The sequence below is a fragment of the Populus trichocarpa genome, chromosome 1 (assembly GCF_000002775.5).
Source record: "Populus trichocarpa isolate Nisqually-1 chromosome 1, P.trichocarpa_v4.1, whole genome shotgun sequence".
Taxonomy (NCBI): domain Eukaryota; kingdom Viridiplantae; phylum Streptophyta; class Magnoliopsida; order Malpighiales; family Salicaceae; genus Populus; species Populus trichocarpa.
Window position 1 is genome coordinate 41,251,597 of NC_037285.2, and position 71,184 is coordinate 41,322,780.

General features: G+C 32.2%; 7 protein-coding genes across 11 annotated transcripts in view; 5 read left to right on the forward strand and 2 right to left on the reverse strand.

Moving 5' to 3' along the window:
* The first annotated feature begins 12,086 nt into the window (after positions 1-12,086).
* Positions 12,087-13,303, forward strand: LOC18095479 (protein DOG1-like 4). Its single transcript, XM_006370078.3, has 2 exons — positions 12,087-12,627; positions 12,767-13,303. Exons 1-2 carry the CDS (start codon positions 12,236-12,238, stop codon positions 13,071-13,073), a joined length of 699 nt encoding a protein of 232 aa, XP_006370140.1. The 5' UTR covers positions 12,087-12,235; the 3' UTR covers positions 13,074-13,303.
* Positions 13,304-24,693: 11,390 nt separating this feature from the next.
* Positions 24,694-29,181, forward strand: LOC18095481 (tubby-like F-box protein 7). Its single transcript, XM_006370080.3, has 4 exons — positions 24,694-25,202; positions 26,209-26,296; positions 27,894-28,023; positions 28,454-29,181. The coding sequence occupies exons 1-4, from the start codon at positions 24,864-24,866 to the stop codon at positions 29,028-29,030; spliced, it is 1,134 nt and encodes a 377-aa protein (XP_006370142.1). The 5' UTR covers positions 24,694-24,863; the 3' UTR covers positions 29,031-29,181.
* Positions 29,182-32,149: 2,968 nt separating this feature from the next.
* LOC18095482 (multiprotein-bridging factor 1b) lies at positions 32,150-34,608 on the reverse strand. Of its 2 annotated transcripts, XM_006370081.3 has the most exons (4): positions 34,325-34,608; positions 33,751-33,834; positions 32,668-32,750; positions 32,150-32,585 (listed from the first exon to the last, which is right to left on the reverse strand). In XM_006370081.3, exons 1-4 carry the CDS (start codon positions 34,464-34,466, stop codon positions 32,466-32,468), a joined length of 429 nt encoding a protein of 142 aa, XP_006370143.1. In that variant the 5' UTR covers positions 34,467-34,608; the 3' UTR covers positions 32,150-32,465. The 2 variants fall into 2 exon arrangements, with proteins under 2 accessions (XP_006370143.1, XP_024455381.1); XM_024599613.2 differs by lacking the exon at positions 33,751-33,834 and having other exon boundaries at positions 34,325-34,584.
* A 7,994-nt stretch (positions 34,609-42,602) lies between these two features.
* Positions 42,603-47,097, forward strand: LOC18095483 (polynucleotide 3'-phosphatase ZDP). The gene is made up of 12 exons (XM_024602777.2): positions 42,603-43,011; positions 43,134-43,172; positions 43,633-43,680; positions 43,782-43,841; positions 44,060-44,131; positions 44,279-44,335; positions 44,665-44,741; positions 45,013-45,094; positions 45,229-45,345; positions 46,171-46,289; positions 46,501-46,570; positions 46,782-47,097. The coding sequence occupies exons 1-12, from the start codon at positions 42,676-42,678 to the stop codon at positions 46,827-46,829; spliced, it is 1,125 nt and encodes a 374-aa protein (XP_024458545.1). The 5' UTR covers positions 42,603-42,675; the 3' UTR covers positions 46,830-47,097.
* Positions 47,098-49,771: 2,674 nt separating this feature from the next.
* Positions 49,772-51,836, reverse strand: LOC18095484 (uncharacterized). The gene has a single exon (XM_006370083.3). The coding sequence runs from the start codon at positions 51,798-51,800 to the stop codon at positions 50,043-50,045; it is 1,758 nt and encodes a 585-aa protein (XP_006370145.2). The 5' UTR covers positions 51,801-51,836; the 3' UTR covers positions 49,772-50,042.
* Positions 51,837-63,009: 11,173 nt separating this feature from the next.
* On the forward strand, positions 63,010-66,920 carry LOC18095485 (uncharacterized). Of its 2 annotated transcripts, none has more exons than XM_052445426.1 (8): positions 63,010-63,484; positions 63,565-63,705; positions 63,818-64,046; positions 64,287-64,368; positions 64,480-64,637; positions 65,231-65,379; positions 65,464-65,607; positions 66,665-66,920. In XM_052445426.1, exons 1-8 carry the CDS (start codon positions 63,143-63,145, stop codon positions 66,842-66,844), a joined length of 1,425 nt encoding a protein of 474 aa, XP_052301386.1. In that variant the 5' UTR covers positions 63,010-63,142; the 3' UTR covers positions 66,845-66,920. The 2 variants fall into 2 exon arrangements, with proteins under 2 accessions (XP_052301386.1, XP_006370146.1); XM_006370084.3 differs by having other exon boundaries at positions 63,014-63,484; positions 63,818-64,009; positions 64,307-64,368.
* Positions 66,921-69,009: 2,089 nt separating this feature from the next.
* The window catches only part of LOC18095486 (uroporphyrinogen decarboxylase 1, chloroplastic), a 3,180-nt gene continuing 1,005 nt past the window's right edge, over positions 69,010-71,184 (forward strand). The window contains exons 1-5 of one of the 3 annotated variants that reach the window (XM_052445438.1): positions 69,010-69,159; positions 69,344-69,474; positions 69,831-70,213; positions 70,359-70,643; positions 70,946-71,181. In XM_052445438.1, the coding sequence (XP_052301398.1) occupies positions 69,137-69,159; positions 69,344-69,474; positions 69,831-70,213; positions 70,359-70,643; positions 70,946-71,181 (1,058 nt within the window). In that variant the 5' untranslated portion in view covers positions 69,010-69,136. Of the gene's footprint in view, positions 69,167-69,343; positions 69,475-69,829; positions 70,214-70,358; positions 70,644-70,945; positions 71,182-71,184 lie in introns of all 3 variants that reach the window. The other 2 variants (XM_052445444.1, XM_052445445.1) reach the window with 2 other exon arrangements.

Consider the following 71,184-nt stretch of genomic DNA (forward strand, 5'->3'; position numbering starts at 1 on the left):
AATTCTCTCCATGATTATAGTTGTTATCTATTTTTGAGTTCCAAAAACAAAAGAGAAAATACAAAAAAATATTCTGAAAAAATCTAAAAAAAATAATAGAAGCGAGAAAAAAATATTGGAATACTGAAAAAGACCAAAATTAATTGAGGAGGTTCAAAAATGCAAAAGGTTGAAATTTGACAATATGTTTTTAACTGATGAGAGCCCTCTTGACAAAAAAAATTCAAGTTGAGGAAGAAAAAGTCTAAAATCAGATATTTATGTACTCAATTAAATTTTATCTAAGGTTTAATTGAATTTATGGAGGATTGGATTGTAAGAAAAATTGATTTTTAAGTCAATTTAGGCTTTTATTGGAAAAAATCAAAGTTCTGGGGTCCAATTATAATTTTGAAGAGTTGATTTGGTCAAATCAGGGGTTTAATTGCATAATTATTGAAGTTTGATGGCCAATTAGGGACTTAATTGAAATAATCCGAAACAAAGGATCAAATCGAAAAAGTCACTAAAATCAAGGGATCCAATTACAACTTTTCCGGGGGGCTTGATTACAAAATTGTAAAAACATTCAAGGACCAAATCAGAAATATCATTTTGAAATTAAAAACGGCGCCGTTTCATTAAGAATTACGTGCACTGTTCATGGTCTTCTTCGAAAGTAAAAAAACGGCTGGAAATAAAGAGACAGGGGAGGCGTTTTTCTTCAGAGATAGTGGAGCTGCAATCAAGGGTGGGCGCGTCTCGCGGCTGATGTTCCTCGCCGCCGTGATGCACGCAACTGTTACCAAAAAACGCCTGCGTCCTATGGCTATAAAAGCCAGAGGAGGAACCGAACACCAGGGAGGAAAAGGGGGAGGAGGAAAAAACAGAGGAGGAACGAGGGTAGACAGAGGAGAAAAAAAGACGAAACAGAGAAAAAAAAAAAAGAACAAGGAAAGAAAACCACCTCGAAGCCGCCACTGTGAACCAACGAGAGCAGCACCACCACAACGAAGCCAGTACAGAGGGTGGAGAACGTTGTGGACAGAAGAGAACGAAACACAGAGGGAAGGAAGGACAGAGGAGATTGGAAAAAAGAAGAAGAAACAGAGACGATAGAGAGGTGAGAAACACAGCAGAAGAGAAAGAAAGAAAACAGAAGGGAAGAGAAGAACAGTCTCTCTCTCTGGTCTCCCTCTCCACCGTTTGAAACAGCACCATTGCCGCACAAACCCCCCCCCCCCGGTCCACGACAGTAACACCGTCGCCTGGAACCACCGCTCAACCAGTCACCAGCATCACCGTCAGCTCATCTATCCAAGCTCATCATCCCAGGTAATTCTTCCTCTTATCTCCGTTTACTGTTCATCTTCTTGCATGAAGAACGTGCACTGTGCACGTTCTGCAAGCAAGAAGATAATTAACCGGTTACTGTGCATGTGCACAGTAACTGGCTAATTACAAGGTTGCTGCGGGCTGGATCATCAGCCCAGCCCTGTAGAAAGTAGGCCCGATTTTATTTTGGGCTGATTTGGGTCCAGTTTTTTTTTGGGCTGGGTCCGGCCCAGTAAAAAAATCCCAAAAAAAAAACATGTTGGAAAATTTGTGATTTTTTCGCGTATTTTTCTACTGAGTTTTGCTTAATATTTGATTTGTGTTTTTATACCGTAAAGATACAAATCTAGTATTAAATACCTGGTTTTCATCAAAAAAAATAATAGTAAAAAAAATGAAAAATAAAATAAAATAAAATTTTTTGTTTTCATGCATATGCCAAGTCTCTCAAAAATAAAAAAATCATATTGTATTTTCATGCAACAAAGAAAATTTCAAAAAATGTGTATTAGCATGCATTTTGTTTTTAATAACCAGTTTATTAAAGCCACGAGAACTAGGTCAATATTTAAAAAATTCCAAAAACATTATTTTGTTTTCTTTTAGTATCTAGGGTTACGACCTTATACGTAAGATGTATTCTGGATATTAAATTCTTTTTTATATTAGAACGGTTATGTTTTACCCGATAAGATAAGGATCTTCTTACATAGGAGGATTTTTTTTAAACCATAAATGAACCAGTAACTAAAAAACATGATAAAACCTTAAATTTTATCAGATAATAAAACAATGCATTGTAAACCGTTAAAAGGAAAATAAATGTAGAGAAAGCCATCATGTAAGATTTTCCATTTTTATTTATATTTTTATTTTCCTTATAAGCCTTTAATCAGAGTTAATAGGAATCATAAACTAATATAATAATTAATTTAGAACAAGTGCCAATTATTATGAGACACGATATGACACATGACTTCCACGAGTCCATATGGTCATGACCTTCTAAGTAATAAGATTTTTAATTAAAAAACTTCAATCTTTTACTTTCGATGACATAAAGGTTTTTTTGCAAAAATGAATTAAGACCAAATGTAGAGCTTGATATCGATGACATATAGATTCTAGATTTTTTATCAAAATCCTTTGTCAAAAGTATGGCTTTGTAGCATTTAATACTACAATTAGTGTTTTATTTAATTTTGAATACCCATTTATAAATCATAAAATGTTTACCTCTTGGCATTCTCCATAAAAGCACCGAATTCACGTCTTTTAACTTGTCTCTACTCAGGTTTTGTTATTGTTAATATATAACGAGCAGGCACAGATTCTATAAGTACACTATGCAAATAATGGAAAGTGTCGCATGTATGCGACGTGAGGGTGATCATCCTTCTAGATTGAAATAGTCAAGAATAATGTAGGAAAAAAGAACAAGGAATATTTTTCCTTTCTTAGTAAAAAAATAGAATGAGAATTGTTATCTAATATTTTGATCACTAGAAACTCTAAATGGTCTCAGAGTCTAGGAAAGGGGACTAATTATGTAAAAGAAAGGTATAGACACCCCTAATACGCCTTACCTGAGGTAACCTGTATTGTTTATCTATGTGATATAAACTAAGAAAATATTGTGTTTTCTAACTGTTAGTCTATTTATGGTCGAAGAAAAGTTCTTCTTAGTTAGGAGATCCTTATCTTATTAGGTTAAAAACCTAATCATTCTAATGCCAATATAAAAATAAAAGGAACTATCTTTTTATTTAATATTGGGAATACATCTTACATATAAGTTCGTAATCCTACATATTAAAAAGAACAAAATAAATTTTTTGGTATTTTTAAAATATACATCAAATTCTCATGGCTTTAATAAAGTGGTTATTAAATTCAAAATGCATGCAAATATATAAGACTATTGTTTTGTGAATTTTTTAATATGATAAAATATACAAGTGCAATTTATTTTGAGAGATTTGGATATATGCAAATTAAAATAGAAATTGTATTTTTTAAGGAAAGACTTTTTTTTGTTGTTATTTTTGTGGGAGGGAACCAATTCATTTAATATCACAAAAGTGTCTCGCGTGTAGATCATAATTCTAAATATTAAATATGAAATGGTGAAAATATGAAGAAATCAAAATTAATTGCAAAAATGATTTAGTGACTAGATTAAAACTTTGTTTGGCAAAACATAAATAACATGTTTTTATCAAGTTATTTTAACCACAATGATAATTCAAAACAAATTATCATTTATCAACTCAAAACCAAACAACACCAAACATCTACACAGATTTTATTAATGTCACCTATTTTGTTCAAATTTTATGCTAAACAAATAAATCAGACCAAACCAAACATAACTCATGAACCGATATTTAACATCCACAAAACAATCACAATTCCAAAAATAAAACTCATATTTCAACACAAATAATCAAATCATTTTAAAATCAATAACACACATCAAATCAAATTAAAAGTGTTCAGTAGTCCAAAAAAAAAACACAATAATAAGCATTTGTCCTAAAATTCATAATATTTTATGAAGATGAAAGAGTGAGATGTGTCTAATATAGAGTAGAACGTTGTGGAGATGAACTTGTGTTTAGGTTAGAGTCTAAAAAAGTTGTAAGGGATATAATATTTTAATCATAATGGAAATATAAAGGATGAGCATTGTTGCTATCCATATATATATATATATATATATATATATATATATATATATATATATATATATATATATATATAAGTGCAAGAAAATACTCCTGAAACAAGCCTAGAAATAAATGTTCAAGCCCAATGATGGAAGACCAGAATACCAACTGAAGTTGATAGGCCAAAATAGCAATCCAAGGTTTTAAGTGACAAAGCTCATTAGTAAAAATGTTTGTTTTTGGTGTTTAAAGGCTCAATTAGAATTTTCAAATGTTAATTATTTAATTAAGGATTTAATCACAAGGAAAATCAACTTTTGAAAGTCAATTTTGAGGCCAATTCAAACAATTAAAGTTTAAGGACTCAATTAGAAGCTTGGGAAGTTTAAATTAGCCAAATCAGGGGCTTAATTGCATAAAATTCCAAGTCTGATGAGCAAATAAGGGCTTAATTAAACTTTCTATGAACCAAGGATCAATTTGCAAAAAACACACGACTTTAGGGACTGGAATCAAGAGAAATTAGGGGTTAAATCAAAAAATTAAAAGTTTAGTGGTCATTTAGAGGCGTAATTGAAAAGATTAGAAATCAAGGACCAACTTGTAAAAGGAGCTTGAAATTGAGGGTGAGAAATGAAGTTAACAGGGGCGCAATTGCATGAAATTAAAAAGAAAGAGGGAAATTAAGGATAAAATAGAACGAAATCAGAAGATAAAGGATTGGATTGAACTTTGGCAGATCCCAAATCAAAAGCAAACCCTGATCTATAGGAATTACTTAAAACGACATCGTTCAAGGTACTGTACTTCTTCTTCGGTTTTTTGGCTGATCGATGAGGCATTTTCAGATGAATGAATGTGACGTTTCCGACAACCCAAAGGCTGAAACCACCACAATTCGATCAAGAAACACCCCTCTAAAATCCTATTTATTTAACATCAAATGTTTACGTTCCATTTTCTCTATAGATTTCTACAACATCTTGTCTCTAGTCAGCCAGGACCACAGTTTTAGACATTACGTTGTTTGAGTGGGCACTATCAAACATTCAAATTTAGAGCTACAGGCCTCCAAATCAAGTAAGAGTAGGTCTGATTGAAAGACATGCACCCCCTCTACCAAGTACAGGTGGTTTTAGGCGATGTTGACATCGGTGATGCTCTGGCAAGATCTTAAAAGTGGTCAACCCAGTCAGCCTTGACAGGAACACTCATTTGCATAATAACGTTCAACTTTTTCATTTGCTCACACTTAGAAGCCTCCAGAAGGATTACATCAAGGGTTTAAAACCTTTTTTCATAGATCCAAGGGGAGAAAACACCTCACCTTGGATCCCAAGCACACTACAAAACCAGCAGCTCCATAGCAAAACTAGCTAAGTTTTAGTCTGTTAGAACCTTAGCCAACCTATCTAGAAGACCTAAATGTGCTTATAAAATAGGGGCTGAAGAATAGAAAAGGAGGTGGATAAAACAGAGAAAAATAAAGGAAAAGAGAGGAAAGAAAAAAAGAAGAGAGAAGAAGAAATAAACTTAGGTTAGGGGAAAAATGTCCTATCCAAAAAGCTTTTAAAGCTTCAGCTCTGGTCTAGGGAGGTTTGAAAACAAGAAAATAGGCTGGCAACACCAAGAATTAATTCATATTCGGATTTTCAAAGCTAAAAAGGTATACACATTCAAACCTTGAAAGTAGAGTCCATGAGGCCTGTTGGATCCTTCTTTTGTGTTCAATACAAAGTCTTGAATGCCTTAATATGCTCTTGATTGTTTTTCTGTCATTTTATTACATGAAACCTTGGTTTAGTGGATGCCAAAGGTGGCAGCAAAAGGGTAGGGACACTTTTTGTTAATGAAAGGAAAACCCTTACTTCTAAGTAGCTGGTCTCACCTTTTGAAGTGAAAATAGTCAGATTTTAAAGCTTATTTTGTTAAAGATTGGTTGTTGTTTTAAGTTGATAGCTTTTAGGATTGAAAATCAATGCACTTTTTGAGTTTTTGTGTTGTTTTGTTGTTTCTTTGGCCATAATAATGTTCATCACCAATAGTATGGTATGTGGGGATAAGTATGACACACTTTAGAGGCCAAAATAGGCCTTTCTAGATGCATTTTGCCTCTGAGGTTTCTGGGCAGCCTGTTTTTGGGTTTAAGGCAGATTCATCTGTTGAATCTTGCTTTAGGTACTAGTTTTAGGGTTTGTATGGTTTAGTTTCTGGTTCAGATAGGTTCATCCATCATCTTTGATAAGTACTCTAGGAGTTTTTTTTTTTGCATCAAACCAAAACATATTTTAGCAAAATCGCATGATTTTGTTGATCATTAAAAGAAATAAACTTTTGATTCTTGATCTATAAAGGATTACGAACAAAAACATCATTTTCTTTGTTCAAAATCTGCTTTGGATTAAGAATCACGTTTTGTGAGGAGACAAAGAACACTCATCTATTTTATTTTGTATTTTCTATTTTGATCCATTTTGATTGAAAAAATTTCAAGTTTTCGTGTTTTTTCCACTTTTGATCTATTTTGGTTTTGTTTTTTTTTTTCCGGTTTGTTTCTGAATTGACCTAGTTGGATCAACCAGACCGTTTCAACTCAGCCGAGTTTTCCCGACCGCGTCAACCCGTTCGTGTTGACCCGGTCGAAATAATAAAATAATATAAAAAAAATAATAAAAAATATATTTAAAAAAAAAACACATAAAATCAACTTTTGCTTTTGCGTTTGCTTTTGTTTATTTATTTCTTTATTTTAAGGGTATGTTTAGGAAAACTCCTTTTAAACCTCTCAAGAGTTTTTATTTATTTATTTTCAAGAAAATAACAAACAAAATGTTTTGTGTGTGTTGTATACGACCAAATCTCTCAAAAATATAAAAAATCATAACGTTTAGTATTTTCATACGAAAAAAAAGTATGTGTTTTGGCATGCATTTTAGGATTTAATAATTAATTTATTAAATCCATGAGAATTTGACCAATATTTTAATAAATCATCCTTTTTTTTATTTCATGAGAATTAATGGTTAAAAATTCTGGTATAGAACGTTAGATCTACAAGTGAGGCTAGTATTTGAAATGTCAAGAGTTGACCAGAAAATTCTCAGAGTTATCCTAAATATTCATCAATTTTAATTGGGAGTATTTTTCACTGTAACACCCAAATTCCAAGGAACTTTGTTTTTTAGAATTTATTTGGGTACACGAGTACATAATAAATTCTTAACACTGGATTTATTCATACGAGTAAATCTCAATCCTAAACCACGTCAAACCATACAAAATAGCTTATCTCAGGTAGGATGCGGTAGGGTGCGGTAGGGCTATTAATACCTTTCCTAACCACAATCAGTCTCTTATCCTCAAATCTTTTATAAGACCAGTATACCCGAGTTTCCTAGCGACCTTGAACCAAAACAACTAGGTGGAGACTCCTCCAACCCCTACTCGTATTTCACACACGTGCGACAAACATTATCATGAAGGCTAGAGTCATGAGAAGAATCAAGATGGTATATTGTTAGAAATATGAGCAATTTAACTGTATGTATCATTGTTATTTAAAGGTATTGTAATTGCATGAGAGATAGAAAACAAACCTGTCAATATCTTGTTGTCATTATATGGTGAAATGCGACATTGATCCTTTACTGGAAATGAGTCATTGTCAAAATAGTAATCTTTTTCAACCAGTCTTTGAAGTAGGAAGTGACCCATCATGTTTTTCTTTACGTAAAAATCAATACCAGTCAATACAAAATAGTAATCATTGTCAAGTGAGAGTTGGTTAATAAATAAAAAACTTGCAAAAACATAGGGACAATAAAGGATATTAGTGAGTTTAAAAGAGGTATGATTAAAACTTAGAGTTGAATTTCCAGCTTGTTTGACTACTAAACTTGAGCCTTTGCTAACTTGGAAAATATGATCACCCTTATTGGAATGTTGGTTGGTTAAATTTATGGCATTGATAGTGATATGAGCGTTTCTTCACTATCTCCATACCAGACATGATCAGTAAATGGTAACCATCCTTGAAAAGAGGAGTTAAAGTGATGATAACAGTTGAGAGTAATACGTCTTTTCTTACCACATTTAATAGATTAGTTTGTCATTAGCAGGTTGATTGGGATGAGTGGTAAGATTTTTTTATATTATTATTGTATAAGGATTGATATAGTTGATATTTTAAAGGTGTTTGAGGTTTTTGCTTCTTTATAAATGTTAGGACTTTCCCTTTTTGATGTGTTGCAAACACATAATGTTGATCAGTGGAAAGATCGACTTATACGTTAATAAGAGTATTAAAACTCAAGAGTTCAGCTTGGAAATCATCGAAAAAGAGATCTTTGTCAAGACTTCTAAAATTAAATAAGGTGGTAAAAGGGTTGAAGGTTGGTTAAAGTCCTCTTAACAAAAAGCTAATAAGATTCTGATCATTATTAGTTTTCCTTGTAGCTACTAATTGATCAACCAAGCTCCTAGCTTCTTTTATAAAATCAGTACAAGACCAATAGACTTGAGCAATGGTTTGAAGTTGTCTTTTTAACAAAGCAATCCTAGACCATGAAGTTTATGAAAAATGAGTGTGAAAAACATCTCACACTTGTCTAGATGTTTTCATACTATAGATAATAGAGACTAACTTTTATATGATGGAAGCAAGCAGTTAGCTCAAGAGATATGTGTCTTTCCTTAATCATGTTGTGCAGGCTAGATTAGGTGATCCATCAAAAATAGTTTGTCGTAGATGACAGACAATTTCATCCATAAGATCATGACTCCTAATGAAAACCATGAATTGGATACTCCAAGACAGGTAGTTGGGATCGACCAATTTTTTAAGAAACAGGTTGGGAATTAACTTGAACAATGGGTTGTGGAAGAGAGATATTGACATTAGAGGTAGTAGAATTTGAGGCCATTGCTTAAGAGAATGGTGTCGAAAGCAAAAGAGTATTGGCAAGGATCACGCATTTGCCTTTTAATGTTATGATACCATATAAATAAACTAAATATAAGAATAAAGAGAAAGTTTAAACTTATTGGCTTAATTACTTTTCAATTTGTATTCAATCATAATATATAAAGAGTTATATATAACAAAATAGAGAAACTCAGGGAATACAATGAGATTATAAAACTATCTGCTTAACTGAAGTGATTGTACAACTTATTCACTTGATTCTTGCAACTAATCATGGACTAAGTCAATCCATACTCTAATATGATTCAATTGGTAGTTTAATTGATTCTAACTAAATTCTTAAAATAGAAAAATAGAAAGACACAAGTAACAAGGGTGAAAATGATGCAAAAATTACCAATACCAAGATATGGATTAATGGTGACAATCTTTGATTCTCTTCATTTCTTTGCTCCTCTTCGTTTAGGAGTTGTAAAGAGAGGAAGAGAAGACATTATTTTAAATGAAAGAAAATAGAGCCTTCTATATTTCTTTTTTTTCTTTTTATATTAAAGCAAACTTGTTTTTTTTATTATTATTATTATTTTCTTACTTCAAATTAAGCGATCAATCATTTTATGACCAACTGGCTTAGGGAAAGACTTTGCATCTAATACTAGTAATAAAGATCACAAGACAAATGAATTCTTTTATGTAGCATTTGATTATTATCTTATAATAGAATAAGCAAAATATTAAGAATAAAGGGATATATTTTATCATACTGATGATATCACTTTCTCATATCGGCTAGGAGATAAGGGTTTTAGTCACTTATAAGCATAAAATGCATCTTTCTCTCGAGATAGGCATTTTCAAAAGACAAAACTGTTGACCTTTAAGTGTTTTATATATATATAACAATAATATGAAAATTGAATTAAGAATATGCTTGGTTGAGAATAAGTTTTAAACATGTTTTATACGAATAACACATCAACAAGCATGACTGGATTCCAAGAAAGAAGCAAAATGAAGACTTAGTTTAAGTATTCATTTTTAGTGCTAAATGTAAATCTCTATATCCTATTTAATAGCACAAATTAAAATGAATGCACACACTTTACTTTGTATGAATTTAAAAGGATTGATAAAACTGTTCTAATAATTCACCCAAGATTAAAACTGATAAATCTGGAATTTTGCATGAACCGATCGATCGCTTAATGATACCAAATGAACTAGTCGATCGCTTGTTCATCCATGATGAACACCTGGAAATTTTGCATAAATTAGTTGATCGATTAACTTGATCAATATGAACCAGACAACTTTTTCATCAATCAGTGGGATAGTAACAACTATAAATGGCTAGTTTTTACGAGAAACACACACACACACACACACACAACTTGCCTAATTGTAAAATTTGTAAGAGAGTCTGAACATAAATGTTATACAAGCTATTCTAAGTGCAAAAAACATCAAAATCATTAAAACATTTATATTGTAGCACAAGAGTATTTAATTCCATATTCACTGCACTTAAACACCTTCAAATCTTTTAAGTGTTGTCCTGTGAGATATAAAGATATTTAGATTTTCAATTGTAAAATCCATTTTATTGAGAGAGTAATTATGTGATAACAAAATCATATTTGTAAACCCATGAGAGCTTGAAAAAAACTCTTGGTATTGGTGAGATATTGTCACTAAGGGAAAATCTTGAAGAATGCATATCTTCAAATAGGAAAAAAATCTTGAAGAGAGAATATCTTGAAGTGATGTAAAAAACTTGATGTGAATTCATCAAGTGGTAATTGTAGTCTTGAACTTGGACTAATGAAATAATACAATACTCAAGACCGGTTTGGTGTTTGAGGTGTGGATGTAGGCTTACCGAACCACGTTAAAATCGAGTTTGCAATTCATCCCCCTATTTATTTTAAACACTTTAATTATATTGTTGGTTATTGTGTATATTGTGTTTAATTGAATAAATTGCATTATTTATTAGTATTACTAAAATACCTAATCCATCCCCCATTAGGTATTATTGTTACCTTATAACCTGTTTGTTTTTGCATTTCAAAAATGTTTTTGAAAAAAATTAAAAAAATTTTTTCTTTGCTTCAAATTAAATTTTTTTTTTGTGTCTTCATATTGTTTTAATGTGCTAATATCGAAAATAATATTTTTTAAAAAATATTATTTCGATGCATTTCCAAGCGAAATGCACTTTGAAAAACAACCGCTACCACAATATCAAGCAGGCTCTTAATCTTAGAACAACAAAAAACCATTATGTGGTTCCAATGAGATAATAACTCTTTAGGAGCCTACGTACCATGTACGAGTATGGATACACATTATCATTAGTGCTATATGTGGGAACGTCAACCATGTGCGATTATCCTAGCCTCATGTCTGAGGGGCTATAATGATGTTAGTATTCCATATTGGTTAAGAGATGAAGGTCTTAATCACTTATAAGCACACCAAAAAAAAAAAATCTATCTTCAAGAGATGTTTTTTAAAAGGATAAAATCTACTATGTGATTCTAGTAAAACAATACTTTTTAGAGTACTTATCATGACATTTATACATTTTAATATCAAATAATTTCACTCTAAAACTTCTATTTTATATCTTTTATATATATATATCTTCATTGCCGTTGATTTAACTTAATATAATTTTATTTTTTTATATATGTCCTTTCTAGCGGTAATATTATCTAAACAATATTACAGGGACGACTGAAAAAATGACAATTGAAGAGGCAGCAGCAGGGCTTGCAGGATGCTCGCCTAATTTTAGTGATAATAGCATGGCATATAGCTGGTTGGTTTTGCACAAAACCAAATCCATTGCTACAAGGCATCGTCATCAAATGACCATAAAATTTCCATAACTTGAAAAACTGTCCCCATTTCGAACTATCTTTGGAGTCTGAAAACACCAACAAGATGACGGACCACAAGTGAAAAAAAAAATAAAAAATTATCCAGTCTAAACAAAACATGATCAAAATACAATTGCGTAATAGCATGATTGAATTTGTGAATATATTACAGTGTCAACAATATGGCGGCGTCAGTGCTGTCTTAAGTGGTTAAGCACCTGTATCAATATTTATATCAATCCTGTTTGAAACATACAGCTTCTCCAAGTGTCATATAGCCCCCTCCACTCGTCTAGCAAGTAGTAACCCTTTCATTTATCATGCATTCATGATTCATAATTGAAGCCAAGCCACACCCAAAATCCCTCTTTCTCCCAAACAGAAGAAAACAGAACGAGAAACCCACTAAGAGAAAACGCCCCCTTTAAACTTAACCAACAAAAATGAGCAGCACCAGCAGCTTTACCAGGTTCTATGATACCTGGTTCGACCAACTCAATCAACTTCTGGAACAATTGAGGACAGCCCCCAAACCACCAAGCAGCCAAGATGATAGAAGCCATCTTAGTAGCCTAGCCCAAAAGATCGTAAGCCACTATGCCGAGTTCTATAGGGTGAAATCTATGGCCATAGAGAGTGACGTTTTGTCAGTCTTCACAGCCCCTTGGGCCTCCTGCTTCGAGAGGTCGCTTCACTGGATTGCTGGGTGGCGACCCACCACCTTGTTTCACCTTGTCTACACTGAGTCTAGTATTCTTTTTGAGTTTCATATTGCTGATATTTTAAAGGGCCGAAGTACTGGAGATCTTGGTGATCTATCACCTAATCAATTCAGGTTTTGAATTTTCACATTTTATGTATATTCTTGGTATCTACTTACTTTTTTTTCTTTAATAATTGTTTGTGACTTGGTAAATACATGTAAAGAAAAATTCAGTTATAATTCTAAATAAATAATTTCATGCTAAAAACAGGAGAGTCAGTGAGTTACAATGTGAGACAGTGAAAGAAGAGAATGCGATAACAGGTGAGCTATCAGAGTGGCAAGATAGTGCAAATGAGGTAATGTTGGGGTCATTCACAGATCTTGGTGACAAGGTCGGACGGCTGGTGAGTGTTGTGAAGAAGGCAGATGACCTAAGGCTGAGAACAATCAAGAGGGTTGTTGAATTATTGACCACACAGCAAGCAGTGGAATTCTTGGTTGCTGCTGGTGAATTGCAGTTTGGAGTCTACGGGTGGGGGAGGAAGCTTGATCACCGCCCATGTCAAAGTGTTTGATGCCGAAACAATCAAGATTTGGGTGTGTTTGTTTACGTTTTGTACTGTAGGAATCTCCAAAAACAGTGCTAGAAGATGTCCAATTTACTAGTAGTTTTTGGTACTTCACCCACAATTTTATGTGCTAGATGATGTCCAATGTGTTTGTTTACGTTTTGTAATGTAGGAATCTCCAAAAACAGGCGGTTGTCAACTTTAATTGAATGTGGGTTTTACCTAGATGTTTGAGAGATTGGCTTTTGTTGATTTTGTTTAGTCAAATGATAACCTCTTAAATCTTGCACTAACAATTGAAATTGAACCTTGAGTGTATGTTTTGTCATATGATGTAAAGTAATTAATTGGCTTTTGTTTTAATCACGATCTAACTGAAATTATCCAATTGATTCATATTTATTATTTGAAAAACAAACCATATCACGCATATGCTAATTTGACAAACATAATTATCTAATTAAACAAATAAGGAATTTTTCTTTTCTTCCGATGAAATCAAGAAAATATATAGAATAAAAAGAGAAAACCTGAACAGAGAAAGCAGAGCTTTAGCTACATAGATTGTAGCCTAGGCATCAGTCTAATTATAAGGAAAAAAAATAAGGAAACAAACAACCCTACTAATGGAGCAACAACACAAAAACCAAACAGAATCAGAACTTAAGCGGACCAAACTGAAATATATTTGTGATTCTTATACAAATCAGCATCTATTTACTACAATAAAAAATTCAGATTTTTTATCCAACCTGCAACTAAGTAGAACAAATGTCATAAAATATCTTCCTAAATTAGCTGCTTTTCCTCAAATATCAAAATGTTCATAGCATTCCATATAGTCCAGACAATGCTAAATATAAAGCCCTTCCAAATAAATCTTTTAAATTTACAATGATTTTCCTGCAGAAAACCTAGTCATTGACATTAAAGGTCCTCAAAGGCATATAACATTACTCAACTCAAACCTCTTTAAGCTATAATTTTATTTCATAATTTTTTATAATTTCTAGATTATTGGATAATGCATGAGAATACGAGAGACAGTTTTAGAATGATGCTCACATCAAGGATTTTTCTTTTCTTTTATTTTTTTCAAAAAGAAAGAATTAATTACTTTTTGGAAGTGCCATTAATCTATTTCTGTCCTGATCTCTCCTTTTTCTTTTTCCTTAAACTTTAATCAAATGTCGAATCAGCTTTATTAAGTTTTAGTAAGGAGCATATCTGCCACTCCACTAATTGTCGAATTGAAGCAGGAGAAAAAGAAGAAAAAAAGAGGATTTGAGGTAAATTGATTGGGTTAAGGTAGTGTAGGGATTTTATTTAGGATTAATTTAGTGATTTTTTTTAATGTGTGGTTATAATTTTATTGTTGAGATTTTTTAATATTGAGTGTATTAGTTTTTTTTTTTTGGTGATTTCTTTTCTTATAATGTCATTTTTATTATTGGCTATTAATTTTTTATAAAATTTTAAATTATGATGTTTTAACACATGTAAATTAATTTACGTGAATTTTATGAATAAATAATTTATGTATAAATCAAAAAACACGGTAGTATTTAAATTGTATTATTTTTTAATTTTTTTTAACTTGTAATATTTTTAAAAACTTTAATTAAATTATGTTAGAACAGTAAAATACCCGTAAAAGAGTTGGTTCCCCCCACAGATCGACAGCCTAACGAAAGCACGTGGCTGCTTGCAAGTGTATGCAACATGCATGGTGACACTATGCGTTTCTTGAAATGGCAGCGTGTCATATACCAAGAGAGAAAGATTATTTCTCGAGGTTTCCTTCCCTTAGCATGTTTGTTACTCTCATAATATCTTATCTGTTTACTGAGCTTGTAAGGTGTTAAGTGGATCCGGAGATTAGTTGTGGTGCGCATAAGCTGGCCCAAACACCCCGGGTTACCAACAAAAACAAAAAAAAAGATTATTTCTTCGTTCATGATTTATGCAGTCATATTATGTTTAAGTAATTATTAGAAAAATATATAAATTATATATTAGAGTATTTAATATAATATCAAAACTTTTATAATTAAATAGTTAAAAGTTTCAATTTTACCATCATCATTTTATTTGATAAAAATTAATTATAAAATAATATAAATTTATTTTTAAATTTAAAAAACTTTTATTTAAAAATATATATTAAAAAATTATATAAATCATACATTAAAATCTCGTCTAATAAATAGCTTAGAAATGATTTTTTAACCTTTCTTTAACTCAAGTCAAGCTTTCAAGATTCTAGACACTATGTAAACTTGTAATAAATAACTTAGAAATTATTTTATTCTATGAATGGATTTTTCATGGATCAAAATCAAGTTAAACAAATTGCTTACAAGGTTTGTATAATATACAAACACCAAAGTACAAACAAAAGCAAACTATTTATCTGGGATTTACAAAAACTTCTTGCAAAATTCTATCAACAAATTAAGACACTACCAATTGCCCCATCCAGCCACGCACTCTCCTGTTCCTTTCCTTCAAGATTTGATAGATATAAGAGCACCAAGAAATTCTTAACAAAATAGAAAGAAAACATTTCTTTTGTAAAAAAGAAATAGCCCAACCCAGCTCTCCATGTCAATCTTCAACCTGCTCAAAAATCCCACTTTTTCTTCAAAATACAGTACTGCCATCTGTTTTTGGTGAAGCTGTAAGAGAAGAATAGGCGATCGATCCCTGTCTTTTGGAGCTTGTTCACATAGAGAGCAGGTTATATCAATATTAATTTCTTCCCCGTTGCAGCTGTCTTTTTGTTTTTTTAATATAGATGATCGGCCAGCATTTACGTATCTTGATTAATTCTACAAGTTTTAAAGTTAACAATTATATAAATTTCTAGTGATATAAACTTTATAGATCTCGAACTAATAATCTTTAAAGAATAAATTTAGAATCTAATCGTCTAGATCTCCCAATTCCTGAAACAGTTGTCTCACTTTATGGATAATCTATTCAACACAGAGAGCCAAACAATAAAGCTACTGCATCTAGGAATATGCAATGATCCTCGAATAAACTTGCGATGTCAGGCAACATTATATCCTTTCTTTCTCACTAGATTCCAGGCACTTCGGCATGAACATTTTCCATCGGCAACTTGTCTCCATGTAATACAATCATTTATTAAATGACAATAAATCACTATTAAAAGTTGATTTACATCGAACGAAATCTTACTATGAAATTAACTTCACATAATTTTAATCAACAAAAAAACATATATACGTGCGTAGCTACCCCACAAATTCAACTATCGCACGATGTAATTGGTTTGGGACTTTTCAAAGAAAGCCTTTTTATTGTTCGAAGATCGGGCATCTACAGCCACCTTTCATGCCATAGGAGACTTATTTTTTTTTATAAATTAATTATTTTGAAGATTTATTTCCTCTTTCTCTCTAATATATTCAAGAATAATTAGATGCTAATTTAAGAGAATGAATATCATATATAAATATGTTAATGGACAAATTAACCTTACACTCCACCAATATCATAGCCACATCATTGTCCATATTTAAAAATCGATACCTTATACAGCCACGTACGAGGGCAAACCTAGGGGTGTAAGGAGGAGCCACGATCCTCTCAAAGTTGAAAACGATCTCTGAAGCTTGTTGGTTATTTCAAGTAGGTTTTAATAGTTTATATATAATGATTCCTTTTAAATAAAAAATACTACATTTTAGCCCATAATTCATAATTTTTATGTATATTTTTTTTGTGTGTGCGTAAACTATTTTGATACCTCAATATCTTTTTATCTCGTTAATTTTAAATTCCTAGCTAGCTTTGTCCATGTAAACATTAATTCATAAATCCTTAATTGTCTGTCATAATATCATAAAACAGTAATTCAAAGTTTACGTTAGCTAATATTAATAAAACACTAAATAATGTGGCTAAATCATTGAATCACACTATAAAACAATATTTATTGTAATATGTAGTATTTTGTGTTTTTTTTTTAATTTAACCCTTTAATAACCTTTTTTTTTAGGTTTTTTTTTTCAATTCATCCTTCAATATTAAGTTGTTTTGAAATACTTTAAATTTTTTTTGTTAGGTTTTATACCGATTGCATGGATTTAGTTTTTTTTTCTCAATTTCAACATTTGATACTAGATTTGTTGGAAGTGAATCTTCATATTTTTTTTATTTGTTTTCAATGAATTTATCTCGATCTTATAACCTAGGTTGCAGGTTTAACGAGTTAACTCGGGTTATTTGTTTGGGTTGCTTTTTCTAATTGATTTATTTTTTACTTCATTCTTCAACATTGGATTGGTTGGAAATTGCTCTAAGAAAAACAAGTAAATCCCCTTCATGGAGAGTAGTGTTATTGCACTAGAGAGACCAGGTCAATCCATTCCATGGAAATTATAGGGTTATTGCCCTAGGAAGAACAAGTCAATCATTTCCTAGGAAATATATCTCGGAGACATATTATTTTTATTTTAAAAATAAACTTACATTCCTATTAAGAATTATGTATCATGAGGTGATTTGAGTAATAGGCATGAGGGAAGTTCTTAAGAGGAACATGTCTTGAAGGTGGCGCCAAAGTGTTTGCTTTGACTGTCCTGATAGCTTTAAATAGGTGATCCTATTTTGATTCAATGGAGTTATAAATCCTTAGGATACACCAAATACCCATAGATTGATCCTTTATGGTTCTTCTTTGATCTTTCATTTATACAAGGAGAATGATTTTGTTTAGAAGGTTCTTCATGTTGGTTGTTCTTGTAAAAACAAGGAGGCCCATGTCGTACCAAATTGGCTTCTTCCATCCATTTATGATTTTTCATAACTTGGTTCACCTTGAGCAAGCTTTTGTTTGTAAAGGCATAAAGTTTTATCCATGTGACATGTTCCCTTGCCCCTCTTATCAAGGCTTCTAAGGCTATTGACTCAAGCAATTCTTCTACCTTGATCATCTTCTCATTGAACCTATTCAAATACATCCATGTAGACTCACCCTCTTGTTGGGCAACATCAAATAGCTTTGTAGAGCTTTTCTTGATGGGTATGTTAGTGTTAAAGCGTGCCACTAGCTTGGTACAAAAGTCATTAAACCCTTGAATGGAGATTGGCTCCAAATTATTGTACAATGCATGCGTGGACTTTTGGAAGGTTGAGGGGAGGATTTTGCACATTGAGTCATTGACCTGGAGGACCAACTTTAAGCTACCACGCATATTCTGTACATGCTCACTTAGGTCAACTAGGCTATCATAGTTTTTTAGACTCATTTTTATAAAAATGTAGTCCTTATAGAATTGAGTGTTCATTATTAATATGGACAAGGGAAAACCCCTTCACTAATGTGGGTTGTAGTCATTCTCCTATGTATGCTCATGTACAGACCATCTCTTAGTCCTTTTTTTGTTAAGCTCTTGGAAGCCCAGGAGTTTGGTATGGAACGACGATTAAAATAATTGGTGTCCATCTCACGACAGCTAGGAAGAGTGTGTTCGGAGTACCAACTTTATACATGAGTATCGTAATGGCACAAGTGACCCCTTGAGAGACTCCCATCAATGTCATTCTACCTAGTCTCCTTTAGGTAGTGTTATTATCTATGGGTGCCTAGTGCTGCTGGTGGTCATGGCGTTGGGTGTCAAGACTTGTTGGGGTGGCAAGGTATAATTTTGCCCTTGGATTGCTAACACGACTTGAGTAAGGAGTTACAACTGACTAGTAAGTTATTGAGAGCCCGATTGGTAGAAGAATCCACGGTAATGGGTAAATTAATCTCGCGTCCTAGACTAGGTTTGTCTTGGTTGTGTGTCATGGAATGACCTGAAAATATCAAAAACAAGTTTTATAAATTAATGGCTTTTTGATAAGCTTCCCATAGACGGAGTCAATGATAAGGTCCTAAAAATCCAAGTAGCTAAGAAGCAAGACTAATGTGTTTGATAATTCGTTAATCTTTTGATTCTAGCAATCTAATCCATTCTTCCTAGCTAATGTGGCTGGTGCATTGTGCCTAGTGCCTAGTGCCTAGTAAGCCAATGTGACTAGTAGGTGGTACCTGCAAAAAGGTCCCCTTTGGTATATTTAGAGACTCTCATATGCTTAAGTATCTTTTCAGAGAAAGAGTGCAATGATATTTTAAAGAGGTAGACTCTGAAAATATATGTGTTAAAACTATTAATGATGAAAAGATTATGAACCTGGATCCTGAAGGGTTCATGGGGTATTTATAACCCATGAGTCTTATCCTTTAGTGGAGATGAGGGGCTGGATTACATTAATGTGATGGAAAAATGATAGGTCCTTCAGAGATATATACCTAGAGGTGCAGGGAGAGTATTATATAAAATGTAGCTAAACCTAAAGGAGTTGGGTCCTTTCCTTGGCCGAGTTCAAGGGAGTTAGGCTCTTCCCTTAGCTATACTCATGGTGTTGGGTCCAAGCATGTTGCCTGAGACCGTGAGTTTTTAGATCTTCAGAGTTTTTTAGTCCCGTTAAATTTGGATTTGTCAGTTTATAAACCAATAAAATAAAACATTCTTGTTTTTAAATTAGTTATTATGTTACCCACTTATATACCTTTCAAATTTCTAATATTTGATGTCCTATAAAATAAACAAAGATATTTTTTTTCATTTTGTAGAGCAAGCAGGCTCTGACCCGCGTGAGTGTTCATGTATTGAATTTTCTACACATAAAAATAAAATAATATAGTTTCTTTTTTTATTAGAGCTATAAATTTATTTCAACTTTATAAGGATTAAAAACTTGTTTGGTGGAGTTATTGCTTCTAATTTTGATACCCAACCATAATTCTAGCCTATTTGGTTATAAAATGAACACAAGTTTGCATACACATTAGAGAACATAAAATCTATGATTAGATGGAATCCGGTGAAATTTGATTAATTATTGTGTATAGGGGCAATTTTTCCATGGTGTATGTATGGAAATGGAAAACATCCCCTCTTATAGTAGAGAATGCAAACTTATTTATGCATGTTTGTATTTGTATGTATGTTCCTCTCTTCTAATATGTTTTATTTTCATTCTTAGTTAATTATATTTTTATATGATCGATTTGTTTTTAAAATATAAATATGTTATTTAATTTATCAATCTATTATTTATATTTAAATAGTAAAATTTAAAAAAAATGATATTTTCATTATGTATTGTTGCCTTTGTCTTATTTTATGTGTCTTGTACACATAACATAAGTAAAGAGGTTCAATGAGGCAATTAATGTACTTTTTTAATATACATGAGCTAAGATGGACTTCAAGAGGATATCAAAAAATGAAGAACAATCCTTGATTAATTTTATTCATGTTCAAGAAGGGCTTGTAGTGTAGCTTTCAAACATTACAAAAAGATTGGAATAAAAATATTTAAATTTGCTAATTTTGACTTTTGACTACTGTTTTGGTCATAACTTGAGCTATATAATGAATTTTGATGTAATTCTAATTTCATTGTAAAGTACACATCCACTTCTTTCTAGTGATATTTGGTATACATTCTAATTCATCAAGAATGAGGAGAACCATTCATTTTAAGTTGAGCTTCAATTCTACCAGCAAATCATGAAATTCAACTCTGGGTTTGTTTTAATTAGTTGAGCTTTTAATGTGTTATTATTTATTTGTTAGTTTATCATAGAACCTGCAGTATTTAAGGGTTATTTGGGTTAAGTTTTATTTTATTATTTTAGTTGTTTTGGACTTTTAATGTGTTAATGTCTATTTATCAAGTTAACAATATAAGAGACAATTCAACATCATCATGGCCAATGTTAAATTAGAGGGGAATGTTCTTTTTTGTCTTCATATTTTTCTTTCCTTACCTTTGTATTCCTTATAATTTTTGTAATTTCAAATTGGATATAAATGTTTGTTTCTTTTACATTTTAGTTAATATAAATGACAGATGAGAGAGAAAGTCATTAGATTATGGTAGAAGAAAGAAAAAATAATTGGTTGCCACCAATATAAAGAATCATCGATCTTGGTGCCAATATGTTCCATTCAATGAAGAGAGGTTGATGGTGGTTCTTTCAAACATTAATATTGCCTAGAAAAACAAATCGGATCGAGAGAGAAAAACTTATTTTCAGGTTTGATTTTGTGTTTTTTAGCCATGTTAGAGAGTTTTGGGGTTGAGAAATGGTTTTCTAAAGGTATTAAAGGTGTTTATAAGTGAAAATAGGTTGGAAATAAATTTTTAGACAAAAATAAAAATCAAAACCAAATATTCAACCACCATGATCATGGTTGGATTCTAGGAAACCATACGACATATCATCTGCTTATTTAAAAAAAAAATTAGGGTCGGATAACAAGCAGTTCGCCTCCTTAGAAAAGAAGAAAAAATTAAAATGGCTCAGGCACACAGGCCTGGGCTAGAAGGCCTACGCACCTGGTCATTTTCTTTCCTCTTCATTATTTTTTTTTATACAATGTTTTTTAAATTTTTTATAGGAGAAGATGTAAATATATAAGGACAAAGAAGTTTAAAATATATTTTTTTTTATTTTATGTGATTAGATATTTGAATTGCTAAACAAGATTTATTTTTTATTTTGCTAAAAAAAACTATAACAAAATACACAACCTAATATATACCGTACAATGAAATTAATAATTAATTATATGTTAAAAATTTTAAAATATAATTGTTTTTTTCAAAAACAATATTAAAATATAGTAATTAATATATTTACCGCGTAAAATGTATGAGCAAAAGACTAATTAAGGCATCATTTAATTAATTTTTATACTACAATAACCAATTAATTCGAAAGACAAAACTTTTCCCAATTGCTATTTGTATAATATATTCTAGTATTTAATGAATAATTAATTTCATTTTGTTTCCACATGTGTAGACCTGGACTTTTCTTTCTTTCTTTTTTGTCTAATTTTAGCCTTTAACATTTAATTTTAAGAATTCAATATTTATTTTAAATTTGTCTTTATGTTTATTTATCATATAATTAAAATAAAATAAAAACATGAATTCAAGTCCATGAAGGATTTTATGGTGTTTTAATGTTGTTTTTAGTTGAAAATGGCTTGAATTTTATTTTTTAACCCAAAATATTCTTTCCCTAATTATTCGATCACCATACATGATGCATTGCCTGTATTTCAAAATAATTAAGTGTAAATGATAAATAAGTTAATATATCCGAGAGTTGGTAGTGAGACTACTTTTGGACACAAATTCAATTCTTACTGTCAACTTTTTCCTTTTTTTTTTAATGGTTCATTAATTTATTTATTTTTGTAAACTTTATGTTTCTTTTTATTTTTTTTTCAATACTAGATCAAGAGTTCAGAAAGTTTCCATATAATTTTAAATTCACTAAATGACATTTTGTCCCACTTTTTTTTTTGTTTTAATTTTTAAGAGTGTTTGAGAATATTATGTTAGCATACAATTGAACAATAAAAAAGAGTTTTTAATTATTTGCATGTGTGGGTTTAGTTTTTTTTGTGCTCTATTTTGTAGATATCTATTTTTATTATCATATAATTAGGTAAAAAATATTTTTTTAAAAAAAAGTTATTAAATCGAGTTGAGTCTGTGAACCAGATTGTGAGTTTAGCAGATTAACCTCGATTGATCCAGGTTAATTCAATTTATTATTGTCTCAATGTTTTAAAAAAGAAAGATGTCATTTTAATTTTTTTGTAAAAGTCAAACTAAGTTTTTACTATCGCACACCTGGGCTCGTTTCTTGGTAAATGCTTTTTTGAACCCACCAAAATGATTGGGTCACGACAGAGCAATTCCCATATGATTATTTTTAGTCCTTTGATTCTTTTTTTCATTAAAAAAAGTTTTGGTCTGATCTATAATGTGGAGTCGAAAATAACCTAGTTATCACTATGCCATTTATATGTAAGGGTATTTTCATTTATTAACACTATTTAAAAAAAAAAACAATTGGTCAAGTAACACAATTTTAAAAGTTTTAGTAAAATAACATAGTTTGTATAACGAAGCAACTCTCATATGATTGAGAAACGCGACATTCAAACTTGTCATTATTTATAAACGTGAAACATAAAGAAATTGTGAAATGAACTTGTACAAATTACAACAAGGAGAGAAAGAAAAAAAGAGATGTCAGGGGCACACTAGAACTTCGATAACGATACCACCGATATCATAAAAAAATCTCAACGAGATGAATTCAATGATACCAAGAAATGTCATCAACGGTGATCGAATCAGGTCACATTTGCCACCCAAAGTTAAGTGAGTAATTATAATGATGAGAAATGAGAGAGAGAGAGAGAGAGAGAGAGAGAGAGAAGATCTTAGAAGCACACTAAAGCTCAAATTATGAGAGCATCAATACTTTTATAAAGATCTCGACGAGACAAATCCAAAGACATCAAAGAAGGTCACTAATAATGATTGGAGTAGACCACGCTTGTCGCCAAAGACAAATGAGTCACTTGCCAACTTTGGACAGTAAATGATGCTCACTTTCCTTGATGTCGTTGAATTCATCTCGTCAAAATTTTTCAATGATATCGGTGATGTCATAATCAGAGCTTCGATGTGACTTCGATATCTTTTTTTATTCTCTCTCCTCATCGTAATTGTGCTAGCCTATTTTATATTTTTGTTTTTACAATTTTGTGTTTTTGAATAATTAACAAAAAGAATGAATATCGTATTTCTCAATCATGATATATATAAATTATGTTATTTCACAAAATATTCACAAATATTTTTATGTTTTCCGTTTCTGAACAACAAAAAGTTTTAATATCACGTTTCTCAATCCTGATATATACTATTTTACGAAAATGCTTTTAAAATGTGTTATTTTATCAATTGTATTTTTTGGAAAAAAGTGTTATTTGTTTAAGAAAAGAAAACCTATATGCAACGTATTTTGTTCGTATTAGAAGATTCTTTATACATAGGATAACTCATTTGACAATATTACCATTTTGCTCTCCTTCGATTTCATAGAAATTCTAAAAATAAACACAATGGTCTGAAGTGGAATTAAATTGTTTATTCAGACGATTTAAAATTTGAAAACTAATCCAAGTTTGTCTTGACACTAACCTTTTCTTAGGCAAAATTTGGAGGACAATTTTGAACAGCACAGGGCAGACTTGGCCAATTCATCACAATGCAAACTTATCGTAATAGATAGGCAAGGTTACGTGGATTATTGTCCACGTATATCACCAGTTTTCTTCCGGTTTAATCCGGATCTCCCCATTTAGACAAAAGAATTTGGCTAAAAACTAAAATAATTATAATCTCATTGCAGCTTCTATATATATAAAAAAATCAATAAAAATAAAAATAGATTTAAATAAAAGGAGGATGGCTAAGCGAACGCAAACACCATAAAACGCACAGTTTCGCGCTTTATTGTTTCTTAGCAGACCCAGTCAAAAAAATCTCCTACCTCCAGCAGCACCGTCTCTTGACTTTCACCTTCCAATCACACTACTCTCACGTCCTTGTCTCCCCTCAATTAATATCCTCACGCCACCTGTTCAAAGTCAGGTCTCCCATTCGTCTGTCTAAGTTAACATCATACAGCCACACCACACCAGTTTATAAACCGTTTCCATTTCCAGCCAAAATAAATTTAAGAAAAAAGAGAGAGAGAAACTGCCTCCCCTGTGCTTTTTTTTTTCTTGAGTTTTAGGAGAAAAACACTCAGAAAAAAAAGAGAGAGAAGAAAAGAAAAGAAAAAACAGTTTGCTTTCTTCTCTTTCTTTCTCTCCGTCTGCCTGCCTTCTAATGTCGCTGAGAAGATCGTTTTTATCGCGAAGGTTCTCAAGATCGTTCAATAACCAGAACAGAAACGAACGAAATGGAGTGGAATCGGGGCGACTCGTTGGTGAGTCGGGGGGTGAGTCGGATGGGTGGGGGAGTATGTTGCCTGAGTTATTAGGAGAAATAATAAAACGAGTTGAAGAGAGTGAGGATCGGTGGCCACAGAGACAAAACGTCGTCGCATGTGCTTGTGTTTGTAAGAAATGGAGAGAAGTTACCAAAGACATCGTCAAGTCTCTTCCTAACAACAACAACAATAATGGAAGTTCTGGAAAAATCACTTTCCCTTCTTGCCTTAAACAGGTCTGATTTTTTATTTTATTATGGTGAATCTAAGGGGGTTTTTATTGAATTTTTATAATTATTTTGTGAAGGAATATTCTGTCATTCTGATTGGGTTTTATTTAATTATATTGATTCAAGTTACTGGGGATCTAGGGATTAAGATTTTGTGCTTTTGCTTGAATTTTACTAGATAATTTACCTTAATTATTCTTTTAATTTGTTTTAAATTGCATTAATTTCTTTTAGTGGAAAAAGAAAAACCAAAGATTTAGGAATAATAAATGAAGGAGAATGGAAATGTTTAAAATTTAAACTTTAGAAGGCAAATAGCTTTAATATAAAGGTTTGTATTTTGGGTTTCAAGAATTGATTTTCCAATTTCTCTGCTCTCACAATTGCATCTTTAGACCTTTAGAATATTCATCCATGTTCAGAGAATTATGAGGTGTTAGGGAAATGGTGAAAGTTGCTTTTGGGTTTGAATCTCAGAAATTGGAAACAGTAACTTCTTTAGAAAATTATGGAGGACATTTTCATCAAACACTCCTTCTCAGATCCCACTTTGGCTGGGTATGTATCTGGGACATGGTGTTTTTATATGTTGATGGGATCGTTCTTTTGCCTAAGATTTTGGAGATATTCTTCTCGATGTTAGACCATGTTTTCCATTTTTTGTTAGAGTACATATGGTATTAGACAAGGCATGGGTTACCAAATTGTAAATTTAGAATTAAGATCAATTCGTATAACTTGCTGAGCTGAGACGTGACTTGGTTTTGAGGAGGTGATTCCTGGAGAATAATTGAAGACGTATCTTAAATTACGTTGCTGTTTTTTATTCTATTATTTTCTTTCCATTTGTCATTTCTGTGCAAAATGTTTGTATTTTAATTTAGTCACTTTTGGATTCTCTATTCAGCTTGCTGATCCGTGTTGTGTGACTTACTGCCTTGCTGCCATTGTTGGTCAAACATGTTTGAAGTTTTGGAATTGATGATTCTTTTTCTTTTCATTGTAAATGCAGCCGGGTCCACGCGACTTGCCCCATCAATGTCTTATAAAACGGAATAAGAAGACTTCAACATTTTACCTATATCTTGCTCTTACTCCATGTAAGTAAATAATTGTTAGATGTGTGTTTGCAAATTATGAAGATGCACAGAGGATTTTTCTATGTACTAGTTTTGGAGCTAATTAGTTTTTGTGTAAATTATTGACATATGACTTGCTAGTACCAAAGATGAAAGAGACATGGTTCATTTTGTCAGCCTATACTTTGACTTTTGTCTATGTAGATATTATTGAGTGGTGGCCCGATACTTGTTCAAATCAACTTGACTCGGTCCTTATTTGATATTGTGCATTCTTTTCAATATATGAAATTTGTTTGATTTAGGTGTCTCACCTATATATTGACTAGCACGTAATGTAAAATTAATTTTAAAAAAAAAAGTAAAAAAGAAAAGGTAAAAAGCTTTTGAATTTGGTGAACTATGAGTGGTGAAAATGTTTTTGGTTTCTTCAATTATTTATGGGTTATGACTGGTGCCTTGTGATGGTCAATGGTTCAGCGTAAATTTGTAATTGAGCCTGGAAACTTGGATCCAACTTTTCTTCTGCAAACATGGAGATTCTATGTATAGAATCATATAATTTTCTAAAAATCTATTAGCAAATGGCTCGGGGATGAGTTTTCATTGCATGTATAAATCTGGGTGTCAAATGTGCTGTCGAATAAACAAATTATACATGTTCTTCCTCCATTAATTCAAGTTTTATACTCAGGGAGTTTGACATTAAATATTCCTTCGTGTGTTGATCATCATGTGATGGGAAGTAGCAATCAGGGCAAGTTGTGTACTTTTTAAGGGTCAGTGCGTGATATAATCTATCATAGCAGAAACTGTTGAGCACAAGGACTTGCTTAGATATTGTATCAATCAACAACTATGAGTTTTATATTTGCAATTTCATTGTTTCTCTATAAGAAAAATTCTGGTACTTGCACCACAAAGAGTTGGTGATCAAGCAAGATATAAAATTAAAAAAGGATTATAAATGTACTGTCAGGTACTGGTTTCTGAAGTGCACATGGAAAGTAAATTATGAAAATCTTTGGTTAGAGAAATTAGAATTGTATTCAAATTTCTTTTATGGTAATGGTTTCAATTTTTTTCTTTTATAGCAGTGGCTCACATTATTGTCCTTGCTTTTGGTAATTATTGTTTGTTTTTGCGTTTCAAAAGTGCTTTTGAAAAAAATTGAAATTTTTTATTTTTTTCTTTGCTTCAAATTAATATTTTTTTGGTGTTTTCAGATCATTTTGATATGCTAATGTTAAAAATAATTTATTTTTTTAAATATATATATTATTTTGATGCATTTCCGAGCGACAAGCACTTTGAAAAATAGCCGTTACTGCATTGTCAAACACCCCCTAGAGGATGTTGTAAGCCATGTTTGGAAAGGGAGAAAATTTGAGATGTAAGTAGGCAATACTGAACAATCAAGTTTATAATGAATGGGTATGCAGTGTGCTCTGAAGTTTGTAAAAATTGAGTTGCAAATTATATTCTAGTCTTACTTTCTATTTTCCTTTCCTGGATTTCAGTTTTTCATCACTAGATTATTTGTCTTGTCATTTGACTAGCATAATGTAAACAATTGAGCATTGTCTCATCTGAGATTCTCTTTTGTTTTTCTATCTAGCATTTACGGATAAGGGGAAGTTTCTCCTGGCAGCACGGAGGTATAGGCAAGGTGTTCACACAGAGTATATCATCTCGCTTGATGCTGATGACTTATCCCAAGGAAGTAATGCTTATGTTGGAAAGTTAAGGTAGGGTATTTTTGTATCAACAGAAATCTTGATTGGTTGTTTCCAAAATAATGCTTTTAATGGATATACTTACTGCCTACCCATCAATTTGTGCCTTGGAGTTTAGGAACCATTTGCACAGTTGCTAAGAATCCAGATAGCATTGTTTGTTCTCATTTTCATGCTTTGCATTCACATAAATGCCAGTGTTTGGATGATCAAGTTTTCAGGTTTTGTTTGTACGTGTTAAGCTCTTCTTTTTTTTTTATTCATAATACATGGCATTTCATTATAGAAGTAATATGGATCTGAATTGGAAGGGTACCTTGTTTAGTGTCTTGTAAATAATAAAGTTTAGTATCTTGAATAATAGAAAAGGTTGTGGTTCTGGGACAGCTAGTGATATTACAAGTCATGAAAAATAATTCCATTGCTCCTTTGAATACTGCAGTTCAGACTTCCTCGGTACCAACTTTACAATATATGACAGCCAGCCACCACACAGTGGTGCTAAGCCCTCAAGTAGCAGAGCTAGCCGGCGATTTGCAAGCAAGCAAATAAGCCCTCAAGTCCCGGCGGGCAATTTTGAGGTTGGGCAGGTCTCGTATAAATTTAACCTCTTGAAGTCAAGAGGTCCAAGGAGGATGGTTTGCTCACTTAAGTGCCCGGTGTCACAAGAAACTACCAATGTCAAAAATGTTGACAACTCGAAGATGACGCAACTGGAGTCTGCTTCTTCTGGTTTTACAGTTTTGCGGAACAAAGCCCCAAGGTGGCATGAGCATTTGCAGTGTTGGTGCTTGAATTTCCATGGTCGGGTAACAGTAGCATCGGTGAAGAACTTTCAACTGGTTGCAATTATGGACCAAAGCCAGCCAGGAGGGAAAGGAGACGAGGAGACTGTCCTCCTCCAGTTTGGGAAGGTAGGCGATGATACTTTCACCATGGATTATAGGCAGCCACTTTCAGCTTTTCAAGCATTTGCCTTGTGCCTGACTAGTTTTGGCACGAAACTGGCATGTGAGTAATTTACATGGAATAATTATGATGTTAAAATTATGGATTCCGGTGTATGTTTTGTTATCATTCTACAAGTGTTGGTTTGGCTGGAAGAAGCCAGTGATGTAAATGATGTTATTGTATCAATGACAAGAGCTTAAAATTTTTCATCTCCAATAATTTGGTCTCTGCCTTCTTCACTAAAGTACTCCGATGGTGCACATTTTTCATCTTCTGGTTTGAATTTGGCGCTTTCAATTTAGATGGTGGGCAATTAAGCCTCGGCGCACAAAGCTCCTTGCAGTTTCCTCCAGAGACTGTTATGGCAAAAATATTAGACACTGCTGTGGTATATGCCCTTTGATTTCTCCAACGGCTTTAATAAAGCTCTCAATTTTTAGTTTCTTCCCCACGCAATATTTCATGGACGGAAAGGATTTCTGGGTGATGGCTTGTTCAATTGGTGTATAATAAATCAGTCTTAACACATGGTCAAGAAGGCAAACGCTAGCGATCTTAACAGCAAACTATGTCAAAATATAGGTTCTACCATTGCAGTATTTCCTGTACCGACCTGGTTTCCAAGTTATGACTTGAGAAAGTCAAATTGCACCGCCGAGGGCGTCGAGAAAGGCAGAAGGGAAGGGGTGGCCAAATCGCAAGGTTCTAGGTCAATGAATTCGGCCTCAGAAAATTTTGCAGTACTGTTCTCCGCAATATAATTTCCTTTCCAGATGGTCAGGGCAGCCATTATAAGGAGTTACAAGCTCTGTAGACCACCTCAAGTCGCTGGATGCAGGTCTTTCTATAGACACACACACGGTAAAATTAATTTTGAAACCTCTTGATTCAACATCTTACTTAATTTGAATTTCAGATTAAATCGAGTAAGAACTAACTCGACATAACTTGATTTATTTGACTGGTCCAAAGATACCAATAGCACATGATAATTTTTTTTTAGACAGTAATAACTTAGTAGAAAACAAAATGAAAGAAATTATAAAATTGTGATAATTCTAAACTCAATTTCCAATCAACACAGTATTAAAGGATAAAATCAGGAAAAAAATATTTAAAAAGAAAAAGAAAAAAAAGAAGTTAAACCTATCAACCTGCGAACCAGATCAACCTGTCATACCCGTGAACAAGTGCATGGATTTTCTGAAGTTAAATAACATGGCTTTTTTTTCAAAAATAACTTTGTTTAACCATGTGATTAAAAAAAAAATAGACAATCAAAATCGAGTTCGGTTAGGAAGAAAAAATACGATCAAACCCATAAGTTAAGACAACTCAAGTTACCATGCTAAACTTATAAACCTGGTCATTAACTCCACAAAGTTTAATAACTTGGTTTTTTAAAAAATAATTTTTTATTTAAGTAAATGTTAAAAAAAATAGACAATGCCGAGATGTAGGATATTTTTCCTAGTATTTTACAAAATACTATGGATCACAATTGAATTTTTTATATTTTTAATTTAGTGTTGCTTTTTTCAAAAATATTTTTTAAAACTTTATGTCAAAAAATAGAATATCAAAATTGAGCTTAGTTTTTTTTAAAAAAAAAGATATGGCGCTCAACCCGTGAGTCTAGATAACCTAGGTTATCACATCAAACCTACAAATTTGATCATTGACTCCACAACATTTAATAATGTTTTTTATAAAAATAATTTTTTGTATAACTAAATATTAAGAAATAGATGATGCTCTGATGTGATATTATTTTTCTTATATGATTTCGATAACGGGATATTTTACAAAACATTATGGATCACAATTGATTTTTTTATATTCTTAATTAAACATTGATTTTTTTCAAAAAATACTTTTTTTAACTATATGATAAAAAATAGATGATCAAAATTGAGCTCAGTTAAAAAAAAGAAGTATGAGGCTAAACTCGTGAGCCGAAACAACTTGGGTTACCGAGCCAACCCAGCAAACTTGATTATTGATTTCACAAAGTTTAATAACTTGGTTTTTTCTTGAAATAATTTTTTTATTTAACTAAATGTTGAAAAATAAATGATGCTGAGATGCCAGAAATATTTTTCCAAAACCAATCCGATGATGAGATATTTTACAAAGCACTATGGATCACAATTAGGTTTTTTATATTTTTAATTCAGTATATTCATTGGGATTTATACTCAAGAAATAACATCAAATCTGAAAGAAGAAAAAAATAGAGGGTGAAATTGAAAGAACAAAATAAATTAAAAAACTATGTCGAATAAAAAAACAGAAATAAAAAAAACGGGGACTAGATTTAAAAAAGTTAAAAATTGGAGGATAAAATTGAAAAAAAAAACTAATTTTATAAATTAATTAAAATAAAACAAATAGAAATTAGAAGGACAAAAAAAGATGAAACCAAAAGAAAACAAACTTGAAGGGATGACATGTAAATTTTGAGGGTCAAACATGGATTTTTAGGAGGAAAGAGAAGAAAAAAAGAAAAAAATCGACGACGCCTCAATAAAGGTTGGGCACACAGCCCTAATAAGAAGGAGAAGGCCAAGACAAATCGAATGAAGTGGCAGAACAAATTTTTTAACCATTAAAATGAGTCACACACATAACTAGAAGATGCGGAGAGACTGGTGCATGCAAATTACACGTTAACAACTTTTTATTTATTTATGAAAATACCACTTTAAGCCATTAAAAAATTAAAAACCAAGGGCAAGGGAGTTATTATATTGTAGGCAAAAAAAGGAAAAACCCAAAATACCCCTAGAACAAAGCTTTTTTTTTTTTTTTTCAAAGGCAATAAAGTACTTTAACGTTTAAAAAAAATAGCAAAAAAATCCAACAAAATCAGTATTGTAATATTATCCTTGGAAGACAGTATTGTATGATTTTTTAAGAATAAAATCGCAAATTCATTATTACAATTAACAGTAAATTAAAACATATCTACAATGGTTTCCATGTTTGGTATTGTAAGATTAATTTCAAGTTCAAGGCCCATTAGGAAACACACTTCGTAGTTCCGAGGAGAAGCCTAAAATATGGATATCAGAACAACGGTCGAAGTCTACTAAACAACTTAGATTTCATTAATTTTGCTGTTAATCTAAATGCTGTGATCAGTGCAACAACTGATCCAACATCCTCAACAAGTGGCACCGTGAACTTCCAAATTAGAGGTAGACAATTTCATCACTTCATGCAATGTGGAAGGTCATTTACAAAATGGGTCTTTCGTTTTTAGGTGAAAATTCTTGCAAGTCTAAACCATCCAAAAGATTTTGGTCCACAAAACACAGAAGAGGAACCAAGGGACAGAAAGGTAGATCTAAATTCAAAGACATCACACGGGTCAAAGCGACTGTTTCTTACAAGCGAGCCATAACAAAGGTAGAAAGGGTCCCATCTACACCACCAATTTTAAGACTCAAGAGACAGCTGGAAACAACTTTATAGCTCCCTGCTGTGTTTCAAATCCTACTTCACTTCTTTCCCCGCAGCTTCACACCAAGAGCCCTCTCCAGTTTGCCTATAATCTGCTGATTAGGAATGGCTTTTCCGGATTCATACTCCTGAATTATCTGGGGCTTCTCGTTGATCAACTGCACCGGGAGGAAAAAAATAAGAGTACTGATATAAAAGCTGAAGTTATTGTGGATGAGAGAGTGAGAAAGAGAGAGGGACCTGTGCAAGTTGAGCCTGGGTAAGTTTCTTGTCCGTTCTACCCTGCATAATTGCTTTCTTCAGTTCAGTTGGCACTCGGTCATCTGTGGGAAAACAACACAAACAGACCAGAAGGTTTTAGGAAGATTTTTTCTTCCAGTGGTAAAGTATCACACATCATCTAACAAAAACAAGAGCAACTTGGGAGAGAGCTAAAACCCAGTAGCGAGGTCCAGGAACATGCTAAAACACCAAAAACTTATGTGGGGATGATTTAGAGAAACATAATCATCATTTTGTGTAACATTATACATGAAGATGATCAAAGAAAGGAGTGTGAAGTTCAACTGAGCAAGTTGCATCTAGAAGTAAGATGTGTGCTACTTGTTCGGTACATAGAATCACAAAAAAAAACACAATTAATTTTAAACAATTGTTCCTCATATTTTAATTCCCATGATGACTTAAAAAGCCTGAAATACAGGATTTTCACCATGAAGAGTCAAATTCTAAAATGATGACAAGAAAGAGGCAACTTTATACAGATTCCTTTAGGAACTCTCTTCAGCTAAAGATCAAAAAGGAAAAGCTTATCTCTAGATGAGATTAAAGGCTACCTTTATTTTAAGTCAGAGCAAGCCGATGACAACACAGTTTCATCAGCAAACAAACCTCAAGATCCTCAAAACTCATCAATCAGTGGATTAATTTTAATAGAGAACTGTACAGTCAATTAACATTACTTATACACAACAAGACAAACACAGAAAACCATGAAAACTAAACCACAACAATGTTAACAATAATATAAACACAGAAAAACATGAAAACTCAAGCACAAAAATGTTAACAATGATTCATCATTCAGTAGATTAATTTTAATAGAGAACTGTAAAGTCAATTAACATTACTTATACACAGCAAGATAAAACACAGAAAACCATGAATACTCAAACACGACAATGTTAACAGTGATATAAACACAGAAAACCATGAAGACTCAAACACAACAATGTTAACAATGATACAAACAATTACCCACCAAAGAACTTTTCACATGTGTGCAGATGTGCAAGAAAAAAAAAAGATATATGCTATACTCACGAGCAAGGTTCTCTGTTTCTTCATCGAGCTTCCTTGTGTTCAAAGAAGTGCTGCTAGAAGCAGCCTTGTTCGTACCAGCAGTTGCTGCAGGTCAGATTAAAATACAATCATTTTAAGTTCACACAAACAAACATGATGGCAGTTTATTATTTCCCCTAGCTGCCATATTATAGTTTATCTTTTTCCCCTAGATTAAAGTTTTTAAAAATTTATAAATTAGGAAATATAGGTGCATATTTCTTTCATTTAATTATTTTATATTCATAACAGGTTAATAATAATTTGAAAAAGAAAAGTTGAAAACTACCACTTAAACCCTAATCTCTAAAAATGAAAAAAAAAAAAAACTGAACTCTAATGGTGCTTATTATCACAATAGATTCCAAAATAACAAATACAATTAGAGATCCAAGACAATTATCAAATGTTCTTTAAATTTTTGTATCAAGAAACAAACCCTAACTTCACTATCATCATCAACGATACAAAAAAAAAACAGAATGTTTGGATTGACAGATTGAGTTAAATTAACCATCTAAATAATACGAGAGAGGATAAAAGAGGGGAGGGGTACATTTTTTGATGGTTTCGATCTCGGCACCGGAGCGGCGGGCGGCGTTGACGGCCTTCTCATCCTTCTTGGCGGCGGCGTTGGGAGCTTTCTTGCGGATCACTACGGGTTCCCAGTCCTGTGAGATTGGTCCACCTCCTGACATTTTTTTCCCTCTTTTAATCAACAATAATATCTTTCTCTCTATCTATTGGTTAGGTGATTTTATATGTTGTTGCGTGTCTTTATCTCTGGTTTTTAGGACTCTGGCTTCCGCTTCTCATTATATAAGAAGAGGAGGGGCTATCCAAAAAGAAAAATAAATCTGCATTTTACGTGGCGAGCAGGACTAGCCCCTAATCCTAGCCTAATGAATTTGGGCCCCATCTACAGTCAATGTTTTTTCCGTATGGGCTTGTGGGCTGCATTTGCCTTCAAAAACCAAAATGCATTCCTTCCCCGTTCGGAAAAGCATAGTTATTAAAACCAGTTTGGGGAATCATTCGGGGATTCATTCGGTTAAAAAGTTGGTTTTCGAGTTTTATAGGTCAACTCGGATTAATTTAAAAAAATTAAAAAAAATATTTAAAACTTTAATATTTCATATGAAAAAATTAAGAAAAAATTCATGTAAATATAAGCTATACATATTATAAATAATAAAGTTTAAAAAAATATTTTAAAAAAAATGTATCCCACATTAAAAAGATAGTATGTTAAGCTTTTAATTTGAAGTATTTGAACTAAAATTTTTTTTTTATCTCACATTGAATAAATAATTTTTTCCTTGGGAACATAGAGTATATATACTAATGAATTTCAAATCCTACATTGAAAAAATATAACTTTTTTCTTGGGAACATAGAGTATATATACGAAAGGGCTTCAAATCTCACATTAAAAAGATACTATGTTATCTCTTTAAGTTGAAGTATTTAAACCAAAAACTTTTGTATCCCACATTGAAAAAACATAACTTTTTTCTTGGGAACATATAGTATATATACGAAAGGGCTTCAAATCCCACATTGAAAAGATAATGTGTTATCTTTTATCCCACATTGAAAAAACATAAATTTTTTCTTGGGAACATAGAGTATTTATACTAATGGGTTTCAAATCTCACATTGAAAAAACATAACTTTTTTCATTGGAACATAGAGTATATATACGAAAAAACTTCAAATCCCACATTGAAAAGATACTATGTTATCCCTTTAAGTTGAAATATTTAAACCAAAAAGCTTTTTATCCCACATTGAATAAACATAACTTTTTTCTTGGGAACATAGATTATATATACTAATGGGTTTCAAATCTCACGTTTGAAAAAAAAAATCGGGTCTCGTCCGGATTCGCTTGGGTTATGGGTTGACCCGCCGGTCGACCGGGTTTTACCGGGCTGTTGTTCCGGCCAGTCTTTTATTAAACCCGGACCGGTCCAGCCACATGGTCGACTAGGTCCCGGGTCGACCCACTAGGCTGGACCGGGTTTTATAACTAGGCGGAAAAGAGAGAAATATAGGAATTTTTTTAATAGTAACATAGTTAAAACAAATTTGCTAAAGACCCCGACTGAAAAATATTTTAAAAATAATACATTTTGAACCAACAAATAATTATCAATCGTGTTTTTATACAAACATATGATCACCAATCGCAATCACAATTACATGACAAAAGTGATGTTCATAATTGCATGTTAAAAACCTTTTTTTTTTCTTTTTTTTCCTTCCATAGTCACCACCCCTCACCTAAAAAAACCCAAAAACTCAATCATTCTTCTCCTAGATCACCCAAAATAGCTATCAATCCTCTACCAAAACACCAAAATTTTCTTCTCCTCTTCTTCATACATCATTTTAGTGTTTTTTTAACAAAAAACATAGACCTAATCTCCTCTTTTAATCTCTCAATCATGACCACTGCTCGAACCAACACCTAATCATCAATAAATAAAGGTAAAAACACTACATTTCTCTTAATTTTATGGGTATTATTGTTAAATTGTTAGACTTTTTAGTTTTAATTTATTATTGTTTAGGGTTGTGTTTGATAAGTGCTATTTTGTTTAATTGAGATAATTTAGGGTTTAAGTGAAGCAATGTTAGGTGTTTTTGTACAATTGATATTATTTGTGTATTTAATTACATCAGAACAATTAAGGTTTACAAACTAGAGAGATTTCTGGAATCAATTGATGTTATATGTGATGACAATATGATATGATGCACAAGTATGATAGAGCATATTTACTCCATATGTTTGGCAGCATACTATTCATGGATCTCGGTAGGATATATGTGTTATTGTTCTATCTTCCTTTATTAAAGAACTTTAAGGCCATTATGTAGTATAGCTGGGGGTCAGGCATTCTTGCATGTTTGTACAAGTACTTGCATGTTGCAGGCATGAAAAGGGTAAAGCAAGTTGGGAGATGTTTGTTTTTTGTACAAATTCTGTAATGTACATTGTATTTCTTTGTTATCACAATAAGTATCTTGGTTTTAAGTTGGTTACTGATTGGATTGCATTTTATTTTATTTTATTTTATTTGTTTTATAGTTATGGTCATGAGATCATTTGCACTTAGAATGCCCATAAATTAACCCAAAAACTAATATGTTTGTGATAATTGGGAAAGTAAATTTACAACTCTCATTAGAAAATAGGTAATATGTTATTTATAATCATATCCCTAAATTAAAAAATAATATATTTAAGTATTTTATTAGTTTTAAATTTTAGGTGTTATGGGATAAGGAGTTATGAAAATAATTTAACATATGTTTTGTCATTTTATCATTTCATAATTCTTTTTTATTATTTTTTTATAAAATCAACTTTAACATTGTTTTAAAAACAATACAATAAAAAAAGACAAAATCAAAATCAAAATAGGGAGTAGAATGGGTAAAGGTCTAAAGTTCAAAACAAGAAAAACGAGGGATAAAAATAAAATTGAGTTATTTAGGGACCAAGTAACAAAAGAGAAAATGAAAATTTATGGGCTATAAACAAATGAGTGTATTATAGAGAAAATAGGCCACCATACATAAAAAATAAAATATTATTCATCATCTCTTCCACCAAAATCGTAGCCAACATAGATTATTTTTTAGAGAATATGAGCTGGAATATGGAGAAACAAACCCTAGAATAACACTATTCATCTCCTACCTTTCTCTTATAAAAATTAAACTTAGCTTTATCTCTCTAAACCCAAAAACATTTCCCTCGATTTCTCTCACCTTTGCCCTTCATTTCTAACGAGACCACCATTATTCTCTTCATCTCAAAGCCCTCTACTAAAGCCCCCAATCAATTGAAACTAGTATCACTTGTATCATCATCATCAGAGAGAGAGAGAGAGAGAGAGAGAGAGAGAGAGAGACCTAAAAACTTCTTTATTTGATTTCTCTCTCATTTGACCTCCAAACCAGGAAAGACCACCATCATTCTTCTACTATTGAAGATAACTACATAGACATACAAGCTCAATAACCCAATAATCTTGGTGTGAGCAGATCTGAAAGTTAGAAAACAAACTAATTGGGAGAAAAGACCATCATGACTTTTCAATTTAGATCTCCCCCACCAATTGGAGGTGCCCTGGTGGCCTAATCATCATTATAGGAAGAAGAAGGAATATTTGGAACACCCTAAAGAGCCATCCATATCGGGTAGACGTTGGTGGTGCATAGAATAACATGAAACTTGACAACCCATTTTTGGAGTATAACTATTACATGCGAACACTACCTTTATGGGTCAAACAATGTTTTTTTTATTATTATTCTAGCCTTTTTTTTGTCCTCTTTAGCCACCTCTAAAAGGTCTATTTTGGACCCCAAACCACTTTTAAATAATTATCTTAATTGTTGATTTTGATGTGTTTTGTGATGAGATTTTTGGATTACGCAATGTATATCAGATTGATTTTATATTAGAATAATGTTGGTCAAAAATTTTAATCTTGCATACCCCTTCTATGTGTAAGGATTATATGGAATAGCATGCTTAGAATTGATTTTAGCCTTGTTCATGAGTTTGTGCTCATTACTTATTGTCATTTTATACATGCAAAATTAGGGTTCTTATATGTTTATAATGTCTTCAATGAACAATTAACCTTGTTTGATTTTTGTGAATTTTATTGGTAAATACATTATCCACATCATTCAAAACATAAAAAACTTTATCATCATCAAATCTCATGCATCATGGCTAAGTCTCTCAAATATCTAAAAAAACAAAAAAAAATATTCTTACATGTTTTAATGGTTATTTTAGCATTACAAAAGAAAAAGAAAAAGAAAATGTCATGTATATTTTAGGGTTTTATAACAAGTTTATAAAATTCATTGAGATTTTGCCCAAATTAAAAAGGCCAATTAGGCTGACATTTCAAACCTTTAAAAAATTAATCCTTCTTTTCTCACAAATCATGTTAAAAAAATATATTTTGCTATTCATTTTTGGTATTTTGGATAAATGAACTTAATATGGGCTATTCCTTTGGATATTAGTAGGAGTAATGCGTCCTATTAATTTTTCAAATAATAAAACTTTTAGTTTAATATTCACCGATTACAAAATCATGAGTATTAATTTTTTTAGTATAATATTCACCAATAAAAAATCAAGAATGTTAAAAAAAATAGTTTAATATTCATTAAGTACATATGAGTGTGAATTGAGAGTATTAAGTCTTAATTTAACAAATATTAGGAGTGAAACACAAATGCAATAGGATAGGTGAACCTCATTGAGACACCTTCCATGGACCTTCCTTATTCTTTGGGTTTGGTCCAATAAGCCTAATATAGGCCCATAGATAACTTACTTACATAATTCAATTGATAATTAATCATAGATTGTGATCAAGAGTGACTAACTTTAGAATTGTCAATTCACCAGGTGTTATTTAAAGGTAACAATTTAGAGTGACAAAAATAAATCAGACTTTAGAATGGTTAGGTTCAAAGCAACAATTAGGGTTTAATTTATCGCAGTAAACTCGTTATTATCCTATAGATAGACCACTGATAGATAAGATACAACAAACTATTAGGATTAAAATATAAGATAAACAATGCAAACTACCTTAAGTAAGATGCTTTATAGTAATAATATCTTTCATTTAGTATAATCAGTCTTTTACCATGGATATCTATTAATCAGTTATGATTTTCTAATGACCATAATACTAAGTGACGACTCATCTTTCTATTTTTACTATACTTTATTAATATAATATAAGCTTTTGCTTTTATGGGCTCGTCATAATGTCGGGTGTGAAAATATTATTAAAAACAAATATAAAGCAATCCATATTAGTTATATTGCCTTATAATGATTTTTTCCTTTCTTTTAACATAATCAGTTAGGGTTCCTAGTTACCGTAAAATTAGGTGATGACTATTCTTTCTTACTTTACTCAATTCTAATTAACTCATCAAGATGTTCTTCGCGACAATAACTATGTTTGCAAAAGCCAACAAAGATGGCGATAGACGTGGAGGGACAATAATGATGTGGTCATTTAATGGTTGTAAGGTAGTGAATATAATTATGACTATCTAAATTGCAAATATTGATAGTGGTAACATAATGATAGTAAGGTGATACTGGTGTTAATAATAGTGATGAGACAACTATTCTAGTGGTGATTGTCTTAGAAACAAGATACTGATAATTATTTTCACATGTATTTAAAATGTGTCAATTTTTTCGCATGACCTTTTAATTCTAAATATTTAATTATTTTGTATTGTGCTATAAAAAAATTAAAGGTCCTAAATAATGTGATTAATTTATAAATATAAGAAAAGAAAAATTACAGCAACAACTCTTTAAAAAATATGAATAAAAAGAAATTTACAATATTTATTCTCAAAAAATTATGAAATGAAAAATACTTGGTGGATATAAAAACATGTAAGATAACTATAAATATAAAGTGAAATGTTAGAAATGAAGGAAAAAATAAGATAATTCTTTGTTTGTTGCTCTCATAGGATAAAGTGTTCAAATGAATGTATAAATTGAATATTCAAAGCATATATTATGTGAAAGACATTACATTTTATCATATTTTGTTTCATAATTTGGTTGGTCTACATTCAATTTCTATTTATGATTATATATTTTGATTATTTGAAAAAACTAATTATTAATCCATAAAAAACATGTATGAAGTCAAATGTCTAAAAAATCATGGGTTTAACATTCAATATAATAAAAAACACAAATAACTCAATGTTTATCATCCTCATAATCGAGGGGCGTTCAACTAGTTTATAAAATGAAAACTATTAAGGATACAATAAAGGTTCACTGGATGAGTGTATGTTTTTATGATTCAAGCAACTTTTTAAAGTGCTTTTCAAATAATTTTTCACCTAAAAAAATATTAAATTAATGTCTTTTTAGTTGTTTTTAATGATCTTGATATGTTGATGTCAAAAATTAAAAAAATCTAAACAAATATTATTTTAAAGCATTTTCACAAAAGCACTCTGCACCTCATTACCAAACACACACAGCAAGTTTTAATTCTAAAATAGCTCGGTTGATGCTCAATGAGGGCCTCACAACGTGAGGGAAATATTTTATCGCTTAGTTGTTACTCAGTTTGAAAAAAATTGAGAGTCTAAAATAGCTTAAGACGGTGGTTGAAATAAAAGCTAAATTGAATTTTACAGTCTTTATGAAAAACACCACCTCAAATTTTGGCAATAACAACACACAATTAATCAATGCACAAATACAATAAGATATATAATGAGAGAATGACACACCAAGTTTTAGAGTGGTTTGGTTATCTACTCCACTTATTGAAACTATGTTCATGTATTCAGTATCAATTAATGGTCTTTTTAGTGGATGAGACTTGCTAAATACACTAATATTTTTTCAGAATCAATATTAAAAAACCTTATATAATCTTATTTCAAGGCTCAAGATTAAAATTTTCACAATATTTTTCTAGGATCAAGATCTAAACCTCTCAATGGGCTTACAACCAAAGATTATCCAAGTGGTTCAAGTGCCACTTATATTTTCATAATAGGTAAAACTCTCACAAGAGTTATCATACTTCATAAACTTTAAATAGTATAAGAACACATGTGATAAATTCTCTTCGCTAAAAATAGATAAGAAGCTTTGCTCTTAATAGAAAATGAATTGAGTGATAATACCAAAATATATGATTAACATGATTTTCATAATTATTTATCACTATATAAGTTTTGGTAATAAAAATAAATTGGATGATGAATTTTGGCAATGTAGGTATTTTTGAATAAAAATCATTTTATAATGCCAAATTAAATTTCATAAAGACTTGATTACATTAAAACATGATTAGGCATCTTTAAGTTCATTATACTTTAAATGATATGGTATAGATTCCTACAACAATAAGACCTTTGACATGCATATTAAATCCACTAATTGTTGTTAACATAAAATAAATAAACTATAAAAGTTTAAAGACCTCTGGGCTAACAAAAATATGATTTAATTTTACTGTTTAGTAAGAATTGGAGCTTTGGAAACTAAACTCGAAGCTTAAACAAATATTGAGTCTCTTTTGTTTGCTAGGACCATTGACTAATTTACAAGGTCAATGAAGGAATTTGTTTTTGTTTTTGACACTTAACTTTTGTTTTTTTCTTATTTTGATCTCTTTATTTGAGATTTAACTTGGTGATTTATTTTGGTTGTCTAGGTATGGGATTTTCACAATGATGAGGGAAAATTCTAGTGCTTGGTTAATACTAGGTTTTGTAGAATAAAACAAACTTTGGCTAAATTAAAATATTTAAGTGTTAAGAAATCAAAATTGAAACTAAAACAAATATGGTGACTGTGGTAAACGGGCACGACAAATTGGCTGAAACATGCACCTCACGCGTCAATTGGTGAGAGACGTTTATGAGTTTTAGGCACTAATAAGGTGTTAATATGAGGCCAAATTACGGCTTTCACGACAATATTGGAAATGCTATGCTGGGCTTTTTTAGGCGGTTGGTCATGTGTTGGAAGATTCAAATCATGTCAATTGTTTATTGTATTAAATTTAATCTTTATTTTTTTGATTTTTTTGATTTTGTTTTTCAATTTCATTCCTTAACATTATATTTTTTTAATTTTTATATCAATTCTGGTCCTCATTCTTGTTAAATTTGATTTTTATTTTTTAATTATTATTTGTTTTTTTTTTTTGAGATATTTTTTTTCACATTAGTTCTATAATATAATATACGATAAGTATTTCGCTCGCTCGGCTCCTATAAACTGGCGGGAAGAAGTTGAGGCTAATAGCCCGCTGGCTAAGCGACTTCCGATAAGGACCCAACTTTTCCATGCTCGCCCATTACTGTACAGCTCTCACCTCCAACAGCAAAAACTCTTGTCTTTTCTTTTTCAGAATTACAAAACACTCTAGTCTTTGTTCCACTCTCCAAAACCCCAAAAGAGCAATGCCTCCTACTTCAAAAGCCAGAATCATCGCCGAGTACGCGAAATCGAGCAGGTCATCGTGCAAGACATGCTCGAAAGCAATATCTGCTAAGGCCCTCAGGTTGGGTTTGGTCAGTAGAGACTCAAGAGGGTTTGATATGACCAAATGGCATCACTTGGGTTGCTTCTCTGACAAGATTGACTCTACCGAGCACATTGGAGGGTTTGATTCTCTCCAGGTAGTTTTTTGGTTTTAGGGTTTCTGTGGGGTGTTGGGGATTTTTATGTTGTTTGGTTTTAATTATAAAAAATTACGGGTTAATGGAAAGTGAGAATTTAACCGTTTGATCGTGTTTTGCAGAGTTGTGATCAGGAAGCCCTGAAGAAATTGGCGGAACAGGTATTAATTAATATTTATTGATGCTCTTCCTTGTGAACACGAACAGCAGTTGACGTTTTTAGGTTTTTCGTCATGGCAACTGGTTGTATTCTAATTGGGCAGTTATGATGATTATGGAGTTTAGCTAGGGTTTGTTATGACATTAATGGTGATTTGTTGTAATTGTCATGGTTATTAGTTTTGCTGTGTTTCTCTGGTTCAGCTTGAGAGATTTAAGACGAAAATTCCCTTTTGTTATTGTTTAATGTTTTTTTTTTCAGAAAAGACAAAGGTATATGTGGTCTTGGCTGGATGAATTTACAATGCGCATATAAAAATTGCCAAAGGATTTGTGTTCTTAGCGTGCTGTTTTTTGTTTATATTTTGGGACGAATGTGTGGTGGGATGTACAGGTTGGACTCTAGAGGGTTATTCTATAAGCATCTATCTATTCTAATTAACACATATTCCAACATTACAGGTTTCAAATGGAGATCAAGATGTTGAAATAAGCCGGAAAAGTTCCAAGGTATCAAGGGCATATGGATATCTTAAAAACTCAGCTATCTTTATGTTTGTACTCCTGCGCATACATCTGTATTGCTGATATTTTTTCATAACCTGATTCAGAGAACAGATGAAGATGCGGAAGAAAGTGAACTGGAGAAAATAAATACGAAGAAAACTAAGGTAGATTATCTTGTTGTTTTCTCCTCTCTAAATTTATGTTTCTTTGATTTTAATTGTCAAGTTCTCAATTGAAAGGTTGTCTTGTGATGTTCTGAGTGTTTAATTTATAAAGTCCTTAATTTGTTGGCATATTCCAATGGCTGTTTACTTTTCTTGATACAACTTTTCATTTTCAATTGGACATCTATTTATTTTATTTTGAACATCATTGCTTCTAGTTGTCAATAGCTAATGAGGAAGCCAGCCTGGACATAGCCTTTTCACTCTCCGATGTTAGGGACAATTATAAGGTCAGATATATTCTGAATGCATATTGTCGTATTTTTTCTGACTTCATTTTCATATATCAACTTTCTTTTGTTTCTGTTTATATGCCTTTCCCTTGTTTGGAAAAAGTCTGTGTTTCTTACTTGTTTTATGTTTTCCTTTTGATTCAGGACGCTACATTATTACCTAAATGGAAGGCATTTCAGACAATTATATTTCTTGAACGGGTGAGCTGTTGGCCTTATTTTTGGGCAATGCTGCTAAGACACACCCATGTCCAGCCACACTACACACCCTTGCAGATTAACTGAATTTCCATATATCTTATGATTCAAAGCATGGCCCAAGGAAAGAGAACTAAAAAGAACATTTGCCTCTGTTTTTGTTTGATTTCCTTCACTATCTTGAATTGAAAGGTGTAGAGTTCTTGTATATATGCATGAGTAAAGTAAGACTAAGTTTTTCTTAGTAATGTTCAGATGCAATATGCCATTTCTTTTTGTGCTTGCAAACCATTGTTGGTGTGCACGTGAAAACTTAACTTCAGCATTTGCAGGATGATGGTCTCCGTGATTCGAATAAAATTGCTGCATTTGATTTTGATGGCTGTCTCGCAAAAACATCTGTCAAGAGGTATACACCTCCTTTTTAAGTCATCCATTGAACAGTTTTTGCTTTTGCAGATTTCTATGAAGTTGTATTTTCTTGGGTTTCTCCTTTTGCTCCATGTGATTAATTGCTTCCACTATCAGTTTTAGTGACCAGACACTTGGGCAGAGTTTTCAGCTTGGAATCTTTAACCCTCTATTTCTTTGAGTGGCTGTCTCCAAGTCTTATGTTGAATTTCCGTTAGGATCAAATTGAGAATCTAATGGATTGCCTCATAATGCTTCTTTGATTTCAGAGTAGGTGCAGATGCTTGGTCCATCATGTTCCCCTCAATACCAGACAAGCTGCTGAGCTTATATAATGATGGCTTCAAGCTGGTCTGTCTGTTTTCTTGCAAGGGCTTTGTGTCTTAAAATTTGATTTAAAAAAGTATTTTTCCAGCTTCTTGTCACCAGATTTTGTTCCTGTTAATTTGTTTATGCTGTTAAAATGTCATTTATGCCATATTTAGGTTATATTCACAAATGAATCCAATATTGATCGCTGGAAGAACAAAAGGCAGGTAGCTGTGGACTCAAAAATTGGACGCCTAAACAACTTCATCAAGCATGTCAAGGTTCCAATCCAGGTTGTTCATTCTGCTGATTTGTTTTATTATTTTTGTTCTTTTGATAGAATCTCTGTTGACATATATTATCCTTATGAAACACAGGACCTTGTGTCCTTGAGATGACAACACATGTTTAGGTACATGACATTAAGATATGAATTTTGCAAACATTTTGTAGAATTCCAACTCCTGGAAGATCAGCCTGTGCATTCTCATTCATCTTTTTGTCATGTGATCCAATAGCTGAAAATTTGTCCTTTTTTTTTTGTTCAGAGAGAAAAATAAGATATTAAAGCGAAGATTTTCAACCATATCTACACAAAGACACACCAGTATTTTCAAATGCTTTTAGTCTCCCTGGAAGTTATTGATAGCTTCAACTTCCCGGACCTTTTTCTATATTATCTCAAAAGATTCAAAGTTGTTTGGCTTCTCATCAATTCTAAATTGGTAGTTTCTTGACAAGGTGCCTCTGAAATTTCAACTCATAAGATTGTGTTATTTGGATGGCCCTAGTCTCAGCCTGATTCTTTCTCCTAGGATTGGTTATATCTATTCTAAGTACTGCAAGAAGAGCAAATGACTCGCTGGTTAACATCCTCTTGCCCATGAAGATCTTTGTCACTGGCTATGTTTTTTGGTCATGACTGATGGTTTTGATTAGTCTATTGTATGGAAACACATTCTTCATCTTTATTCTACCACAGCCCTTGCATCACCTGTAGTCCCTTGTCATCTGATATAGTGTATGGATCTGACACAGATAGTAATGCATTTAGTGTAAAGAACATGAAAATAATCATTAGCATACTGAAATAATTCACCTGCAATGTCTGCATGCAGGTTTTTATAGCTTGTGGGTTTGATGGTAAAGTAGAAGATCCCTTCCGCAAACCTAAACCTGGAATGTGGCAGATTATGGAGAAACACTTTAACTCTGGCATCTCCATTGATATGGATCAGTTATTTTCCTCTTCCCTTAATTTCTTCACTTATTTATTTGGGGCCTGTTGGCTTTATAAGATATCACTCTCAACATTTGAAGGGCATTTTTAAGGCTGTATTATCATTACTCCCATCAACAATCTTATGTAGTTGTGGAATTATAGAATGTGACTAATTTATGAACCAGAATGGTGGTTTGATATGGCTTCTCATTTTGTGCGTTTGTAGATCCTTTTATGTTGGTGATGCAGCAGGGAGACCCAATGATCATAGCGATGCTGACATAAAATTTGCAAAGGTATAGTTAGATTTATCAGTTATGCATACATTGTGATCATCCACAGAAGATCATTTATCCTTATTTCCTGAATAAATTATCCTTTGTTTGTCTGTACTGTTTGTTTCAATTTATAAGTGGCTGGATTAGTAATGAAAATTGGTTTTGCGTACTGTTGACAATTGGTTCAATGATTTGCTCAAGAGTTAAATGAGGTTTGTTTTGGATGCAGGTTATTGGATTGAAATTCCTTGTCCCAGAGGACTACTTTGGTGTCTAAGAATTCGTGGTTAGTGACAGTGGTTCTTGATGTATGACTAACAAGAAAAGATCCAGATCAAAGTTGTAATTAGCGTCGCCAATGATCTTACATCTCTTTTTTGTACTGGAAGCTGCTGATATGCTTTGGATTGATTCATGCCAAGTCGCTCTCCGTCTGCATCCCCAGGCTTCTTTCTATTGTAGGTATTAAAAAGTTTGTAACAGAACTTGCAAAACTAAACGTGGTTAAACCATCAATAACTTGGAGAGGCTAACTCTGTTTTGAATTCGGATAGTTGAGCTGATTTTGTGACTACTAGATAGGTGGTTTGCGGTGGCCCGTGCAAGCCGTGGACTGGTTCAAATTCTTCCTCGTGTAAAAAAAATATATATTTAGGTAACACTAACGATCTTAAAGGAGGAGGAAAATTTAAGATCTTGGTTATCGACTAGAATGAATATAAAAAAGTTTGGTTAATTTAATAATATAATTAAAAAAATATTGATAGTAAATATAGCAAAAAAAATTTGGTAATAATTAACAATAAAAAATAAGTTATTAATATCATATTCAGGAAAGTTTTCTTGGAGATTCATTATTGTTTTATTGTGGATATTGTCTTACCATCATCAAGAGTTATTAATTCTATTGTGAAATATTATATGATAACATTGAAAGAGATTTCACGTGTTATAAAAGTAATAGTCTATAAAATAAAACAAAATGTTATGAAGTGATAATTTTATATTTATATTTAATTAATTAATTTAATTTAATTGAAAAAAAATCTTTTAAAAAAGTTAAATATAACAATGAATGATAAATAAAAAAACTCAAGATAACCCAAGTTACTTTCAAAGTTAGTGAAAAACCATATAAAAAGCAAATAAAAAAATTATGGATGAAATAAGCAAGCTCGGACGAATCTTTTAAACATAGGTTACCCGTGAAATCTTAGACTCGAGCTCAATCAATAAGCTTAATTTTCAACCAATTTAATATAAAAAGATGAAATAAAAAAAATCAATTTCAAAACTTGCTGAAGTAAAAAAATAGTAATTAAAAGAGCAATGATCAAATTTATTAGGAAAAAAAAATGAAAGGAGGATGAAATCATTAAAAAACAATTAATTTAAAAAATTATCTCAAATAAAACAAATAACAATAAAAAGAATAGGGACTAAATATGATAGATTAAAAAATCAAAGGATGAAATCGAAAAAAATCTATTTTTATAAATTATTTCAAATAAGACAAGTAGTAATAAAAGGAACAATGATCAAATTTGAAGAAAAAATAAATTGAATGGATGTTTTAAAACTTGAAGGGTTAGACATGAAAATCGAGAAGGAGAGAGAAAAGAAATGAAATGAAATGAAAAGCCCGTTAATACAAAACTGGAGGTCCATTGGCTACACACACTGTTTATGATGGCAAGAACATCGAGAGGATTCGAACGCTGTTGTGGAAACCTGCTTTTGTCTACCGTGAGACATCATACACATTACTTGAATGACAAGAAAACAATCCACACGTTGATGCGTAAAATGCATGCATCTACTATTTTTTAAAATAATAATTTTTACTTGTTCAATTACCCAATTACCCCTAAGTCAACCTGATCATAACAAAAAAAAAAAAACATAATGAAAATACAAATAGCCCTTGAACTCAATTTTAGTAATTTTTTCTTTAAAATATAATTCAATCATTTTTATTGTATTTAAAAAAAGAAAAGAGACAAAAGCTCATGGATGTTAGTTTAGTTATGTTAGCTTTTAAGTAATTAAGTTATTTTACTGTACTAAAAAAAATAAAAAGATTGAATTATCCTCGATTAATATAATAATGACCAATGAACCTTAATAAAAAAATACAAATTTACCCTTAATGTCTAGTTTATTGTTTTTGTTTGGGAAGAAAAGAAGAGTCATTACACTAGAGCAATTTATAATGTTTTGAGTCTGTGTATACACGAAACATTAAGACTTCTTAATTTTTTTTATAATATTTGCCTTCAGCCAAAAAAACCTATGGCCTTGTTTGTTTTTTATTAAGCTCCTAGTTACCCACAAAGTTTTTTTTAAAAATCTAAAAACAATTATGATGTATTTCAACTAAAAAATTATTTTAAAAAACAATTTCAAACACTCTCTAAAATCAGGTTAGTTTAACTTCGACAAAAACTATGTTTGAAATATAATTATAGATGAGATCTATTACAAAAAAAAAAAACATGAGCTATACGCAAACAGCAGAAGCTACGGCAATATAAAATGGTAGCAAGTATGCAAGACATCTCGTTTCCCATGCCAAACGTGATTATTATAGCTCGGGTGATGGTCATCTTGTTGAGGTTTCGGTTTTTTATTTTTTATTTTTTTTCTTTAATTCATCAACTTAACCTATGAACCTCTGGAAGTTCATTCATTTCTTTGAGTTCTTAGATGTGTGTCCTTGAAATTGTCCAGAGAAGGAATTAAATGTAAACAAAAAACAAATCAGCTTAACCGACGCAGATGAGTTTGTTGATGTCCAACTTAATGCAGGTGGTCAGTAGACAGTTTAATAATTTACAGATTTTTGCTTAATACTCGTCCAACTTGGAAAACTATCTTAACGTATTGATAAAAAAGATAGGGAGAATAATGAGCCTTACAAAATCGTGGAAGCAGCAGCATTTTTTTTCCTGTTCGACTTTTCACAGAACCAGATAATCTGACATGGTGATATTGAATTAGCGACCACAAATCCTAAGCACCCTGTTCCTTCGTCTTTCGTCATCTGGGGTTTTGCTTTATGCATCAAGCTCAATGACAATCATCCCAGACCTCTGCTGCTACCTAGGCTCTCTGCCTGCCTCATCAAGAGCCATTTTCATCTTTCTTCTATCCTGGAAACTATTAACACATAATTTAGGAGGAAGCTTTCAAGGAAAATCAGTTTGAAGTGCCATGGACTAGAAATACAATGCTCTCATACTTTATTTTGCAGTGTAAGTTCACAGTAATCACAGCACACATCATGCGGTGATCCATACACCATTTAATAAACTGAATCTAACATTCTCTACTCTGAACAAAATCAGACCGAAATTGTACGATTAGTTTTACATGCTCACAGCACTTAACAAAGACTCGGGCAATGTGCAGTTGGTTTGGCAAAGAAATTTCACAATTGCTCACAGAAGAGGATCACTTCCAAAAAACAACAATCCGCAGATCCAGAACTTCAATCCTTCCCACCGATATCACCGTCCAAGATTGCATGCCTTGTCAAAACAATCTCCTTGACTAGATTCCTATATCTAAAAGGTCTCACTGCTGCTCTCAGAAACAAACCCGGAGGTATTTTAGCCTTCTTGATCCTCCTTCCCCATCTACCAATCCCCACAATCTTCCATTCTTTTGGACTGACTTTAGCTCGAACACCTCTCAATGCAGTTTCATCTCCATCCGCTTCACTCTTCCCCTTCCCTTCTTCCCCTTGCATCATGGCCTTAGACTGCTTCTTATATATCTCATCAGTTCTATCTACACTCCATTTCACAAGATTCTCCATCTCTTCAGAACTACTCAATGCCTTCTTAAACTTCTTCTCCCAATACTGCTCGTTCTCTTCTTCTTCTTCTTCATCATCATCTTCTTCTTCACTTATTGATTCATCATCATCATCCTGATCAACTCCACCTCCTTCCATGTCCAGAACCACGTCATCTTGATCATCACCATCACCATCACCATCATCCTCAATCCACTCAGTGTACTCAGTTTCATTCTTACCATACTCCTCATCGTCATCTGGTGCATCACAACCCAACTCAATTTCCTCCAACTTAGCCTTCCACTCCTTCGTATACGGATGCAACAACTGCACCGGATGATTCCTCATCAAGAACCCCAAACACTCTGATTTCCTCTCATCACTCATCTTCTCATACGCATTCACCACATCATCCACAAACGCCTTCTGACTCACCTTCACAATCTTACACAACCCTTCATAATACGTACACAACTGCACGCTCCCATCCTCATTCTCCAACTCAAACAAAAAATCCTTTTCTGTTTTCGGATCCAAAAACGGCATTAAGCCCCTAAAAAAATCATCTTGAGGCTCAAACCTACACTGAAAAACTGGCCTCTTAACATATATAATATCCGGCCTAAACCAAGCAGCACACCGTGTTATCAACTTCCTTGCTTGATTCCCTAACCTCCCCATCAAATTCCACTTATCCAACCGCTGTTTCCCGGCTTCCACCACAACTTCACTCACCAGTGTCCACTGCTCCCATGGCATTTCATTTAACCTCCATTTCGGATGTCTAACAAAAACCCAAAAATGACGAAACCCAGCTTCTTTATTCATTTGTTTCAACCTCTCTCCAAAATCAACAGCCATTTCATGTTGCTCAATTTTATCCCACTCTGCATCATCTTTCACTTGACTATATAATGTCACACACTCATCAGTAATCCCTCCTAGCACTGGTTCACCAACAACCACACCTCGCCATGAATAAGGCCCGTACTCTCCATATCGGTACCAATCATACGGGTGTTTTAAATTTGGGTCATCTTTGTCCATGAACCGAGCCATGTAATCGTACCCGAGACCAATTTGGTTCAATTGGTCCTCTGTCAAGTTATCTGGGTGGTTTTTGTTGGAGTTTTTCAGCCGGAAGTAAGGGGATTCCTCTATATTTACCCTTCTAATGCGTGCCTTCCGCTTCGGTCTGCGGTAACCTCCGGTTCGACCAGGAGATGGAGCGCCTGGTTCCTTCTTGCTCCGGCCGGCGAAGGAGCGGGTGTCTCGGCAGAGAGAGGCATCTTGGCGCCATAATTGGGGGGTTTGGCTGGGAAATGAGAGTGTGGTGCAGAGGAATTGGGGTTTAAGGGTTAGGCTTAGGGTTTTGGGGCGGGGAGGAAAAGGTGAGAAATTAGGGTTTAGGGTTTTAGAGAAGGAAAGGTCCTGATGTAGCAACATTTGGAGATTTTCGGATTGAGTGAAGGTGATGGTAAGATCCTGGATAATTTAATTCAATTTATGACGTCGCTCTCTTTATTTCTTATTTCTTTTTCTAATTTCATGGCCAACGTCATCCTTTCTTCGTCAAACTTGCTTAACATAAAATTAATAAATTAATGTAGCGTTTAATATAGTGTTTGATTAGTAATATACTATTGAATTACTCTCTTGAGATAGAAAATATAAAGATAATAAAAATAAAAATAAATAAATAAAAATAAAATTATATTTGGTAAGTAGTGTACAAGATAAAATAATTATTTCTATATCCTGTTTAATTATGATTGACAAGATATAATAAAATATAAAAAAATTTAATTTGTTCTTAATATGTATTATTATAAAACTTATTTATTTTAAAAAATAATTAGATATTTGTTTTTTTATTTTAGGTTATCTTTAGAGTTGAAATTAATAGTATTATAATAATGCTAGTTATAAAACCAAAATTGACCTGGCAAGTTGACCCGAAACTGGGTCGATCCAGGGTCTAAATTGATCTGAGTTTAAGAAAAGACAAATTAAAAATTGATTCAATCTGACCTGATCAAAAACCCGGGTTGACTTGTAATAAAACATGGGTCAAAAACCCTTCGACTTTTTTTTAAAAAAAATTAGGTCATTTAGTTTGACACTTCGACTCTAACATGAACCTTGCCTCATGTCGACTCTCAAGTCGATTTTTAAGACTATGATAATAACCACTATTATCTATATGTTGACTTGAGTTAACCTGGGTTGACTCTCTTGACTCATGACCTGAGCCTTGCCCAGGTAAACCCCTAAGTCGGATTTAAAAACTATGATAATAACAATTTTTATTTTTATATTGATCCGAGCTGACCCTCTTGATTCGTGACACGAGACTTGCTACGGTTTGACCTTTGAATCAAGTTTTTAAACTATAATAATAACCTTTTTTTATTTTTATGTTGACCATCCCAACACGTGACTCGGGTCGACCCTCGAGTCGAGTTTTAAAACTATAATAATAACCATTTTTATCCTTATATGTCTTAGTTGGACAATTTTAGAATTGAGAGTTTTTTACATGGATATTTTAGGAATAAAAATTAAAAAATATTATCTCTGGAGACATGTCCCCTCTGTATCTCATGTTTTAAAAGTACATAAATTCACTCCAAAATTATTCTAGAGATGAATTCATTTTTATGTCTCTATTTCTTCAAACAAATACATTTATGTCTCTTTTGTCTCCATCTCTTCTGTCCTATAACTATAATCAAATGTCATCTAAAAGTATAACTTATCATTAAAGTGTTTAAGTAGACTAAATGATGTGGACCTCTTAATCACGTGGTCAAGCAACTCACAACGAAGATGATACAACTCTAAAAAAGCCAAGAAATCAGGTTTGATAGGAATATGACACAATGAAAACATGTCCTAAGATATCAATACTATTGGAATAAGAAACCCCATCTAACGAATACCAATTCGCAAACGATAAGTATAAGGAAGATGTCATAAGGTCAGTTATACATTGATAAGTTAATTCGTTCTTTTTCCTAGCAAAGAAAACATGTTACATCACGCAAAACACAAATTTATTTTATAAATTCATCGCTACTGAAAATTTCATCTTATAAAACCTTATATAATGGTTCAACTAATAACCCTAATAGATCCAAAACTTATAGACTAATATTTACTCATTTACAATAAACTCAAAGTATGTTAACTAAGTCCAAACATGAAGAAAATAATAAAAATAACAAATCTGACACATAAACTAAAGTTTATGTATATGATTAAACAAAATAACCTAAGATAAATAATTTTTTAGTTTAAATAATATCATGAACGAAATTTCCATAAAGCTAGGAAATTGATTGTTGAAGTTACCTCTCTTTTAGTTTTCTTATTTGTTTAGGATAATTAATTATAGCTTTAAAGAATCATCTCAAAAGATGAAAACCCTTGTTGCCTTCCTTTGACGGATTAGGAAACTTCCCAAAATAAGCTAACCAATCTGACATTTAATACCACCGACCCTTCTTTTTTTGTGTAGCTAGGATGAATAATAAATTTTTGTAAGAAAATGATTTTGAAACATTAATGAATCCTTGCCATATTTAAAAATTATATTGCAGCCCATTAAAGATCCTTATAGAATTAGAAAATTTCCAAAACAAAATGTCACATCCTTGTAGGAAAATGATCACTGTCTAATAGAAAGTCCATAAGTTAAAAGGAAGTAAATATCAAAATTCATATAGTCTGTTCTGACCTATATCGCAATGCCTTCCTGAACCCCGACTGACTTGCAATTTTACCCCAACATAGAACAATATGCTATGAAACTCTAGGTGAATTTTCAATCTAATTCAATAGTCGAATTAAGAATTATAATTATTGCCGTAAAAATAGATAATAAGCATAATTAAGCTAAAATTCATATTTTTTTATTCAATATCACTAAATCTTTTATATGATTTCATAACTTTCAATGCTGGTGTGCTAAAAAATAATCAATACAAAAATAGAATTATTTACAAACTTGTTATTATATTTTATTTTGATGATTAAATAACTTTATATTAAATATTACAACTTTATCATTAAATTAAAAAACTCTAACAACCATCATCACCCCTCTTCTGGTCACCTAAACCTATCAATTGTCCGGAGACTTTCTTCAATAATGGTCCTCTCACGTTTGCGGCTTTTGGCTAAAACTCTAATAGCCTAAATTACATTAAATTACCAAATTGAGTTCTTTTTTCATTAGAGCACCAAAATAAATGACATTTTTCGGTAAAGAATTCTTCATCGCTCATGATCAACAATATTAATAGGTCTTATTTATTTTTATATTTTAAAAGTACTTTTAAAAAATTTTAATTTTTTTTATTTTTTTCTTTACTTTAAATTGATATTTTTTTAATGTTTTCAGATTATTTTGATATGTTAATATCAAAAATAATTTTTAAAACATAAACAAATATTATTTTAATATATTTTTAAATAAAAAACAACAACCATCACACTTCTAAATAAAAAACACCGGAATGCGCTGAGGGTCTTGGCCTGGCGGTGGGAGGGGCTTGTCTCCTTCCACTGCTCCTGGGTTCGAGCCCTCATGCACACGCCTATCACCCCCGCGGTGCCTTATATGCCCACTGGGTTTGCAGGATGTTTAGTGGGCCGTGGGATTAGTCATGGTGCGCGCAAACTGGCCCGGACATCCACGTAAATCAAAAAAAAAAAAAAAAAACACCGGAACCGTGGTTATCACAACAAAAGCCAAATCCTCTCCACGGACAACTTTCCATACCCGACATGTACGAGGGTAAAATAATTTCTTTAATGCATTAATTGAAGTGCAAAAAGTGACTTTTCAAAACCCAAATGATACATACCTTTTTCCTATCTCTTATGAGTAGAAAATGCTTGATGCATTCTTCTTTTTTTTTTATCTTATTGTCTCGCTCCTTTTCACACAATGCTTGAAAAAAAGAGTCAAAGTGTAAAAGTGAAGTGGCTACGTGTTGGCTATTCAAAAGTCAAAGTGTATTTTTTTATTTTCACTCAATGCTTGAACAAATGAGAGAGCTTGTACAAAGACTCGTGTATAAAAAAACCCATCAATTTAAACCATAAAAAAATTAAAAAAAAAATCTAATTGATATGCTTTCTTTTTATTACACAAGAAAATTAACATTAAATGGAATCATCCAAACCCTAAAACTTAAAAACTTCCATTTTGATTGATGGGTGCCATAATTTTTGCTTTGCTTATTAGAAGATTATACGTATTTGGTTAGTTCCAAATGAGAAAAAAAGAGAAATAGATTAAACCACTAGATTAGAAGCTTGATTTCAATTCAAATAATTGTAGAGAATAGAGAGAAATTGATACGGAAGAGAGAGAAATCACGTAGATAAAAAATTTTGATCTTTTGTTCATGGAGTTTTCTAACATATTACATATGTGATTAATTTGGTTTTTTTATTTAAATTGAAAAATTACTTTGGCTACTCAGGAAAGTGTAATTTTTGAAAAAATTAAAGTAAATTAAAAAATAAACAAACTATAGGAGGCTTGATGTAATTAAATCTAAAGTTTAATTTGATCTTAAATTAGTTCATTTAGGTTTCTACCAATTATTTGTCATGTATGTTACAGGTCACATCAATTTTTTAATGAAAAATATATGAAGGCATTATCCATGTTTTTTTTTAATACCAAGAAAAACTTTAACCTTGAACTAAAAATTTGATGTGTGTTTAATAAAAAAAAATAAAGAAATATGTGTCAATAAATATTAAAAAGAATAGTTAATACTAATTAAAGATTAAATCAATAAGTTGAAAGATAGATGCAAATTAAAATATCTAATCTTGTACTTAAAGGAGTTTTTCAATTTGTTTTATCTAATCATATAGAAATAATTTCCTTTTTGTAAGAATAGTAATAAGTTAAATTTCTTTGAAACAAAATAATTTATTAATATGATTTCTCGTTTTCTTATTAATTTTTTCTATGTTCTTTATTTAATAAAAAATAAGAATAAAAAAAATTTGATGGTTTGAAATAAGGATAAGAAAGACATCTCTTTAATTAAAATCCTTTTATTTGATTAAGTTGTTCATATTTTTTGGTATTTTTCTACCATAATATTCTTTTTTTAGACACCTTATCACAATCATATAAGTAACTTTTAATTTAAAAGTTGATATCATGATATATTCGATGAATACGTATTAAGAAATATAAGAATAATACATTGCCTACACGTTGTCATATGAGACTTTTTGAAAGTTCTACCAAACTTATCTTGAATCAACGGGTTAGTATGAAAATGATCAGATCTGTATCCTTGCCTGACTTAGGCTTCAAATCAATCCGAATGAAAATTGATTTGATATAATTTGATTGACCTAGCAAGTCAAAATATGACTTAGTTAAAACCCAGTGTGACTTAAGAACAAAACAATAAAATAAAATTAAGACAACATAATCCTAGCCCTTTTTTTATATATACTAAGACGATGACATCTTGGATTGAGTCAGGTTACCTCTAGTTCACCCACTAAACTTGCTGCTCAATTCATATACACTATTAAATTTAAAAACTTTATTTATTTAATCATATGATAATAAAAATCAGCATGCACAAGGAAGCAACTGAATAAATTTTGAAAAAGTTAAAAAAACATTTAAAAGGTTGAGCAAAAAGAGTTCTTGCTAATATTAAAAAAGAATACTATGATCTTATTTGAAAATAAAGTAAAAATTAAGTGGTATTTGATACAATAATATTCAAAATAAATTATTAAGTAATTTATTTAAATGAGTTGTAATTAAATAGAAGAAAAAAAATGACAAAGCTCAAAAAGAGGTTATGCACTTGACCTATTTTGTTTTGGTAAGATGAAGAGTAAATAAATATTTCAGTGGAATTTTTTTCGTTAAATATAACTCATTGACATCAAAAGAGTAAATAAACATTTTGGAAAGATGAATGTTTTTTTTTTCATTGCTCCACGTTCTCTTTCATTTTTAGTGATTTTTTTGTCATCTCTTAAAGTCAAAGATTAAAACATGAACAAAATGAAGTCTTGTATCAAAACATAAAATTCCAAAACTAAAAGGATCTAAAACAAAGTCAACACAAAATATAGGGACTAAAAATAATTCTTTTGTGTGAATTTGAGTTAGGCACCCAATTTTCTTTTGTTTCTTAGTTTGGTCCATATTTTTTAAATTGTGTTCTAATACCACAAATTTAAACCATGCATATCTAAAAGCTTCCATTTTGGGATTGCGATTCAAACAGAGGTTGGACAAAATTCAATTGTTTATGCTTAAAATTAAATTTTTATATGTTTTCGGATTGTTTTGATGTGTTGATGTTAAAAATAATTTTTTTTAAAAGAAATATTATTTTGATGTATTTCTGAGTAAAAGACACTTTAAAAGGCAACCAGCACTATACCCAAACACCCCTTAAATCGATCAATAATCAAGTTTTAAAATATTTTCAAAACCTTCATATCCCAAAGAAATGCAAAGGATAGAAATTTTCAATTGAAAAACACACAAAAAAATAGAAAATAAAAGGTTGAAATAAAAAAATTTGATGACCAGAGCAAAAAACAAAAAATCATTATTTTAATTCATAATGAATTGTAAGAGCATGCATGGTGAAATCTCACACCAAAAAATACCTTATCAATTAGCTTCTATTAATAATTTTAAATTTTTACAATATAAACTTCAGAATTTTTTTAAGAAAAATTTTAAAGTTCTTGAAAAGTGGTTGTATATCTTCATGACATTAGATTGTTAATGACTAAAATTTCACCCTTTCTTATTTCACTTTCTATTTTTTTCCTTAGATTTTAATATTATGATCAATAAGTTTGACTTTTATTGATAGTAATGCTACGAGGGCTGTTTAGAATAACCAAGAAATAAGAAAACCAAAAAACAAAAACCCTGCCCAAATGAAAAAAAAAATAATTTAAAAATAATTTCGGTTAAGTTTGTTTTTAGTTTAAGAAGTTTAAAATTGACCAAACCGAGCCAAATCAAATCACCAAAACCAAATCATGTATAAATTGAAAATTCTTCTCAAACCCTAAACTAAGTTCAACTATATCCCCTCACTCGAGCTTTCTCTTAACCACTATTGATTTCCTTTGTCCACCACCTTTCTCCCCCTCCCTCTTTAATCTATAGTTTATACTTTCTCTTACAATCATGTATCTAATTTGCGTGATCTTTGATTTCTAAAATAGTAGCCTCTCCTCCCTCTTCTATTAACTCTTATAGTATGAGTGGTCTTTGGTTGGAGTTGGATTCTACTTTGTATATCTTGTTGCTAATTATATTGAAGTCATTATTAAGCATAATGATGACAAATAATAAGTGTTTTTGGATATTTATTAGCTTCTTACATGTTGGGGTTGGAAAGATTGACTACATGTAGTTGTGGATTTCATATATGCGTGGGAATCAAAGGCATGTGACGTGTCTGTGATAACTGAGGATACTTGGAATGAACCTATAGGATGTGAACTAAGATAAGATTGTATTTAGGGATAAAGATGAAGAATACTTGGAGGAGAGTGAATTGAAAGTGAGTGTCTTTAATATGTTTAATAGATAATATTTAGTTTATCATTTTATACTATTTGATGTGTTTTTGTTTGGTGTCTAAAGGCAAAATAAACCTATTTCATGATTAAGAAAGATGGAACCTTATGTTTGATGGATAATGTTTTAGTTTACCATTCCTTGTTGATATATGTTGTCGTGACATAAATGACATCGAATGGCAGATCCACTTTCTGGAATTGAAGGAGTTTTGGATTTAATCATAAAGTTATGATTTGAGGGAGTTGCTACTTAGTATTATGGTCATTAGAAAATCTATTGGCTTGCAAGTAAAGGAACTAATTGTGCAAAGGGAAGACCTATCATCCCAGTGCACCCTGCCTAAGATAAGCTGCATTGTTGATTGATTGTTAATCTAAGTCATGTTTCTATCATTAGGTTAAACCCTAATTGTTCTAAGGCCCTAATTTTAGCATCACATTTATTTTCTATCATGTATCTTTAATACCTAAGGGTATACTTTACAATGTAATTTTATACCCTCAAATATTAAAGTCTACAGTTAAATCCTAATATTCCAAATGTCAATTACATAATTAAATTATTGTGGAATTTTTGGTATTTTGTGGAAAATTATAATCTGATTACAATATTCGTTTTATATTTTTAAAACATGATAAAAATATGATTTGTTTTTTTTAGAAAACATGCAAACCTTTAGAATTTGACCATATACACAAAAACAAAACATTTTTTTTTGAAATTTCAGAGAAAACCAGGTATTTTTAATATCGGGTTCATGTCTTATAGTGTAAGTCTATAACCCAATATGAAATGAAATTCTTGAAAAAATATATTTTTCATATTTTCTGAAATAAATGAATTGTTTTGATTTTTTTTTTTAAAATTAGGTATTTTTTATACCGGGTCTATATTTTACAATGTAAGTTTACAGTCTGATATTAGGTAAAAATTATTGTTAAAATATACGAGAGACCCTCAAATAATTTCAAAATGGTCCTTGAATGTTGTTAGAAGTTTTTGAAATTTTTAAAGGTCTATTTGGCTAGACACATAAATAAAAACAAATTAAAACTAAAAGGAAAAGACTTAGGGTTTTTTTTCCAAACACGCCCTTAATCTAAAGTCAGAGGCATTAAAAGTGTCTAAGGGCGTGTTTCCCTAAGGACTCAATAAGGTCTTATTTCATTTATAAAATTGGCATGAGCCAAACACGCCTTTAGCTTTTGGGTTAGGCTTAGCCCAACTACATGAGTCGCGTCTATTAGGCCCAAGGGTCAATGTCATGCACACGTGTTGGGCTCAAACCCAGCTCAAACTAATTTTTTGGACTAACAAACAACCTAATAAACTTCTTTTTTTATATGGCTAGACGCAGCCTAACCAGATGGACCAGATGAGTTGGGCTGGAATGGGGTCCATCCTATGGTTTTTCTTTCTTTCTTTCCGAATGATATGTCATCTCCCATTCAGGCTATTATTTCATGCATGAAAGATGGTTTTCTCAACAAAATTATGACATAAACATTGAAGACAAACAAGAGAAGGATGTTACCTAGCCTTAGGGGGGTGTTGGGTTGTTGTTGGTGGTGTCGTCGGTGCTAGTGGTGGCTTACAGTGGTCGCCGAAGAAGGAGAAAGGTGGCTGGTTGGGCATATAAAAAAACAATGTTTTTTTGCCTCTCTTCTCTCCCAATTTTCTCCCTCTCCATTGCACGAAATTCACCCATATTTACAGAGGATGACAAAGAGGTATGGGGTGTTTCTTTGGCATGAATCTTGAACCTTGATTCAAACAGAAAGGATCCCAACCATTGGCCAAAAGTCACCATCACAGACTGTAAAACCGGGTTGTAAAGGTTGGTCGGATCAGTGACTTTAGGTTAGCTTTTCAGTGGTTTATGGGTGGCAAACCGGTGGGAAAAGGGTTAAGGGTGTAGTACAATGTGAGGTCATGAAGGTAGTGTGCCTTTTGTCTTGTTTGGGGGAGAAATAAGACATTAAATGACTCTGATAAGTAGCTTCACGGGTAGTTGTTCATGGGTCCTTTGAAGAAGATGACAAATAATGCCAGATGACATGTTGTCTGACGCTATTTTTTTTATTTTTATTTTTGTTGACCAAAACGACATAGTTTTAATCCAAAAACTTGTTGTTTTGGTCAAAACAACCTAAAAACGCACTGTTTCATTTAAATGAAACGATGTCGTTTTAATGTTTAGGGTTAATTTATGTTTTAAACTTTCTCTTTTAATTTCAGCCCTTAATCTTACAAGTTGTTCAATTATGGCCTTGATTGAATTTTGATTTTAAGAATCAATTCAATTTCGCCCCTATCAAGTTTCAAAAACATCCCCTAATTTCAGCGAGTTTTTCAACTTGGTCCTTAGTCTTGTATATTTTTAATTTCATCCCTAATTGAATTTCAAATTTCTAATTTTTTTAATTTCACCCCTATTTTCAATTGAATTAGGTCCTTGAATTAGCACACCTTTTGAAAAAAGATCCTTGGTTTTGAATTTCTTCAATTTGGTACTTAATTGACCCTCAAACTATGATTTTCTTGAAAATTTGTCCCTGATGTCACCCAATTGAGTTTTAAAAAAAATTAAATTTGGTGCACTAAAATTCTATTATTTCTAATAAAGCCCAAATCAAGCTTTCAAACTTAATTTTCACCAATCAAATCCCCAATAAAATTAATTTGACCCATTAAAAGTCTAATTAAGTCTTTGCACTTAAATAATTCATTTAATTTGACCCAAATCAATTCTTAAATTTAATTAAACTTTTAATTTAGCCCATGATTAAATCGAATTAGCCTATTAAAAGTCTAATGAAGTCCTTAAATTTAATTTTTATGGAAATCTGTCAAAAAATCCTTTAATTTAACCTTGAATCTGCATTGTCTTTCAATCTTGGGTATAATTGGTTCTGATTTTTGTTCAAAATCTCAGTTTGATTCCTCCATGAATCTCAAACCCTTCTCAATTTTTTTTGCCAAGTTACTTGTTTTTTTTTCATTTTTTTTGTTTTCAAAAGAAAAGGACAATTTTTTGGGAAAACCCAAAATTATTCTATTTTTTGCCCACTTAGCTAATTAAGGATGATGAACTTTATTTCCTCGGATCCTATTTGAGTTTTGAACTATTAGAAAGCCGGGTTTAAGCCATGGTTTTTCTTTTCTGGATTGGTTTTGCTATTAATATTTTTATTATTTTGCTCGTTTGATGATGGATTCTTGTTATTTTGGTCTCTAATGGCTCAAAGTGGGCATTGCTAGTTCTTCAGAGGTGATTTCTTTGGTACTTGTCGTTGGTTCATGTTACTTGAGGTGATAAGAAATAGGAAGATGACTTCACTGTGTAGCTATTCTCTATGAATCTATTAGCATATGGTTAATTAATTTGCATGCCTGCTTGCAAGTAAGGATGAATCTTGTGAGGGATGAACATGATATTCCACGTTAAAATAATTCTTAAATAATTTAATTTATAACTCGGGTTAAGTAAGAAGTCCAGTCGAAATAATTTTTTTTTGTTAATTTTATTTTTTTCTCAATTTATTGATCAGATTCTTTTTACTTATTGATTAAGTTATTTGTGAGCATAGAAAATCAATCAAGTCATACTGAGTCAATATCTATACAATTCAATTTTAAACAAAGACTAAGTAAGGAATCAAATTAAGAGGTTTCAAGGCTGATTTGCCACATCGAGTTTAATAACAATACCATATAATTTTCTAAGAAAAATATTGTTTTTATTATGTTAAAGATTTTTTTTTTTATCTAACCTATATCATAACTCATATCTGTATTTACTAATCACTGTTATGTTTAATATATATATATATATGCACATCTCTCTTTTGTCATTTTCTTGAAATAATGCAATAAGATTTTTAACCACATTATCTAGATTTTTTTTTTTAATTCGACCACACACTAACATGTTATTTACGATGATTATTATTATTATTATTTTTTTCACCGTAGTCTTCTAATTCTAAGCAAAACATTCACCACCTCGTGGGGGGATCCTGAAATAAGGACGCAAATGAAAAACTGCTAAAACTATACTATCCAAATACACTTTATCCTTCGCATCATTTCTCGTTCTTCTTCCCTTCTTTCCAAAGATTGCAAGCAATCCAACCCAGCAACACATCACCACTCCAAAAAGTCGAATGACATGACGTCCAAGCGAAGTCACACGACGGAGCTCGGCTGCATAGCCGGCGAGGAGCTATCCGACCTCGGTGCAGGCAAGGAAGGATGGCTCGTTGAAAACCCGAACCTTCTATGCGCTCTAGACACTCACTCTCTCGCTCTTGCAAATCGGTCTTTAATTTTAATCACCGGGTGGGACGATGGGCCCCGTAGCAAGATCCGACCCGAGCTGTCCCCAATCGAATCGGAAATCATTTCCGCTCTAGAATGGCTAGTGTTTGACGAGATTAAAGTGATCGCAGTTGGCACTTCACGTGGGTATTTCATGGTTTATTCATTGGATGGTCTTTTAATTCATAGACAGGTCTGTCCAAATAGCTAATCCATCTTCTCTCTTAAATTCTGTTTGATCGTTTTGATGATAAATTTATTTAATTTTAACAGTTGGTGTATCCTGGGCGTATATTGAAATTAAGAGTCCGTGGAACTAAGAAAGATATGATGAGTAGTCATGAGGGGTCCAGTGAGGAGGTTTCGGTTGTTATTCCTGGCGTCATTGCGCGTTTCGATGGCGCTGATATTCGGGTATTAGTGTTGGCATTGTTTTTATTTTGATGTTGTTAATCTTGCAATTAGTTAGGTATGAGGGTGGTGGTGTTTTATTATTTTGGTAAATTTTGTATTGTTTCTAATGTAGAATATATTGCAAGAGTGGTTTCAAGAAACGAATTCGCATTTCTGGGATGAAAAGTCGAAAAGGAGAGATTACGAGGAGCTAGGAAATGGTTTTAAGAGATTGCCTCATCAGTTGTGGAGTGTTGATAAATTTGGGTTGTGTGCTGATGCAGCTATCACTGGAATAATGCCTCCTCCGCTAATGGAAATTCAGGTGTTCACATGGGTTTCTTATACTGATGAACTTATTGGTATTTTCTTGAGTAGCCATTCCCATTGGTTGAGTTTATGCCTTAGGATTGGATCCAAGATCTCTTCTTTATTAGTGGCTTTGAATGTTGTGTTATGATCATGTGGGCTTCTAAGATTTGTTTATGGAACATATTGCTCTTCTTTTTCGGGTCTTGTGGTCAGTTCTTCTTCCTTTTAGTTTTACATTACAATGTAATGTTACTGGTGATTTATCAATTACTTCTGGTATTTGAATTCAGCTGCTTTTATTGTTGGACAGTCAAGTCAACGTTACTATCGTGCAGTCACAATTGGAGAGGATGCTGTGATTTCAGCTTATAGGTTTGTGCTGTGTTTTGCACCTCACTGTCCTGTTGATTTGTTACTTCCAATTTTCAGATCGATTTTCTTTGCAATTGTATGATGACCAAATTTAATTTCTACCTGCTAAAGGCTTTCAGAAGACAGAAGCAGGTCTTTGGTGGGAGCTATTTTGTCAAAAGTTATGCCCGCAGCATTCTCAACTATATCTTCTGTTTCTAAAATGATATGGCGAAGTGAACGAACGCCAACCAAAAAGCCGGAAGTAAAGCCTCAATCATTTGCTAAAGGTAATGCAAGTTGATTCTGTTTTAGTTGCGTTTTAGCTTTGACATGATGTTCACTCAAGGTATTTATAAGTAGAAAACATTTGTAAATTATATCTTTCAACATCCTGCTTTACCTTTTTGAGTAGCTCTAACATTAAAGGAAGATGCTTTTCCCTTGATGAATTATGATGATGTAGTGTCAAGCTCTTCTAACAAAGCATGCGTGATTAGATGAAAAAAGTTATTGTCATTCGTATTATGTTATTCGGTCACACTTCTCCACCTTCCAATATGCATAAAATGCCAATGCTTTTCTTGCTTATAATCTTTTATTTCCTACAAAAACTATTCTTCACTTTGTTTTGCTGATAGCACAACTGAATAAAGAAAGCAGGTCGTTTTGACTGACCTCTTATTCTAGTTTGGGATCAAGGCTTAAGTGGATGGGAGTTAAATGAAATATGGTCATGTAATTGTCAACTAGCATTTTTGTTTTTTAATAAAGAAAGACCATCTTTGCATGCTTTGATAAAAAAAAATCTTCTTAAATGGCTTTCTGTTTTCTTTTTTGTTTTTTGATGAATTAAATTATTTGCTCCATAATTTTGTGACAGCTTCTCCCTTAACATGTCTGAAGGATCACCCAAGGAAAGGTGAGAAGCTCACATTATCACCTAGTGGAACATTGGCTGCGATTACAGATTCACTTGGTCGTATATTGTTATTGGACACTCAGGCACTGGTGGTTGTGCGACTATGGAAGGTTTACTCTCAGCATACATAAATTTTAATATATTAAAAGGGCAACATCTCTCCAGTCTAACACTGGACTTCGTTCTCTTCTCAGGGATATCGTGATGCTAACTGTCTGTTTATGGAGATGCTAGTTAGCATGAACAGTGCGGGGGCAAGTTCCTCTCACCATGAACCATCAAAGAGTGATTATTGCCTCTGTCTAGCAATTCATGCACCTCGGAAAGGGATCATTGAGGTATTCCTTTTTTCGTGTTCATCCTACTTGGTGGATGAGTGTAGGTTTCCTTAATTTTAGTACTTTAAATTTTTTTCTCATCATAGTATAGTGTTCTTGATAAATTATAAATGTAAAAGGTTTTTTTCTCTCTTCTTGGTGCTACATCTGGTTTATTGGCTTAAGCTATAACTAGAAAAAGCAATGTGATGGTTTATAGTCCTTGTTTCCTGACTGAGATATACAGACACAATTGTTAAATGACCAATGTGCATTTGCACTTTAAGGGATTGAAAAGAAGTGATCAGATGAAACATGGTTAGCTTGCTCATAAATTTGATAGAAAGGCTGGAAAAGAGAATTGAAAGAGGTGACTAGATTTGATTAAATTTTAGATTTTTGGGTGCTGGAAAATCTCTTCCTGTTTGTTGGCAAGGTGGAAATGGGAGCACTAATTCCAATTCTCCCTCGTGAGATCATTTATATTGCCATGATAATTACCTGTCAAATGTGCATTACATTTCAAATTCAGCTGATCAGTTGGCGGCTGAGTCATGCAGCTAATGGAGAGGACAATAGTCTTGTTTTCCTGTATTTGATATGGGAGACTGCTTGACCTTGCTATTGATTTTCTCAAAGAATTTCTTTATTGGCCTCTATGTTTGTTTAGTCAAGCAAATGCTTTTTATGGATCCATCTAACATAGCGTGCAAGCTGTGACTAAATAAAATTTATCAGAAGATGCTTCCATTATCTACAACTTTGGCTGATATTCTTCCATTCATCACTGCAAGGTCTGATTTGAACTGAAGAAATTCATCTTCCATGGATATGTGACCCCATATCAGGGTTTGGAGGTGTTGTTGCAGTGTGTATTATATGTTTAGAAGTCCAATGCTTCTAGTTTACTTGATTGTTCATTCTGGCTGGAATATAGCCTTTCACTTCCTAGATTATAATGTGTACAAAAACTACATTTTGCCTTGACATTGTACTTGGTCTGGAAATTGCAAGTTACGTGGTACTTGAGATATGGACTTGATTGAAGTTATTCTCATTGGCCAATCACTGTATGCAGGTCTGGCAGATGAGAACTGGACCACGTCTGCTAACAATTCAATGTGCCAAGGGTAGTAAATTACTGCAACCAACATACAGGTTTGGATCATCATTGGACTCTCCATATGTTCCTCTAGAAGTGTTCTTATTGAACGGAGACTCAGGTCAATTGTCAGTTTTAAACCGTTCTCTTAACTGAATCTGTAAATCATTTTCTTTCTTCAGCTTTGTACCCTTTTATTTGCTGTATGATAACTGAGATAATTTCTTCTGCATCCTTCTATTTTCTTCAGAATATATGTACATAATTAACTAATTACAAGTTTTGCCAGAAGAAAAAAAAGTAGAAATGTCAGACCTCTGAGAAGAAATTTCTCCTGGCTAGTGAATTTTTTATGGCCCTGTAAGAAGCGTGTGAAAACAAGTCCGAGAGCAGGCAGGAAGCACCTAGTTTTTGTTAGGAAAACGATTTATAAAGAAACTTCATTAAAACTGTATACAAGCTATGTACAGATGATAAATGGCCATGGAAAGTTTTTTCTGTTCTTTCCTTTTCTCTTATGGATAATAATATTCTCTAATTACAATGCCAAATTCATGCATATAAAACTGTTATGCTCAATTTTTCATATACGGGCTTGATATCTCGAGTCCTCGTGGATTAATTTGGAAAACTCATGACAAAAATTTCGAGTGTTACTAGGTATCATCACTCCATGTAAACTCTAGAGTTTAAAAGAATAATTTCAATGTGGTATCTCACTGATGGGGGGCCTTCTTCGCCTTTCATCTAAGTTGTGCAAGTAAAGAGATTTATTCATTGATAATAAAAAGAAAAAAAACATGAATGGTGATTGGATTGATGTTAAAATTGAGTTGCTCTGGGTTTGCATATAAATACATTTATCTTGGTAAAATGTGCTTTATATGTGAGTGGTTCGGGAATGAATATGATAAAAAAGTTGGAAAAATAAATGATTTTTTTAGTTAGACGCATGGAATTAGCTAGGTATTTTGCACAAGTTTTCAATGGAAAATGATCTTGAAAACTACAAATACAATTACATTATAATTACAATTACAAAGAATTACAAAAGAGAAGGGAAATACACCATACATGAAGAGCCAATCCAGTATTGATTGGAGTAATGTGTTTTCACTCTTCTCTTGTGAGTTCGACTTGGTTGTTTGTGTAGCTTCTCTGTGCTTGGGAGCTGCCTCGTGTCATTGTTGAGCTTCAGGGGGAAGGCGATGTGGAGTGAAGCTGTTTCGTTAATGGCTCCACTTCTAGGTTCCAGTTCAATTTGTTGATGGTGGCTGGTGAGTGGTTTAAACTTTGCTTAGAGTTGTTGATTTTTATTCTTCATTAATCTCTGCAAAGTAAAAATTAATTTGCAAAGAAAAAAATAATTTAAAAGCAATAATCTTCATTAGTCTTTGCAAATAACTTCACACATATCTGTAATTTTGCAATTTGTTTTTTGGTAATAAACAAAGAACTATTCTAGGAGGTAGAGTTATACCATCTACTTTAGCTAATATATTTTTAAATAAAAACAATTTAAAAAATAATCGTTACTTTTATTTTTCATTAGTCTCTACAAATTACTTTACAAGTGCATCTAATTTTTCATTTATTTTTGGTAATAAACAAACAACTAATCTAGGAGGTAGAGCTCCCCCATCCATATCAGCTAATAACGAAGAAGCAAGATCTTCTAAAGTATTGGTAAATTATTTTGCACAGCAATCATCTTCTCGAAACGCATGACGAACGCGAATTTTTCTAAAATTAATTTTGCCACTTGAGTTTCGAATTGCAATAAACTTGGCCCTCAAATATTTTATGTTGCTATTTTAGGCAACTGCTTTACACAATTAGATAAATTTCACTGGAAGGAAACATTGCTCTAGAACTTGTACGAAGCAAAGCACGTAGCTAGAAGCCTAGAAAGCATTGAAGGCTCGTGCTTCATGGGCTTCACGTTAAAGCCCACCATTGTTGGGCAGCCTTTTCACATCGGGGAGATTGTGTGTGTGGGAGTAAAAGGCTTAAGATAATATATATTTTATTTTATTTTTTTTAAATTACTGAAAAACATAAAAAATATATTTTTTAATTAAATTCTAAACAAACAGTATTTTAAACACACTATCAGAGACCCCTTCCACGATGCATCTAACAACGTTATTATCATAAATTAATTTTAAAATTAAGATTAATAATTAGCTAATAACATGTTGATGTTGGACCTGGACCCTATATATACAAAGGGGCCAGTTTTACTCTAATCATTCAACGGACATGGCATGATCACAGCCATTGATTGAGCTGACTGAAAACAAATCAATCGTCAAAAGTCAAAACCACTCCTTCCACCCCCTGTCTCACTGATAGAAGAAAACTTGAGGAGAAGAAAAAACAAAAAGAAAAAGGAAAGGAAAGGAAAGACAGATAACGGAACTCTCCTCCTCGTTCACAAACGAAATAATGAACTCTGCTTCTCTTACCAGGTAAAAGGTGTTATCTTCTTCATTCAATAAAAATTTACTCACATTATCATTCCTTTATTATTATTATTATTATTATTATTATTATTATTATTACTACTACTACTACTTCTTAAGTTTGAATTTCAAAGTATTCTACTTCTTAAGCTCTCTCCAATTCATCAGCTGATTTTGTAAATTGCTGCAGTGCCTGCAGTTGCTTAACATGGAGGACCTCTTCAATCGTGCCTGTACAGCTAGGGTTTAATCACTCTACAAAATATAAATCTTCTCCCCGAAGATTCCACATCGCCTGCTCATCCGCCTCCTCTTCTTCTGGTATTTGACTATATCATTTCTCTTTGCAATTTTCAAGCTCTTAAATGCACTGCGAGTTTACTCAAATCAACTCCTTTAGTTGAATCTTGATTTTTTTTCTAGCGGGAATCCAGTTCATCAACAATTTTGGTTAGGATAGTTGAAGCAAAATCTGAATTACTTAAAATCAATGCATTTCCATTGTGGAATTTATTATTAAAATTTAAGCCTCGTGTAGTGATAATTATAGAAAATGCTTAAACTATAATGAGAAATTGTTAACAAAAAATTGTTATAATTAAGTGCTCCATTTTTATTCCTGACCTAAAATTTTATTATCATTTCTTTTAATAACGTTGTCATTTGATTCATATCAGATCCATTGTTGGTAAAGGCTGCGAAAGGAGAACCAGTAAGTAGGCCTCCGGCATGGATGATGCGTCAAGCAGGAAGGTATATGGCTGTTTACAGAAAGCTTGCAGAGAAATATCCATCCTTTAGAGAGAGGTCAGAGACGACAGATCTCATTGTGGAAATTTCTTTGCAGCCTTGGGAAGCTTTTCATCCTGATGGTGTTATTATTTTCTCCGACATACTTACACCTCTACCTGCATTTGGTGTGCCGTTTGACATAGAAGAAGTGAGGGGCCCTGTTATTCAATCTCCAATTCGTTCTGAAGAAGGTTTGAAGGCTTTGCATCCGATTGAATTAGAGAAACTTCAGTTTTTGGGAGACTCGCTTAGGATATTGCGCAATGAGGTAATTCCTTCCTTTTAAATATCTATGTATCAGGTCAAAAATCTCAGATCAGTGTTGTTGTTGTTGTTGTTGTTGTTATACTTCTGGGGCAAAATAGATTGTATCAACTTGCTTTTCTGAATCAATATCTTAATGTCTTATGCAGGTTGAGGGGCGTGCTGCAGTTTTGGGTTTTGTAGGAGCACCTTGGACAATAGCTACCTATATAGTGGAAGGGGGTACAACTCGTACATATACAAACATAAAGAGCATGTGCCATACAGCACCACAAGTGTTAAGGGCTCTCCTCTCACATCTGACAAAGGCGATATCTGACTACATTGTTTTTCAAGTTGAGTCTGGGGCTCATTGCATACAAATATTTGACTCGTGGGGTGGACAGCTACCTCCTGACATGTGGGATCGTTGGTCAAAGCCATATATTGAAGAGGTCAGTTGGATCTGATTCTATTAATTTGGTTGAGATTATCTTTTACCTTTATCCTAACTAGTTATGAATCACAGTCTGTTTTACCCCATACATTAACACTATATAGGACAACTTGGCTTCTAAATTGACAAAATATAGTGCAGCAATCTCAAAATTATTTCAGTACTGCCTTGTCCTTTTGGTTTTGACATAAAAACTGCTATACATGTTATATATTTATAGTTATATGCTTTATGCATATATAGAAATGTCTTCTGTGTTGTTTTGAGTCTTTTGACTATTTAGCCTTTCTGAAATTGCAGATAGTCAGTACAGTCAGGAATAAATGCCCTGAAACGCCATTGGTTCTTTACATCAATGGAAATGGTGGCCTTCTAGAGCGTATGAAGGGAACTGGAGTCGATGTGATTGGGCTGGACTGGACTGTGGATTTGGCAGATGGAAGGAAGCGTTTGGGGAGTGGGATCAGTGTACAAGGAAATGTGGACCCTGCTTACTTATTTTCACCACTTCCAGCATTGACTGATGAAATTCAAAGGTT

Excerpts from the sequence above, each read along its gene's own strand:
- LOC18095479 (XM_006370078.3), top strand. The coding sequence starts at position 12,236 with ATGAGCAGCACCAGCAGCTTTACCAGGTTCTATGATACCTGGTTCGAC. Across the intron at positions 12,628-12,766 it reads CTATCACCTAATCAATTCAG|GAGAGTCAGTGAGTTACAAT; the intron begins GTTTTGAATTTT and ends TGCTAAAAACAG.
- LOC18095483 (XM_024602777.2), top strand. The coding sequence starts at position 42,676 with ATGCTCGCCCATTACTGTACAGCTCTCACCTCCAACAGCAAAAACTCT. Across the intron at positions 45,346-46,170 it reads ATGTCAAGGTTCCAATCCAG|GTTTTTATAGCTTGTGGGTT; the intron begins GTTGTTCATTCT and ends GTCTGCATGCAG. Across the intron at positions 46,571-46,781 it reads CTGACATAAAATTTGCAAAG|GTTATTGGATTGAAATTCCT; the intron begins GTATAGTTAGAT and ends TTTTGGATGCAG.
- LOC18095481 (XM_006370080.3), top strand. The coding sequence starts at position 24,864 with ATGTCGCTGAGAAGATCGTTTTTATCGCGAAGGTTCTCAAGATCGTTC. Across the intron at positions 25,203-26,208 it reads TCCCTTCTTGCCTTAAACAG|CCGGGTCCACGCGACTTGCC; the intron begins GTCTGATTTTTT and ends TTGTAAATGCAG. Across the intron at positions 26,297-27,893 it reads ATATCTTGCTCTTACTCCAT|CATTTACGGATAAGGGGAAG; the intron begins GTAAGTAAATAA and ends TTTTCTATCTAG.
- LOC18095485 (XM_052445426.1), top strand. The coding sequence starts at position 63,143 with ATGACGTCCAAGCGAAGTCACACGACGGAGCTCGGCTGCATAGCCGGC. Across the intron at positions 63,485-63,564 it reads GTCTTTTAATTCATAGACAG|TTGGTGTATCCTGGGCGTAT; the intron begins GTCTGTCCAAAT and ends TAATTTTAACAG. Across the intron at positions 64,369-64,479 it reads GCTGTGATTTCAGCTTATAG|GCTTTCAGAAGACAGAAGCA; the intron begins GTTTGTGCTGTG and ends TACCTGCTAAAG.
- LOC18095482 (XM_006370081.3), bottom strand. The coding sequence starts at position 34,466 with ATGTCAGGAGGTGGACCAATCTCACAGGACTGGGAACCCGTAGTGATC. Across the intron at positions 33,835-34,324 it reads GATCGAAACCATCAAAAAAT|CAACTGCTGGTACGAACAAG; the intron begins GTACCCCTCCCC and ends TCTGACCTGCAG. Across the intron at positions 32,751-33,750 it reads AGAAACAGAGAACCTTGCTC|ATGACCGAGTGCCAACTGAA; the intron begins GTGAGTATAGCA and ends GTTTTCCCACAG.
- LOC18095484 (XM_006370083.3), bottom strand. The coding sequence starts at position 51,800 with ATGTTGCTACATCAGGACCTTTCCTTCTCTAAAACCCTAAACCCTAAT.